This window comes from Coffea eugenioides, chromosome 9 (genome assembly GCF_003713205.1).
Source record: "Coffea eugenioides isolate CCC68of chromosome 9, Ceug_1.0, whole genome shotgun sequence".
Taxonomy (NCBI): Eukaryota; Viridiplantae; Streptophyta; class Magnoliopsida; order Gentianales; family Rubiaceae; genus Coffea; species Coffea eugenioides.
The window spans coordinates 2,753,281-2,814,123 of record NC_040043.1 but is presented as its reverse complement, the minus strand read 5'-3'; the positions used below and the strand labels follow the sequence as shown (position 1 = coordinate 2,814,123).

The window sequence follows — 60,843 nt, the reverse complement described above, 5'->3', positions numbered from 1 at the left end:
TGGCAAAAAAAAAAAAAAAGGTGTTTTGGTAATATTGAGAGGCTATTCTGTTTACTATTAAAACGCTTTCGATTTAAGGTGCATACTTTCAAATTTATTATCCCTAATCTCTAGATGTTATCCCGCTTTAATTGAACATTTGCAAATATTTATTTGTGAGAAGCAATTGTTTTTGGGCCAATAGAAATCAGCAGCAGCATCTGTTCCACCATAAGTGCAGGTCATCTGTGTGACGGATCCAAAAGTGTTGTCAAGTGCTGAAGCTGCCCGCTTGTTGCCGTTGGCCCAAGCTGTGGGCTTGATTACTTAAATTAAAGGACCAATTGTGAAGGGGAAAAAAACTAGATGTCAAGAATGGGATTCGAACCCATGCCCTTTCGGACCAGTACCTGAAACTGGCGCCTTAGACCAACTCGGCCATCTTGACTTTTTGTAACGCTTTTCAAAAATTGGAAAAACAAATTCGCTGTACAAACATCTAGATTCCGAGTCTGTAGTGAAATTATCCTCTTAACATGGCTCAAAAGGAAGCATAAGTCAATTTGAGCTTCACCTAAATAGGTAAAAAATCAACCATTTTCATTGTTTGGGTATTACTAACATCAAAGAACATGTACTCGGTCTCAGGTACATACGTGACAGTTTCTCATACACTTGATTTGTCAAGAAAATAGTACTCAATCTTTGCAATGATGATGTAAGCAAATAAAATTGGGGAAATAATACTCAATCCAAACAAACCTATGTAACTTTGTTTGGATTGTAAGTTATTTGTGATATTTTTACTGTAGCACTTTTTGTGATGTGATGTATGTGAGATAAAAAGGTAATTGGGAAGATAAAAAGATATATTGAAAATTGTAATGATGATGTAAGCAAATAAAATTGGGGAAATAATACTCAATCCAAACAAACCTATATAGGACTTCCAAACAAACCTATATATATATGTAGTGTAACTTCCAACTTAAGTAAATGAAGTTGAGTGGTGTTTAGAGGACGAAATAAAATTCATGCCGGCAACCTTTGCATTCAACTTTTCTCTTCTTAATTCAACGGGTAAGTAATTTCGACCATGCTTCATCGTTGCATTATAAACTGTTTTATAGGAACACAGAGAAGATGATCATCGTGGGTCTTAAACGAATGTCTACATGTTACAATGGAATGATCGTGTGGCCGAAAAACGGGTTATGCGCCTACCTAATTGATAGACGTAGATTCATTCTGTCCAACTGTAGTTCACATCTATGCAATTCTACTAGATGCAGCTGTTAATTTTTGGAGCCGCGAATGGACAACCCAACAAAAAAAAACGAGAGTGCGCCTGGCAATCGGGCAAACAAAAGTCAGGATGGAGCCTGGCCTAGTTGCAATCCTCCCTCCCTTCAATGCTTGATTTAGACAAGACTCGGGGGGGGATGGGCATTTACACTTGGATTGCAGACAGCTAGTAAAGTCTTGCAACATCTGCTCACCGCCCGCCTGCAGGAGCCAGCAGAGTCGCTGAGATCATCAGCTTGTTTCGATTCTAGCACTGCACTTAACCTGGATACCAGTAGTAGTATTGAACAGAACGAATCACTAGTGTTGGCTAATACATGTTGACTGAATCGGTCGATTCTTTACCAAAAAAAAAAAGTGAATGTTCAGTTCAAATCTCGATGTGAAAATTGTATTAGCAAATAACCTACCTATAAGTGCTTCTATAAGCGATTTTAGTCCTCGTGAGCAGAATGGAAATTTCAGAAACTTTTGTTTTATCCAAAAAAGATAATAATGAACAAACTTAACTATCGGTACTGTACTCGATGGACGTACTGCACAATAAAAGAAAAGGATATGCACTGAAGCTGTACGTAACAGGCAATATATGTCAAACTTATATTTATAAATGTGTATCGGCGTTATGCGTATAGAGAGAAACGGATGGATGGATGAGGTGAATTGGGGAAGTGTCGATTGCGAAGCGACAACCTTGGTACTATTCAGTATTCAAGACAGAACCCACCAGCTAAGGTTGGTTGCACCAATCACCATGCATGCATCTACGAACCATATAGGCATGTAGATAGTACTAGTAACTCGTAGCCTGCTGTTGCGACCTGCTGGCCCCCGGGGGACCAATTCTTGAGACAATAATTGCTTGAAATTGCAAAAGCCGGCACTTAATTTGCTGCTCAATTGGTATCATCACTCCGTTGCAGAAGCTGTAATTAAGGAATTTGCCTCGCCAGTCCATAAAAAAGCATGACTTGTCACATTCTCCTTTCAATGTTTTTACCAGAAGCAAAAGCTTGCATGAACAGCAAAACTGGATGCCTCCATCCAACGCTGGTTCTTGCAGACTTTTAAGTAATTGATCAAAATATGGTTCTGTGGGGTCGCAAACAACGTATCCAATTTGGCACAGACCCAAACTTTTGTCATACATAATCCCCCTACCATCAATTAAGCTGATGACTCCTGGTTCAAACAAATTATACTAGTATAGAATGAGCAACAATCATACAAAGCATGTGATGCGGGTTTATTGCCCCTCGGGCGCAGATCGGCTGGCTACGGGATAGTCGCATTAGGCCTAGGTCGTGTGGTCGATTCTGGTTCTCCTACCGTCTCGTGTATTCATGGGACGGGGTGCACGGGCGTAGGGAGATTAGTCTGGCAAAAGTTGGGACACTCCTTATGTTGACCAAAAAAAAAGTGATACGGGTTTATTGTAGCATATGAATTTATCTTGTTTGATAACATCATCTTTTGATTTTTCTTTTACCTATAAATCTCATACTTGACGTGCGTAATTTGTCTTTAGCAGAATAAAATTTAAGCCGCGTACTCACTGAAAGAATACTCGACATGCGTAATTTGTCTGAAAGAATTCTTGTATCAAAATTTTGATGATACTATTTCATTGATCATATTGTCTATGGGTCCTGAAATAAGTTTGTAAACTTTTAAATGAATATTTCAATACCTATACACCTTTTTTTTTTTTTAGTGTAAGTGCAAGTGTAAGGTCTCGAATTTAAAATCTCTTACTTGCACTTCTCCTTTCCGCATCACCCAACCCATTCTTCCCTCTCTCAATACTTATACACTTTGAAAAAATGCTAAAAACATCATGCAAATATACTTAATTTTGTAATGTCCACCTACAAGGAAATATAGGCAACCATTATATTATGCAAGATGTTAATAAAAATATAAGGATTAATCTTCTATACATTAACGATATATACATTTTTTCATGATTAGGTGCATGATATATAATCAAATTTGAAACCAAAATTTTGCATATGTGTCATACATCCAACTTCGATAGTGTATATACACTGTCAGTATATATAAGATTAACTCAAAATATAAAGGTTGCATGTTATTCCTTATAAGACGCAGGAAAATGATAAGTGTGTCTGGATAGTTATATTTTAGGGAAAATTTTTTTATTCCACTATAAACATATTTTTCAAACACTTTTCAAATTTTTCAATCATTTGTTTAACTTACATACATTAAAATAGAAGAAATGCTATTATTTTTTTAAAATAAATTCAAAATATTCTTCGATAATTGAATGATAAATTCTTTTATTTCGACTGATCATAAAAGCATGTTAAAAGCAAGAATATTAGGATAAGGCATTGACTCTCTTTATCTCTCTTTTTTTTTTTTGGGATAAGTAATAGATTTTGGGTTGACTAACCGTCACACCTTACTATCCAATTCATTCTTCCCCTGAAAAAGTATGCGTGCAAATGAATCTAATCAAATTCAACACTCTAATGTTTAAAACTTATTTGATTATTTTAATGAGTTATTTTATTTAACCTTGGCTCGTTTATTTGTCGAATTGAAGTTGAATGGATTTTTTATCTAGTTTGAATTTAACTTCACTAGTTGGCGAACCAAAGTAGAACGAACTCTTACGAAGTTGAGCTCAGATTCGAGTATGGAGTAATTTGGTTATCTTTCAGCCATATTGATGAGGCATTAACTTAATTATTTATTTGTCGAAAAGAGAGAGAGAGAGTGGGCGACTTAGGTTCCGTTTTGAATCTGAATTCTGAAATCTGAATACCGAAACAATTAATTTGCTGAATTTTAAACACTGAAAAAAATTTATGAATGTCTGAATTTTAATGCTAAACCTATTTATACTGTTTGATAAACATTTATAACTGAATGCTTAATAAGTTAATTTTGACAATTTTGCCCTTATATCTTTTCATCAAAAAAAGAAATAGAACCTATGATTTAATTAGCTAAAAATGTTAGGTATGAAAATGACAATATTTATTTTTAAATCAAATTAATATAAAAGATGAATTATATTATATGAGTAGTATAGAGAATAAGTGAAAGTCATTCAAAAAGGAGAAAAGAGAAATAGAAAATCATTAGATAGAGAATATTGGGTTGTTTAATTATATAAGAATTTTGAACATAATTAAGAAACAAGGGTAGATTTGATAGATAATATAAGGTAGTTGAAATAATTCTATTGATTCTTATCAGAATTAAGCATTCAGTTAGGATTCTTGTGCTAAAAAAAATACACACAAGTTCAACACTACTTAACAAGTTCAGCAAATGGATTTTCATTTATCAAACACTCAAAACATCTGAATATCTGAAAAAGTTCAGATTTAGCACTTTTTTATGTTATCAAACAGACCCTTAAACTATTGAGGTTGGCGTTTGATGGACACGAAAGACTCGAATGAGAAAACAAAAGATTAGGCCCAATATGAGGCCCAGTTGAAGCAATCGTCGAAAATCGATGCATTCGACTGGATTTAATGAGTGACTAAATCTGGCTTTGTCGTTATCTCTCTCTCTCTCTCCGCTTCCTATTCTGGTTTCTCTTCCCCACTTCTTTATTAATCTCCCCTCCCCTCATTGAATCTTGAAACTTAGAAACCTAACCCTATTCTCTCTCCATTTTGCACAAACTCAGAACCGTCCTAAAACCATTCCTTTTTTCCCCATCTTCTTCACGATTTTTGAGCCTTTTATAACAGCCCATGTTCAGAAGATCATTCCATTACCAGAAACTTTGGTTTCTTTTGATCTGCATTGGACGCGGACGGTTCTGATTTGATCACAGACAAAGACTCGTGATAAAAGAGAGAGAAGATATACAGGGGAAGGTTTCTTTCAATCTCTAAAGGAGTGGGTATTTCCTTAAAACCATTTCATTATTTCTTCCTTTCCTATTTAATATCCTTTTTGTTCCCCTTTATTATCATAAGTTTTACCTCATTTTCTTGAATTTTTTTTATACTTTAGTCCAAGTGGCTTGTTTTATTCCGATTTCTAGGTTCGAATTAGTAATGCAAATTTAAATTTTTACGGGTTTTTCCCCTTTGTTGCTTGTCATTGAGGGCAATGTTATTTGTTAGTTTACTGTGTTTTGTGATGATTCTAGTCAAATTCCACGAAAACGGTTCAGTAATTTTTTGAGATATTCTGGGCACGGTTATACCAGTAGCACATTATAAACGTGTGCTAGAAACAGTATAGACTATGGTCAGTGAACTGTTAGTTTTACTTTTTAATCGTTTGATGTCTTGTTTGAGTTGTGCCTTGATGGAGCATAATATCCTTTTATCACTTCGTTATCATTCTGGCCGGCTATTGTGAATTATGTACTTGCATCAACTTTATTCCAGTGTCCTTTGTTTGCTGTAGGTATGTATTCGGCAGATTCTTTTTGTCGATGTTTCTTATGATATAACGTCCTGGAAATGTACTATGGAGCGTTGATTGAGTGTTTATTTGCGGGTCCCAGTTGTGGAATTATGCTTTTCCCAATCTCATGATTTGAGGGTTAAAGATGGGGCTGTGGTGACTGTTTCATGTGAGATTGACTCCTCTGGAGTCAATAATTGAAGAGGACTGAAAATTCATTAGTTGGTAGAAGTATCAATAAATTGACTTTATTTTGATTTCAGTTAATTCTGCATTTGATTGACAGATAAAAAATGAATTTTTTCCCTAAATTTGTAATGCTTTGTCATGATATCTGTTGAGGTTATTGTTTCAATTACTTTCTGCTATCCATACCAAAATTTACATGCTAAAAAATAGCTTCTAATATGTTTAGAAATTAGAATAATACAACTTTAACTCATTACCTTGAAATCGATTTTTTTTTTGGTATTCATGTTGTCATTTATTGATATACCTATTGTATGTGTAAAAAGTAAAAGAGTACTTTAAATTGGCATCCAAATATGTTTTGAACGCTGTCCATAAGATGGAGTACGCTTCTGCTATTCTCTTTATGAAGGGTTTATCTTTAAATTTGTGGGTATTAGAGAAGTGTACTTTTGGACATAACATGAACTTGGTACATGAGAATTCATAGAATAATTGTACTAGTAGATTGGAGCTTGAGTCTAGTAAATTTGAAGTTGTGGTGAAACGTTTCGATACCTCTTGATCTGAGTGTTGTGATGATTTCTAAATAACTTTTTATCAGCTATACAAGCTAACGCAAATTTTGTGTCTTTTTCTTGCTAGAATTGGAATCCTTAGACCCTAGAGCCATGGGAAACTGGGCTATTTACCATCTCTCAGTAAAATTTGTCAAAAGCATGTAGAACCAGAAATATGTTCATTTAGTTGGTTCAGTTTGGATATTGCGGTTGGTGATATTCAAGCTTGATGAAATCTATGGGTGAATTAACTGAATTGGAGAACAATATTGGGGATAGTAAAATTGGAATAAAACAGGATATCTTCATGCCCCTTCATTTCTTTTCCTTTGTGTGCGTGTGTATTCTGGGTGGGGTGGAGGGGAAGGGTGGGTTGATTTCTGGACAAGATGAGTTGAGAATCGTGCAAGGAACATTGTGATCCTTAGTGAAGGAGAAATTTCGGTTTATTGGGGATTCCTAAGCAGCTGATTACTTCATCCACCCTTCCCCTTATGAATTTATTGGAATATTGCCCAAGTCCCTTATTTGTCTGGGAAGTACACAAGGATACGGGTGATTATGTAGGAATTTTCATCCGTTCATAATGCTTTCCGTGAGTGTCATATAGATATCAGATTTCTGGAATTTCTACAGATCTCAATTAGGGACACATGATACATATTAGTTTTAAAATTAATGTTCTTTAAGATTTGTGACTACGGAAGGGTAAAGTTAGAGATGCAGCAGGTATGTAGAGTTCTTTATGTTCGGCCTGTAGGACTTGATACAAAGATTCATGCTAGATACAACTGGGTTTTTGTTCTCTGTATGTGTATCTGAAGTTCTGAACTGTAGAGTTTATGCAGGTACTTTTGTCATAAAATCTGTAACTTCTCAAAAGATTTTGAAAATTAGTCCTCGAAAGGGACTTTTCTTGTCCTTCCTTTCAATTTTCAACCTTCTTCTCCTCGAGAAGTAAACAGAAGAGTGAAAATGAAATTTCAGGTGTTATAGGAATTATATTTGTTGTACTACTTCAATATTGATTTGTCTTGTACATGGATGATTCATTTCATAGAATGTTGCATAATGCTTTGTCCACTTTTTGTAGGTGGATTCCAAACTGAGCAGACCAGGAGGGGATGTGGAGGTAAGCTAGTGTTCCATTGTTAAATTTGAAAACTTAATGGTTTGGCTTCTAAAGTTAGCTTCAATGCATGTGAAGAAAATCTTGGCTTAAAAAACATGCTTACATTTTCGTTAATGGACAATCCCTTGTTTTTTGTTTTTCCTCTTTTGTTATGTGATTAAGGTGCTGGAAATTTATTTGAAATAGTTGTAGCATTAAACATGGATGATTTCTTGAAAGTTTTGATTGCCAATACTTTCTTGACATTGCAGGTACATGCCAGCTGTAGCACAGGGTTGCTATTTATATAAAACTCAGTAGCAGAGTTGGGGAATTGGCTTGAGTGGGAGTGTTTAGTCTTATTCTTGGTTGTCACTCCATCTGAGATTCCTTGCTGCCTGCAAGTGATATCTTTTGTCCTTGAAATGCCTGCCTTTCCTTCCAAGTTTCCTTTCAGGGCCTGTTTCCACATCTGGAAATAAGTTAGGTTTTAAATTCTCTTGGAATTTAGTCTGAATATTACTCTATAAATCAGTAACAATGGCTGTCTAGTGCACAGCGCAAGGGGCTTAAGATGGCTTTCTATTCTGCGGAGGAACAAACAGAGGATTACCTTTTCAAGATCGTCTTAGTTGGTGATTCAGCTGTTGGAAAATCAAACTTGCTTGCTAGATTTGCCAGAGATGAATTTTATCCAAACTCAAAATCAACAATAGGAGTAGAATTCCAGACACAGAAGGTTGAAATTAATGGGAAGGAAGTCAAAGCTCAGATATGGGATACAGCTGGTCAGGAGCGTTTTAGGGCTGTTACATCTGCATATTACAGAGGTGCAGTGGGAGCTCTTCTTGTGTATGACATCAGTAGGCGACAGACATTTGATAGCATTGGCAGATGGCTTAATGAACTTCACAGTAAGCAATACCAGAACTAGTATATAGATAATTACGGTGTATAGTATTCTGATTTGCAGGAGTCGTGCAAAGCATTAGGCAACCATCTGATTTGACATATGCAAATATGAAGGTTTTCGACTTCCCAGGATTGAGATATCTGTTGCCTTGACAAAAATCTTCTTTTTTCCTTGTTCCCTATTCATTGGACTGCAGCCTGTTGTTTTCAGTGACTTTTGGCTGGTATTCCATTTTAATATTTCAGAGAAAGAGTAAGGATCTTTAGGTTGTCTGTTGGTAGTATTAGATCTGCCATGAAAATTGTAGCTACGGTTGATGTCCTATTATATTGCTCTAGTTGGTATCTTGTCTGGAGTATTGCAATTTCTTTAATCTGAAGAACCAGGCATGCTCATGAATTTGATTGCTTTCAGGTGGAATGATTTTCTGCTTATGTATAAAATCTTAAAACCTATTGACAGTGCATAAAACTGGCTTTTACCAGTCTGCATGATGCTTATGTGCTGATTTAGTTATTGATGCAGCTTGTTTGTAATTAGTGCTGAGCAATTTTTTCTCCCTAGTTGGTCCGAAGGTTTAATTTGAGTCTTAACCTATTGAACAGCGCACTCTGACATGAATGTTGTTACAATACTTGTTGGGAACAAATCTGATCTCAAAGATGCCAGGGAGGTCAGCACTGCTGAAGGCAAAGCCTTGGCCGAGGCACAGGGCCTTTTTTTCATCGAAACTTCAGCTTTGGATTCATCTAATGTAGCTGCTGCTTTTCAGACGGTGGTTAAAGAGATTTACAACATCTTGAGCCGAAAGGTTATTCAATCTCAAGAGCTCAAGCAAAAGGATCCTAGCTCGATTGGAAATGGAAAGACTGTGGTTCTACAGGCAGATGGGAACCAAGATGCAGATGAGCAAAGTAAAAAAGGTCGGTGCTGTTCATCGTGAAGTTGGGCATTGTAAAGACATTCTTCTCTCTGTGATCTGAATGTCTCAAATCCCTTTTGGCAATTCTGTTGTAGTTCGCTTTCCTGATTGTGAACCAATTCCTTGTTAGTGTTGAAACAGCAGGGAAAGTGTCTTTTGATAGCGTTCAGGGGGCTATAGGTGAAACTGTACCCACAAGAGTGTAAATGACCTGTGAGAGGTTACAAGATTTTGTTTTTGTTCTCCGATTTTTTTGCCTTCTGTCCGGTTTGTTTGAATTTGTATGGTTATATGTACCCTTGTAAAGTATGTTAATTTCATGGATCCTCTCCATGTCATATTCGTTTATAATAGAATCTCTAGTTATACGTAGCAAATCCCAGCTTTACGGTTCGATAATATCTACTCTACTCTACGAAACCAACCAACCAACCAACCAACCATCCATTGGGGTTGGTCCGATGGTCAGCTATGGGAGGAGGATCAAGGGATGGAAGAGCTATTATAGGAGATCGAATCCTAGCCATTGGGAGTCCTATTTTTGATGTTTAGCAAGGGCGTGGAGAGACAATTTTTTTTTACTGTTTTTGGAACTAAGGATCATCTGGAAGTCAATTAAGTTATTGTTTGACTAAATAAAATACTATTAAAAAAATTACGCAAAAAGTTTTCCACTTTTGGCTTAAATAATCCTTAACCTTGTTCCTTTTTTTTGGGTCAGAAGGAAGGCAGGGTCCTTATTAAACAGCTATCATTAAAAATAAAAATAAAAATAAAAATTCCACTTGCTGCGATAACAATTTTTTATTATGAATTTGTCCATACCTTTTGCATGAAAGGTTTCTTTACTCCCCCCTATAAATAAATCGGGTGCAAATGCCTACCACTAGATTAAGTGGAGCTCCGTATATGGACCCATCCGTTCAATGGAGGAATTCTTTTTATTTGCTTATATATATATATATATAAATATGTTATGAGAAAAGAAGGAAGATATAGGGTCACCCAGCGTTTTTTTATTTTTATTTTTTTTTCCCTTTTCATTTAACATATAGGACCACACAACATATTATTATTATTGCAGAGCATTTGACAACAAATTGATAACGATTTGAAACCTGCCAACTGGAGAGTGATGGGGATGGACTATGCGTTAAGTGTCAAAGAAGCACTTGCTGGGCTGATACAAAGCACCACATTCTGGTTCTTGCATTTTTTAATCCATTTGTTGGTAGTCGACGTGGCCAACGACAGCTGGCCAGGGTCCCTGCCCTCTATTCCAGGGATTCAGTGGGCCATTCCTTTTATCCATTTTTATTTTATATATATATATATATATATACACACACACACACACTTTCACTTTTTGGAGGGGCTTTCAGTACTTTGACTAGAACATCTGGGCCAAATTTGAAAATTTGTAAACTTCATCATCTTCTCCGTCTTTTTCAACCTGCGCTGCCGCCATACTTCCACTAAATATAAACCTGCAGCTGAAATTCGGGCTGGCAGCGAGCTTTCCATTCCAAAGTTTACTGCCACACACACATATAAAAACCTTCTACTACTATGACTCACTCGTTTTTGTTTGCACTTTTGTCCTTTCACGGGGCAACCATGGTGAAGTAAATTCGGGTGTCGGATGGAGTGGGAAAATACAGATCGGGTTCGAGCGAAGGGAGTAAGGAGTTGCCATTATGGAAGGAAGAGGAGATGGTGAACATCCATGGTTGCACTTGCACCACACTTCAGGGACTTCCCATCCGAATGCAAGGTTTTACCCGCTATGAATCCACCGTGTTGACCGGCCCGTTTCGAGTTTCTTTTCCTCTGTTTCTGCAGTTTTTTTTTTGTGACGAAATGGACGTTGGTGTAAATGAGTAGGGATTTTCCTTGAAATTCTTTCCTTAAGCCTACTTTGGAAGTATAGGAGAGAGAAGATGAAAGGTTATGAGAGAGAAAGGTAAGAACAAGAAGGGAAATAAGTTTCCTCCTATCCTGTTTGGGAATATAGGGGAAAAAAAACTTTCTTTTGTTTGGAAGTTGGAGAGAAATAAGCAGAAAATATTTAAGGGGCCGCTTAGTAATTACCATACTTGTTGTTTGCTAAATAGGAAATGGTGTTGAAAAGTTGGAATAACCTTGTTTGGAAAGGGATTTTCTATCTAAAAATCTCTACGTTTGCTGCGAGCACATTTTCAATCATCTTTTTATCTCATATATATCAAATCGTTACGGTACATTTTCTATAAAAATTCCTGAAAATTGCAATCCAAACGCGGATTGGTGACTCTCAATTCCGAAGTGAATGGGTGGATTTTGTTAATTCCTGTATTTGTTTTCAAGATAATTTTTATTAAACATTTTTTAATCCACTCACATTTTTTACCCTCACCATCTCTCCATTCTTTGCCATTCCATCCCTTCTCACCACTCCTCTCTTTCTCTATGGCATCTTAGAAACTTTTCCCTCGCTGCCATCACTCACCATGGCATCTTATAAACTTCTGCCTTTGCCCTTAGTAGTATCACTCACTAGGGCTGTCAATCGAATCATCTAAGTCGGATTTTAATAGACCTAGATAAGACTCACTTAGTTTGTGGGACATTTGGGTTTCAACTCACGAATTTCAGGCTAATATATATGAAGGTCATACTTGACTCATAATACATTTGGGTTTTGAGCCTAATTCGGGTTCAATTCAAATTCATTTATTACTCCTTAATTTTGTTAATACAATCACTATAACCATTAAGTAGTAAAGTTAATTTAAAATTAACAACATTAAAATTACACACAAACCAGTAAAAGTTCATTAAAAATACATAAATAAAAAAAATTTCAACAATAATTGTCTCTAATTCTTTTAAAATACATGAAAATAATAATAAAAGATGAATAGAATACCAATAATTTGTTTAATGAACTTTAATTGGACCGAGTTTATAAATATCCAAATTCGATTCACATTTTAATCGGATATAAATTTAGGTCCAAATTCTGCCTAGCCCAGAATTATAATAGACTTCCTTTTCTTTTGGGCCCAATGAATTAAGTTCGGGCCAATCTGACCCTATTGACAATCCTACTCCTCAACCTCAAAATCCTAATCCTACACCCCAAATTTCATCCATCACAGCAAGCCCCTGCACCACCTCTTCCCCAAATCCGAATCACTACCCACATCGCTTGAATCTGGTGCCACCCTACTCGAAATTCCCATTGATCTGTTTGCAAGTTATTGACAAGCTCTCAATTTGAATTGTATCAATTGACAAGAAAAGGAAAAGGTGAAATTGTTTCATCATCAGATCTGCTGGTTGGTGGGGATGATTGTTGTTAAAAGCTTCGTAAGATTGAACCCAACAAAGAAAAAGATAGGGAAAAAATGCAATAATAATTTTGATACCTGTTTCACAAAAAATTGTACCAAGCATTAACGATTTCGATGATACCTCTGATTCTTTATAATTCATTCAGTGTTCAATTCCAATTTCAAAGAACGAACCAAGTGACCCCTTAAATTACATATTTTACAGATGTCTCCTTTAACTTCATTGGCCTCGTGGCTTCATCTATTTAAAATGACGAGTAAAAAACCAATCAACCTAATAAGGCTAGGTTAAAAATAGTGGAGTACTGCCTAAGATCTTTTCTCAATCTATCCATTTCTTCCCAATTTTGGGAACAAAACTTTTGTAGGTTTGAAGGGATCCTATTTAGAGTTGTAAACGAGTCGAGTCTGAATCAAGTATCTCATGTTTGAACTATATTTATTAAATTACTCGAATAAGATTCATGGTTGTTCGATAATATTTGAGCTCTAAATACGTGTTTATATATGCAAAATCTTAGTTTGAATTTGAATTCGAACTCGACTCATTTAACATAAATAAGCCATTCACGAGTAGGCTCGAGACGTTCGAATCCAGACTATTTGTCTCACAAAATTGTTATAATCTGCTCGTCTATATTATTAAGAAACAACAGTAGGAATACAATACTAACCCTATATTTTGTGAAATGACAATTCGATTGTTTAAATTTGCGAACGAGTTCGTATTCGTTCGATTATTTATCGAGCCAAAATGTTTGTTCAAGTTCAGTTCATATAAAATTTCGAACGAGCCGTTATCGAACACAAACGAACATAAACGAGCTAAACTAACCAACAATTTGGTTGATCCTATCCTTAATCCCATCTCATGACTTCTTTTCTTTCTTGCATCAACGCCTAAAAGAGAGATGCTTTGACTTTCTTCCCAAATCCCTTCTTCTCTTTCTATTTCTCTGAATCCAAACGGCACCAATTCTGATGGAACTACTTTCCTTTACTTCGTTGGTGGTTTCTTAGAACCAAACAAGGTCTGACTATCAACGCACCCACTGCTAAGGCCATCTTGAAATTAAAATGGTTGACTTGTTGGCGGAGAATGGTTCTACGCCAAGCCAAAGGGCGGTTGGAAAATGTCTAATTTCGGTTGGCATATTAATACACTCTAAATGACCACAAATTAGGTGTGGTCATCAACCTTCGCATCTGGTGCGTCATTCATGTGCTTTTCTTTGTATTGTATACACATATAATTGTGATTGATGAGTCGTACCTGTTCTATTCTATTCTTTAGATGAGTAGGCAAACAAGCAATCCCCTCTGTCCTTCATGCATATCCCACCTTTACTTCAATTTTATATACTGATCAAAAGTTGGATCAAGGAACTAAATGTCCATATTTCAGTTTTTCCCCTCTGGGCTTGATTGTAGGTTAAAAAATTAATCTTTTTCAAAAACAAAATGTAAAGCACGTATGTGAAAAAAACTGCACATGTAATTCTGTGTGTGTGTGTGTGTGTGAGATGAGAACATTTCATCTTTAAGAGGTCATCATGTGATGACAGAGTGCCACGCCATCGGTTAAATCTTATGGTTCATCCCTTGCCTGTACATGAAGCAAGCATAGATGGCTAACTTATTATAGATCAACTCCATCAATCTTATGGATTGAAAATGGGGCCATTAATTACATTCTTATGGATTGAAATACTCCTAATTAATTACAAGATACATGTCGTCATCGACTCTTATTAGCCTTCACATGTCTTAACCCGTTTGGGTTGCAAGTTTTCTGGAATTTCTGGAAAAAAAAAGGGTATATATAGTAACGATGTAATAACGTTGGTGAGGTAGCAGAAGAAAAAAATGGGTGGAGAGAAGTCTTTCTTAATAACTCTTGCTTGACTTTCACAAAACTGGGCGCCGCTCGTGTTAGAAAATTGAAGGTGACTGAGCCTCGGTTATCATTCAGGCAATGGCAGATGAAGAAGAAGATTTGTCCACTCAAGCGTTAGTTAAGAGTTAAGACTCATATGGGCTGTTGGATGCGACGACGGTGACTTGCTATCATGGATGGACCCGTACAACTTCTTGCTATTTTGAGGAGTCTGCTTACTTCCACGCTAGCCTTCGTTTTTAGTACTACTGACTAACCGTTAATTTTTTAAAATTTTTACGTTTTTATTTGTCGACAGGGCTTGGCAGTCAGATGCGGTGGAAAACAAATGACGAAACCTACTTGAAGGGTGGCTAGTCAATAGGCATCCTACGACCGAAAGGGAAGGTTTTAGTTATTAGTATATAGTACAATACAAGTAAGCAAAGCATTTTTCTCGAAATCTTACGAAAGAAAAAGAGGCACAGATGAACTTAGCAGAATTGTGCTTTAGAGTCACCCTTCTTTTTCCTACCCTCCATTTGTTAATTTATTAAAAGAAACTACTTGAGTTGTGTGTGCTTCAAGGTCATGAGAGGCTGCTACCATTCACCTAATTTTACCACAACAATTTTAATCTCTCTCGGCCTGTTTTCTTTGTACCATTTTTACTCCTTTGATGCTATAGTTCTTTTCCGATGTTCAGATATGTGTATTTTGACAATTGAAAAACTTAAAATATTTTCATTGTCACTGTCTTTTTAATAATTAGAATTAAAGGGATAACAGTTCTAATTGAAATTTTTAAAAGAATATATCAAGTAGTTATTGAAAAATTCAGGGTTATTAAAGTAGTTATTAAAGTAGTACTCCAGGTCCAGGGAGATTAGTCTGGCAAAGCCAGAATACTCCCTGGTTGACAAAACAAAAAAAAAAGTAGTTATTGAAAAATTCACAAAATAACTTTGAGTACAAGTAACTGTGGGGTGACCATATTAGCTGTTTATTATGTTATTCATCTTTTACAAATAGGTTGAGTTTGATTTTTTCTTTTGTTTTTGGAAAATAATGTGCATCATTTTGCTTTTTTTTTTTTTTAAATTTTATATATTATCAAATTTTTTTGTTTTTGTGTTTGAAAATAGAAAAGGTAGCAAGATTATTGGTTGGTGCAATTGTACCAGTTGTATTTCCAATTGCGTGAAATAAATTTTCTCTCAGACCACGCTCTCTTTCTCTCCTCCCTCCCGTCTCCATAGATATATAAATACTAGTATTATATATAATCGTCTCCCCACAAACGTATCTTCTGTCTAAAGAACTGAAATTGTGAAAAAAAAAAAAAAAAAAAACAAAACACACAAACAAAAGGGGAGAGCAAAAGAGGAACAGAGGCCTTTACTTCCTTAACTTTTCTATCTATATGCTTCCTCTCGGATCTTGATTTTTATTCAAATATCATCTGGGTCTTTCTCATTTGGTAAATTTAAGCTCATGATTTTCATCGACTGTTAGTATGGTCCCTTTTTTAATTTCTTTTTTCATATGTATCTTTTCGGATAAAGTTTGAATCTTTATTGGTTTTAAGGAAATTTTTGATTGTGGGTCAATCTGTTTTTGATCTGTTTATTATCAGATGATCTGCTGTTTACCATCATATTATTGATTTTTTTAGTTGACTGATACAATCTTCACGTTTCTAGTAATTTCCTTGATAAAGAGAAGTTTCTTTTTAACTCAATCTGCATTCTGATGCTTTGTACTGGATGCTTTTTTTTTTGATTAAGCATTGGATAGTATCTTGGAGACTACTCCGAAAAATGGAAACTCAACTATCTATCTGCTAATGTATTTGGACAAATTTTGTATCACTTTGTAGATCTGTGTAAAGTCTGGATTTTTATCTAATTGATTGGATTTTAAGCAGATGATGTACCCTTATTCTGTCTTAGTGGGTAAAAATTTAGAATCTGTGGAAATTGAGTAATCAGATGGTTTCTATTGCGATGTGCAGAATGGAAATGGAGTCTGGCAAGTTGTTCATTGGTGGGATTTCTTGGGACACCGATGAAAAACGCTTGAGAGAGTATTTCGAAGCTTTTGGCGACGTGGTGGAAGCTGTGATCATGAAAGATCGGAACACGGGCCGCGCCCGTGGTTTCGGTTTTGTTGTTTTTGCTAACGCTTATGTTGCAGAAAGAGTTGTCAAGGAAAAGCACGTTATAGATGGCAGAACTGTAAGTAACTGGTTGCAGATGATTTTCTAGTTGACTTTCTTTTGGTATTTAATGACATTCTGATTGAAGCTCGTTAAATATCTGATTACGTGTACCCTGGCAATAATTTTCAATCCTACAATGCTCGTCAAAATCTTACTGAACTTTGTGGTTTGAAATTAGTGACGCATTTCTGTGACTCCAGAGTTCTGTCATCTTGTAACTTTGAGCCTGATTAATTACAGAATTTGGATTTGACGTGTCTTCAAGAGACTCTTTTGCTTGTTCTGTTTTGGATTGATGCAGCATGTGACTTTTCCTGATTGAACTAAAAGAATGTTCAAGGATGATGCGTCTTTAGAAATGCCTCTAATTAAGGAATGATAGCAATTTTGGAGTGTCTTCTGATAGTTCATAGTCTCACCACTGTGAAAGTGGTAATGGCATATGTTAATTTGAAAGAAGAAATGTCCCTCAGTAACATATGAAGACTTAGTGGAAATGACATATGATGGTGTTATGCTTACATTTGTGCAAATCTTCTTAATGCTTTACAAAAAATAAAATGGCAGGACAATAGGAAAGGATTGCCATATAATGGTCATTTTGCATCTCTTCTTTATGTTCTCTCGTTCAATACCTTGTATAGCAAAAAGCGAAAATGTTTCTCTCTTTCATATCTTTTTAAGTTAAGAATTCTGAAACCAGAGCAGAATGGGAAAAGGAGCAAGTCAGGACATTTTGGACTTTATCTCAAACTTCTTGTCAGCAGTTCCCCTCCGCACCCAAAAAGGAAAAAAATGAGGGCCTGGGTATACCTTTTTGGAAGTCCTCGTGTTTCTACATCTTCTACCGGTTTCACGCATCATTTTGAATTTATATTTAACAGTGTGTTCAATAACAAAGTGCTCTGTTCATGATTTTGATTAGAGACTGGGTGATGTCCTTTCAAAATTTATTTTTAATTATTCAGGTGGAGGCAAAGAAAGCTGTTCCCAGAGATGATCAACAGAATCTAAGCAGGAGCAATGGCAGTATTCAGGGATCACCCAGTCCTGCTCGCACAAAGAAGATTTTTGTAGGAGGTTTACCATCCACAGTCAATGAGAGTGACTTCAAGAAGTACTTTGAGCAGTTTGGTACAATCACGGATGTTGTGGTGATGTATGATCATAACACGAAAAGGCCTAGAGGTTTTGGTTTTATCACTTACAATTCAGAGGAAGCAGTAGATAGGGTTTTGCACAAAACTTTCCATGAGCTTAATGGCAAAATGGTTGAGGTCAAGCGGGCTGTACCCAAGGAGCTATCTCCAGGGCCAATAAGAAGCAACTTAAGTGGCTATGGTCATGGTTTGAATAGAGTCAACAACTTTCCTAATGCCTACCCTCAAGGATATAGCCCAAGCCCGATGGCTGGTTTTGGAATGAGAATGGATGGAAGATTTAGTCCAGTTACTGTTGGTCGGAGTGGATATCTACCCTTTAATTCCTCTAATTATGCTATGGGACCAAATTTGGATTCAGGCTTGAGTTCTGATTTTGGGGGAAGTGGGAGTTATAGTCCTAACATAGGTTATGGACGTGGTTTGAACCCTATTCAGAGTGTGTATTCAAACAGGTTTAGTGGTCCAGTTGGATATGGTGTAGGCATTGGTGGAAGTGGTTCTCTGGTGAACTCAGCCAGTCGAAACATGTGGGCTAACGGGGGTATAAATTATGATAGCAAGACTGTAAATTCAAATGATTTCGTTGGATCTGGAAGTGGGAATACTGAATTGCTTGGTGCTTTTGGAACTATTGGAGCAATTTGGGGTTCCTCTCCTGGCTCAGGTCAAGTTGGAGGAAATGGTTCTTTTAGCAGCAGTAGCATTAATTATGGCAGTGGAGAAGACAGCTTTATGGCTGGGGCAGGGTATGGAAAAGTCAGTGGAAGCAATGTTGACACGAATGCATCATATGCTGCAAGAAGTGATACACATGATATGGCTTTTGGAAACTTGTATGGTAGTGGTTCAATATATGATGAGCCCGCATGGCCATCATCATCTCCAGAGTTGGCAAGCTCTGGAACCTTTAGTTATAGGCTTGGGGATACCACTTCAAATGTTACACCCAGCAACTCTGTTGGTTATGTTGGTGGTTATAGTGTTGCAAGTAGATCTAATAGAGGTAAATATTACTTTTTCCCCCTATTCCTTTTTCCTTCAAGCTTTTGCTGTGGTATGTGGTGAAGTTTAATACTCAGCTTTCTCAATATGCACTATTGTCAAGCTGGATAACTTGTGGAGACATGTTAGGTACATTGTCTCCACAAAAATTGTAGTAGCTTTGCTTGAGATGCGTTTCCTTGCAAGTTCTTAGTAAATCTTCACCAGACATTTATCTCAGGGGAAATACTATGCAATTTATATAATGGTTCTACTTTGTGCCTTGTAAAATAAGTACAACATGGAATTGGTGAAAATCATTGGCATGAAGACAGCCTAGTTGACAGACATGAAATTGGTGCAAGTCTGGTCTGAAGTTTTTTCGTGCATTCAAGGAGAGCATGCATGTCATAGGTTCATTTGGTTCATGTGGTTTTCTTGGGTTTGCAATGCATCACTTGCATGATGTTAGTTTGATGCTTGTACTTGGCAAAATATTGCTATGATGACACTGATTTCGCAAAGATAGGATTTGTTTCCTTTGTAGGGTCAATTTCTGCTTTATAATACATTAAAAAGCCCAGAAAAATTGGGAGATAGTTTCTTCTCAAGTACCATAAACCAATGTTTTCATCTCGTTTTCTATGGGGTTTGAGAACGACATCAAAAGATTGAAAATAATTTGGGCTTGAAAAGGGGCAGGTACCTAACTTTGTTTAGTGGGGGGCAAAACTTGTAAAGGGAAAATGTGGCAAACTTCCTTTGACATATGACATCATGGTGTTTTCTTTATAAATGAAAAATAAAAAATCACATCAATATTGTGGATATATGAAACTTCAACATGGTTTTTCTATCTTCATAGTCATAACAAAATTTAAAATTTGTCTTAACATATGGTTATTAATTAATACTATGGAAATGGACAATAAAAATAGAATTTTGGGCTTTGATTGTTCATTAAATTAATAAATTTCTTAATGAACCAAACATGGATTATGAGTCAAATAAACTCTTCAATGGCATAAAAAAGGGTAAACATAATCTGTCCAGCAAGTTAAATTGGTGTACCAAAACAAAAAAGTGAGCAAAAGAGTAACTAGCCGAGGAGGCCTAGGTCCAGTGGCCGAGGTTGAGGCTTCAAGACTTAGAGGTCCTGGGTTATAGGTTCCCTTTCCCCTTCCCACTTCTTAAATCTCACACCTCTCTTGCTGGAAAAAATAAAAAATAAAAAATGCAAAGGAGTAATCAACATAAGCAAAATAGGAACCAAGTACCTACTAATGTGCTTACGAGTCTGTCTATAGAATTTAGTTGAATAAATGGGAAGTGGGGGCTAGTTACACTCTTGAGGTTTGAGCATCTTGTCAGTCCTAGGAGATTTAAAGGCTGCACTGGGGTCAATACCTCTTGTTTGAGTGTTGTCGATGGAGAAGATTTTTAGAGCTATTTATTTTGTATTATCCAATGCTCTAAATATTAAAGCATGTTCTTCATTTGGATATTAGTTCTTTTTAGCCATGCAAGTTATATTACTGCCCAACTATTGTTGCCTGAGAGTCCATCGGAAGTAGTTATTTTGTTTATTTAGAATGCATTTGATGCGAGTGACAGAATTTTGTTTACTGCCAACCTACCCCTTGAAGACCTACGATCATTCTTGTTCATACAGAAGAATAATCATTTAAAGCTTAGACAAGAGACAAGGCAACCCTCTCTTAAGAGGCCTTTTACAAATGAATGGCCTAGTAGATGAGATGCAATACAGCTAATTACGTCTCCCAATTTTATGTTCCAAGTCCCAGGGTTAATACTTATACTGTTCACAAGTTAAAGGTTTTGTGCACTTCATTATATTGCATATATTGTACTTCATGTGATGGTAATGAACCATGTTTAGATTCAAATTAGAGACTAGATGTTTCCTTTTATGAGAGAAATGATGTGCTAGTTATACGGCGTCGTTGATGCTTTTTTCTCTTCTATTGAGCACTGGAGTATTTGCAATTAGTATCTCAAGATTTTCAATGCATTTTTTACACATGCTTAATGAGTTAATATTGGTTTTATCTTTGACAAGTGGAGTAGATTTTCTATCTTGTTGATGCTGGTTTATTCTATGTTCTGTTGTTTTAATGGTGAAAGCTGTTTTTAATAGTTCTCTTGCAGTATGAAAATTTTAGGTTGGCTCTGTATGATGACTGGTTATTCAAATAGGTTGTATTAGACCATGCATCATTCATTATTTTTGTTCATTTGCTGTTTGCGTTTTGACTGTCATCGTTTGTTTGTTTTTTGGCTTAATTACATGCTTTATTAATTTGCTGCAGGAATTGCTGCCTAGGAGTATGCCATATGGATTTCGTAAAGTTGTAGGTGAAAGTACAAGCTGAACTACAATGACAGATGGTGAATTACTTGTTTATGTGGAAGGAAGATATATCTGGCTAGCAATGCATTTAGTTAGGTTCAATTGAAGTATGACTATACGGGTTCTATAGGACGCGCCAAGATGAGCATCTGCAAGGGATTTCGTGTAAGATTTGAACTTGAGTTTCTCAATATAGGTTTTGGTTCTAGGCATTTTGGTTGAGTTGTAAAATTGGATTGCGGGATATACAGTGAAATGTTGTGTCATGCATGTGTAGTGACATGGTGAGAGATAAAAAGAAAAGAACAAAAAAGGCAGATTTTTCGTTTCCCTCAGATTCTTTTTCCCTTTTCTGCTGTAATATTCGAACTAAATCTCTGGTATTTGTCAAAGTTCTTATTTGTTATAGCCGGCTTCCCTTCATGGGTTTTGCTATACGCAGACTGTAAGAAACGTTTCGTTCATTATTAGTGGAGTATCTGGAGAGGAAGATTGGCTATTCCATTCCTGGGGACAGGAATTACTAAATGCTGATTCAGTTTCTGTGAACTTGCTAGTTTAAAAGCTTTATTTCAGTATTGTTGGGAGTTCTTTCTTCATTTGAAATTCGTTTGTGTTTTGTTTACTTGCAGTGTTAGGTACTCATCCTCGTGGTGAATCCGAATATTGGGACGGTAAACGGCTCGAAAAATATAGATATAGTAAACTACTATTCTAAATATGCTGGGAAAGCCCAATCATTAACCATCAGATCAATAGCAATTTAAGCTGTCCTCCAGATGCCCTATTTGCTTGATGCTCAAATATGTTTCCAAGTTTGGACCAGGGAATCCTGGGTAGACGCTATAGCCTTTTATCTGTGCATTCACCTTCGATCAGAATCGTGTAATATACATACACGGATCACAAATATTGCACGAGACATGATGGTTTTTTCACTCATGGTGGCAAGCTAGTAAAATTCTGCATTATCAACCGTTTATATATATAATATCAGGAGTAAAATTTGTTGCCCTCTGCCCTTTGAATTTCTTTTTGTTTTCAAACAGTATTTTTCCACTATGATTGACGGTGAAAGGTTGCAGTTGTGTTTCCATCCAAAACGATGATATATTGAGGATGGGAGTTCAGAAAATGGTGGGGGAAGGCTCCTGTGCAGTTTGGGTTCAAGACAAAATGGACTTGTGAGTTACACCTTCTGTTCTGTGGAGTTACATATCTATTTTCGTTCCTTTTTTTTTTTTTCCCTCCGAATCATCACCACTTCCTTCCAAATACCATCCTAACACCTAAAAATAAACTAATAAAAGGAAAGGAAACGGATTTACGTACGAAGAGACCTCATCAATGCGAAAGACTTCTAATGTAGAATGAGTAATGATGATGTTTATCTGAGTACAACTTCCACGCAACACCAGCCTTCCAAATGCCATCCTAAAAATGGACCAAGAACAACTGCTACACTTCCCAATGCAAGTGCAAAGGGCGTGGGCTTCATATCTTCCCAGCGGCTAACAAGGAGTTTTGGAAAAAATACTGTGGTCGAAGAGCATTAATGATTGCTCGGAAGTTGGAAGTAACCTTTGGCATGAACGCAAAACCCACAGAAACAAAAATGAGTTGGGAGGATTCCACGAACCCATAACCTTTAGCAATCAAGCTTTGGGAAAGAGTTGCGTTCGCAAGTGCTGAAGCCATCTGAATCACATAGTTCCCATACTTATCATGTTCGCCAAGCTGTAACACTACTGTTGGTGTTACCGGCTGTAATCTCCTCCAAAACAAGAGGAAGACCTGCTTGGGATTGTTAGCACCTTTGCCTGATGATGTAAACTAAGTTCCATACTTGTACAGCAATACCGGCATGATCATTGATTTTGGTTTTGTTCCAATTAAACGGGTAAGCTAGAATAATCCCGCAAATTTACATTTCACTAGAAAGAGTTTAGGCATATACTACTCAAAAGAAAATCAAATGAAAGGCGATCTGCGTGGTCTGCAATTAGATTAAGAAGGCCGTATCCATTCCAGTCCCAATCAGCGCTCTTAATTGCCAATTTAACTGTTGGAAATAAGCCGGCATGGAGCTAGCATAGAGTAGGAAGTGAATTTCGTAGTACAGTGAATGGTAAAAGTTTCTAATCTTGGCTTGCAAAACGAAACATTCAAGAAGGATTGCTTCTCACTTACTACTTTTATGACAATTTCATTGAGGTATCCATTTGGGACCTTTCAATTAACCTCTGAAGAAATGGTTGGCCATGAGGGTCGCTCATGACATGACCAACCATTTAAGACAGGAGCAGACCTTCATCATTGTTTCTCTCATCTGATAATAGTATCCTTTTTCAATTAGCCCAATCCATTTCTCTGAAGTCTGAACCACTGGAAGTAATAAATACTTCATGTGCTTTGCAAGTCCCATGCAGTATCGTAATTAAGATACCAGAATATTTTTTTATAATTTTGATTGTTAACTTCATGCTAAAATATTTATCTATATCTTTCAATTTTTGTTTACCAACTCTTTCGAATGCATCAAGTATAGACTGATGTTTTCCTAAATTGACCCTTGTTTATTTCGAGCTTTCAATAATTTGTATCTTTAATTGTAACAAACAAAATATTGATGGTATCATGTCTTATCAAAGTTATTCAACATTTTTAATATCATTACACTTGAACCACAATAATTTGTATCCTTATATGATCATTACACATGAGCCATCAAACTGTAACTCTTAAAAAAAGAAAAAGATGTGACTAAATTGCTAAAGACATTAATATTTTGAACAATATGCCAATATCCACATCTTTGCTTATGGGTTTCCTTTTTTTTTTTTTGCTAATAATGCATGAAATGATTCAATATGAAATCAGATGCATGTTTTTAAAATTGAATAGATGTGAAGTCTTTGTACATGACTCTTTGCATTCTTTGTAGTGTTGTTGTTTTTGTTAATAATGTGACGCCATATTTAATTAATTCTTTATTCCTACTCATTCTTGTAAATTGAAAATTTGTTTGAAGAGATAGTTGCAAATTCCATTTCTTTATTTTTTGGTTTTTACTTCATTTATATTTTAGTCTTTTTGGCAGGCCCCTTAAAAAAGTACAAAGGACCCCTATGTCTATACAAAGTGAACCTTGAGATGGATTGCAGGGTAATCAAAGGGTTTTATATTATTATTACTTTTTAATAATTTATACTTGACGTTCTATTTTGTAACTGTTAGCATAACTTTTTTAATCCTCCCAAGTCCCACCCTTTCCTCTATCTATCCCACCACCCTCAACCGTTAGGCGCAGGATTTGAACTCGGGAAAGACTTGAGAGCCCTTATCTGACCATTGTCAGTGTCACCACAGCTAATAGACAATAAATATCATCATTATTGGACTAATAACCATCATTATTTATCATGTCATAATTTAAATTTAATGTTACATTTCTTTAACTGTTACCACAATTTTGGTGAAAATCAATCATGTTGTTCGATTCTAAGACCCTACTACAGCTTTCTGACCTGAAGATGGTTTGGGATCTCCATCTACCGGAAAAACTACAACACTAAAAAGATTTAGGCAAGGTAAACTGCCCAGTAATTAATGGTGCGAGTGTTAGCCGGAATTTGGCAGATATTGCCAATTTCCACTGGTTGTTTATTGGCTGATTCATGAGAAAAAAAAAAAAAATTTGAATCTCCTCTGCTAGCTAGTATGTGTTGGGATCGGAATTTCGGCTTCGGCTTAAATCCTCCATGATTGGTCAAAGCAAACACCTTCTATCCGATGCGGGAGAGAACCACCAAACATCCTAGCCATTGTGCACGGTTACCTAGAATCTGGCACATGTAAAAAGTACGATGAAAATGTTTTTTTAATCTCTGCTCTTCCAACATTTAACATTCCTAGCCTAACCAAGATTGCTCGAATTCATTAAAAAAAAAAAAAAGGAACAAACTGTTATCAAGAAAGGATAAAACCAAATAAGTAATTGTTATGTATTAATTATGACTTGAAATTCTTCTCAGCTACGCGACATCTTTTTTCATTTCGTCATTTGTGCACTGCTGGTTAAGCACTCAAATTTAGAGCAAGAAGGCTCAAATCTATAGCAGGGTCCCTTGGATTTAGTCTTATGGACAATGTTAAAATCTAGTAATGAAAATGTCTGGAGAAGCCTGAAGAGGTGATTTTTGGTGGGCAGATAGACCGACCTAAATCAGTCCTCTTTGGGATGAGGTGGTGTACCTTTGCTTGTCCGAAGTGGATGGCGGGGCTTCTCCCCTGGTATCACTCCGACGATTAAGTTAGTATGAGAACGAGAAAGATAATTGTATATGAGAATGAACAGTCCGCTTACTTGTTGGGAGTGTGTGGGGTATTTATGGAGTGAGAGTGGATGGCAGGACGGAGGTCTTATGCCGGTGGGACCCATGCCCTGCCATTACGGCTCTGCTCCCTGTCAGATGGCCTGACCCTGACACTGTAGCCGCCTGGACAGGGTGACGAGGAGTCCTTTGCAGTAGTCATTAAGTGCGACAGTGCTTTTCAGATAAAGCACTGATCCCGGGTGATGTCAGGTGTCTTGGCATCATCATCGTGCAGCTGAGGTGGAGTTGCCGAGGTCACCTACACGGTAGACTGGGGATGTGGCCGAGCTTAGGGGGTATGCCCAAGACACGGATGAGCTCTGATGAGGGACGAGGTGAGTTCGCCTCGGACATGCGGGGTGGCCGAGGTGAGCACCCTCAAAGCCAAAAGAAAATTTCACAAGCTCGTTTTTACAAGTTGGATCCCCAGTGGCCACAAGACTTTGCTCTATCACTACTTAATTCTACCGTAGCATCTTCCCTTGAAATTAATTAGGAAGACGGGGGTTTGATCTATCACTTCTCTCTTTGCTTGCCCCAGAGGTTCTAACATACAACACCATCACTAAAATAAACAATCTGAATAGACTGTTGGCAAGGGAGAGGGCAACAGCAGATGAATGAACAAAAATTGGAAATATTACAGTCCAGAAATTGAGTCCAGAAAAGTCCCCGTGTCATATATCCTATGTCATTGTTCTGCATGCTATATAAATGTACAAGCATCGAATTCAACCAAACAAATCTCTGATTTTGAGGTTGGATTGCAGTAACCAAGTATGAGCAAAATGGAGGCACATTCAGAAGTTTATTGTGTAAGTTGTCAATATGACAGGACTCCTTTGATATCCAAGAAGGATGCCTCATCAGTGATTACATCAGTTTTTGCTGAAACAAGTCTAAGCTAAAAGTTGCATGCACGGTACGTAATTTTAAAATCTAATATTCCCTTTAAATGGAATCCTTTGAATAATGCCCATTCCAAAATGTAGTACCTGCTGTCATCTCATCAATCTCCATTTCTATGACATTGTCTTGTCCTGGGAAGAAATTTCAATGCAGTGAGTGAGTCAGTAAAAATATTGCAAAAAGTTTTGGGAAGCTTTGTCAGTGCAACAGAAAATCTATTTAACAACAATACCTTGCGTTCTGCATAAAATTAGTTTTGCTGAAGAGTTTTTCCCACATTGGAATGTAGAGCTCGTGCAAGATGTTTAACATGAATCAACCGTATCTTTCTTCCAGTAACACCTGGACGACAAACATAAACTAGTCCATAAACCGTGAAAAAACACGTTCAGGCCTTGATCTTTGTACATTAAACTATACTTATCCTGACATGGAATGGCAGGTCAAAAAAATGCTAAAAAAGTTTGATCCTGCACTTACAATGTGGATTTACTATTTCCTCGTTTATCACAGCTGCTCCAATTTGTCGACTGTCTCTGTCTGTGCCAGTTTTATCTACAGGAGAATTCAGTCTTCGCGCGAGTTGTTTTATTTGATTTAAGCGCAGAATTCTTGGATACTTGTATGATTCATTTAGAGTTGTTTCACCTATTGGATTCACAAGCAAGTAGCATAACTATGTGATGCGCCACTACAGAAAGATACAGAGAATAAACATTTATCATATGCTGATTTACTAACAGTCTGCTTTTTACCCCTTTAACTTGTCATACATGTATGTTTAGACGCAACAAGTAAAAGAACATTTACCATCAAACTTGATGACAGAAGCATGCTTTTCATATGCTCCACCAAATCCATCTTCAAATGTTCCACAATTAGATTGGATAGTAAATTCTGGAAGGGAAACCAGGGCAAGATTATCATTTTGCACGTCCGATTCGACTTCACTACTCGCATTGCTCAAGTTAACATGTGTTTGCTGAAAGCCCAATTGAGCGTTGGCTGCTCTTTGTCTTCGCAACTGATAGTTTCTACGCCGTCTAGCCAAGTGTCTCTCCCTCTCTTCAAGACTCATAGACTGCCTCCTTTGTCTGTCTCGCATTCGGCGACGTTCCCTCTCTCGTTCTTTTTGTCTAGCACGCCAGTCTGCATACTCTTGTGACTCGTCAGTCGCCATTAATTTGAACGGCTTCTTGAAGGTCAACTCATCCAAAAGTTCACCTTAACGTTCTTACAATATCCTGCAACTATCCCTCCATCAGCTTATCACGTTTTTGATAATCTGCAAGTATAAACTTACTGCTTTCAGTAGCAAATATTGTAGATGAGGTTTCCCAATTCTATAATTTTTGTAATGCTCCATACAAAAAGATATCATAATCTGTCATGAAATATTCAAGGGGGTCAGGCCTCACCTGCATAACTAAAAGGAACTTTTCTGTTCCCTCAGAGCTTTAAAGGCATTGTGCGGAATAATACTGAAAAAATACAATAGTTCAATATACGAAATAATTTGGACAAGAATATCAATTTTTCTTGAATTTGATGTATCAGGCTGATCTGTAGAAAAGAACAAAAAACAGCCCGACTGACATTGGCGAATAGAAACGCACACTCAGGCACTATTTTTAGTCCTGCATTATCATCCACGCCCACTCATAAACAACACACACAGTCACACAATCTTTTGCCTGAAAAAAAAAACCCTTTTAAAAAAAAATTGCTTTTCAGGGTAGGAAGAATACACTGGCACATGTATATCTACTTGAATTTCATTACACACCATATGTATAGCGTTGCACCAATTTTCAGCCTTATTCCTTGGAAGCTATAATTACAATTGAAACAACTTATACAAAGAATCACATTGGTAAAATCAGAAAACAGGCAAAAGCCAGAGAAAACCAAAAGTTCATCTTCATTTTCGAGCCAGAAAATTTCGTGAAAATTGGGGGAAAAGCCATATCAGCTTTGCTGGCGGCCCTCAAATATATAAACAGATATGCAAAACCCGCGTGTGGATACTAGACTAGATATGCAGGTTAGGCCGCGACATTTTACTGAATATGGATAACCTTCAATAGCCATCTTCTAAAATTTGGAAGATATGAATTAAAAAAAAAAAAAAAGAAAAACAAGAAGAAAAAGGCAAAAATGAATAAACGCGCTAATGTGTGACATACCTAATAGAGGGTTGGTACGAGGTTTCACAGGGAGACAAATCAGCGAGCGGTGTCAGACTGGAATGAAATGATGCTGATGGCTGATATGACTATCCTAAGTATGGTTTTTTCTTGGAATGGACCCTTCACCTTGACCTTGGGGGCATTATTAATGTCTGGTGGCAGAGAAGCCAGAATGTTAGATTGATCCAGCGACGCAACTGTCCCGGTGCTGCCCCAAGCTCAATTTTCTAATTGGCCAGGCTGCTTGTATTTGGGAAAAGGGGGTTCATTTGAACAAACAGACCATTAGTTCTTGTTTGGCACCTCGCACTATCATGGAGCAAATTCGAGGGGATTTACCAAATATGGTATCTTATTAATTCATGTCATCAATTCTGTCCATTTTCTTGGGACTCGAAGCAATTTAGCCGTCTGGTTTCAGGGAAGGTCAAACAGAATAAGCGCAGGTGACACCGGTGCTCTTTTTGACTTAAAATGGTTCATCATATTTCCTCCATTTCGTGCCATAAAATTTAATGGAATCCCCAAAGATGGATTTTTTCATGTTCCATCCTAAATAAATTTTATGTCCCCAGATGGCGTGGCAGTGGCAACTGACAAAACTCATAAAACTTGTATATGATTGAAATTTTGTTTTTAAGGAAAAAAATTTGATAATTGGAAACGTTTTCATGACATTCCCATTTGGGTTGCTATCTTTTGAAATTTTTGAAGAAAAATGTATTATAGCAATTTGATATATATTAGGTAAAAAAATGATAAAAAAATGTGTTCATAAAAAATGTGAAAAACCCTTTTCTAAAAAACTGCAATCCAAACAACCCCTGTGAACGTCAATATGAGTTTGTATTAGACTTAGATTCAAACTTCTATTTCGATATGAGAATAACTCCTAAGATTCAAGTATTGAAGAAGCAAATCTTGGGCGCCCCGGGGGGGGGGGAAGGGGAGAAGTGATTGGATTTCTCATACATGAGAGATTTTTTCAAAATCCATGGCAACATGTGACGAACAAGATAAAATTGGGCCTAATCCTCGGTAATTCGCAAACTGCCAAAGTCTGAAAAAAGGGGGAAAAAAAAAAGAAGAAAAGAAATGGCTAACAGAGATTATGCCTGGTCAAACAACCTAACTATTAGGACTAACGCACGCCCGAAGCAGTTAAAAGAAACACTAACGTCTCTTCCTTTACCAAGAAGTGTAGGTTCTGAGCTCACAATTTCAAGTTTTAATCCCTATGCTGGCTAGTTTACATGTACAAAGTAGTCGTCGACTCTCAAGAGGAAGGTCCTAAAGAAATATAGCTAGTCTTAGCTAGAGAATAAGTACAAGTGACAGCAACAATGGCAGTACAAAGTGGCACGAATTGATAGGCAAAATTTTTATACATTTCACGCAGCAATTGCTGGTGAGATCTATCTCCAAGCGGAACAAGTTGCGAGGGCTCTGTTCTTCCATCCAAGATAGAGTGCACCATCCCTGTCAACAAGCCAGTAATTGGAGCTGTACTCCTTCAACATGTCCCTGATGGCATTGCCTACTGAGAAACTCAAAGGGCAAGGCACAAATCCGGCCATCGCAAGTCTCAACCTCCACTTACCAAAAAGTTCGTGCCTTTCTACCCGGTCAGCTCCTTCACATGCTACAATGTTGACAATGTCCCTTGCAATGCAATGCTCCTCCGCGCTTATCCGCTGTTTATCATTCCTTGGGCGGGTAGCATCTATCGACTCAAACATAGCTGTGTAGTACTCCAGCGTTTCACAGAACCGATGATAGAATGGGGCTGTATTCGTGTTTGACTCCTGCTCAACAAGAGTAACTACCTTGGGTGACAAGCTCTTTATTAGTCTCAGTAAGCGGTCTCGATGATTCATTGTGTTTACACTCTCGTCAGGCATGTGGTGCAGCATGTAAGGAAAATTAACAGCCAGAGCTTCTCCATGTCGAACCTTGAGATTTTCCAGCTCTACCTCACATCCTGAGAGAGCCGCACCATGGAATTCAAATGGCACCCCACAAGATGCCGCAACGTTGGCTAACCTCTGACCCACAACATCAAGTCCTCCGCCTCGGGCATGAACAGACTGGGAGTCATCAACACCTGTCACACGAATGAATGGAGGTCCACCAGGACGATGTGCAAGCGCCTGAATAAAAGAAACCCACTGGCTTCCCTGAGCAAGACAAAAATCAATGACGTGTATTCTGTTTTCATGTTCCATAGCTTCACCAATCACAACATTGGCAGACATGTAGGCAAACTTGAAGTATGGGCAGATTTGATAGAGAAAATGCATATATGACATTAATTCTGGACCTGTTGGTTCTTTGCATTTCAGTTTTTTGTATATTATGCTTCCTGAGGACAACAACCGTGCTCTAAGCCCTTCCATCATATATGCACTTAATCGCTGAATAGGATCCCCAGAGATTGAAACCCTCTGTTCTAACTCATTCATCAAACCTTGTGCAGTGGAAATCTCAGCATTTGATACTGCTTCAGCACAGGCAAGAAGTAATTGTTTCAAGTCCATGGTATGGGCCATTTGCACCACTCGGTTCTCCCTTGTTGAGAAAACAGGTTGACCCACTACATTGTTGACGGAGCAAGAGCTGCTGTCATCAATTTCAGACTCTTCCATTAATTTGATCTCCAATTCTCTCAGCACATTCCTCAATTCATTGCTATCATCAACACCAGAGGACCCACTTAATGGTGAACCATAAGTATTATCAGAAGAGTGATGGACATCTGACATATAGGACTGTGAACATTGTGGTGAGAAAGGACTTCTATTAGATGAGACGCTCACAGTAGAAGGTGAATCGCTGTTAACATAATCAGTCATTGGTAAGGATTCCAAGGTGGCAAATTGTTCGTTGCAAGCTTGAAATGACACCTGGGCCCCTTGGCTGCTATTATCAGCACAGACATTGCTGTTCAATACCTGGAAAGGGGACAAGTTATATGACTCGATCTGCTGAAAGGGTTGATGGTACAACATGTGGATGGCTTCTGAAGTCTGAGAAGCCTGGGATGCTTGCATCTGAGAGTAAGTGAATGAATTGGCTCAGCTATGACAAGTCAAGGTAGGGTAATCACAGGCAAAGGTAACCTATTGAAAAAGAAAAGCGACCAATTTGTCAAACAACTTGCTCAACAAAAGTCACAATCAAGACTTGGCAAACAAAGAAAACAGCAAGCTATTAAATCTTAGTAAATATAAGATGTTACATATGATGCAAATAACAAATCAAATGTTCCCTCCAGTCTCCTGAATGACCTCATCTGTCATTCTAACTCAGCATTCGTTTCATCCTAACCACAAGAAAGGGAATACATTTGTCTCTCTTACAAGGAGATAAAATGCCTGCTGGGATAATCCACCTTCAGCTTGCAAGAAACAACAGTAAGAACTTCAGCCTCATAAGGCAAATAACTCTCATAGAAAGTATTTCCACAATAAACTGAAAGCTAATAAGACCACTTAGCATAAGCCCCATAAAACGCAGCCAATACTGTAACCAGTTTTACCAACCTGTATTTTTGGTTTTAAACAAGCACTTGTTCGTTTATCAGATTTGACTTTCTACCATTTGAAGATGAAGATATAAATGCAAGGTACATTACAAATGCCCCTTGTCTAATCATCCGAAGAAACAAAAGAGGGCCTTTTTGTTTATCTCCGGTGACATTTGCGGCTGTTCTGCTATATCAGAGAAAGAGATGAAAGGACAAATAAAGAGTTTGACAATTCAGCTGATACTACCATGCCCATTACAGATGTCTTATGATTGCCGCTCTTGCAGGTAACATGAATTTCCCATTATCTTCTCAAAGGCACACCATAAGATAACAAGTTTCAAGGGGAACATATTGCAATTCACCCAACTCCAACTAAGCTCAGACTCCTAAAGAAATTCAATTTGAAAAAATGCTTCTAACTCAACTTTAACTTCGAAAGGTGAAGTAGTCAAAATTCCACTATGCACCTTATTAGGCAACTCGATATGTTTGATGTAGAAGCATCACATCCCAAAGTGGAATATGTGGTTGACTTATCTACTGGCGCAAGAAATATAGGATTCTATGACAAACGACCAAACAAGGATGATTACTACTTCAAATTTGAGAAACAATTCCCTATAACAGAGTAGCATTATCACCAAACCGAGATAAAAATCACTCTTAGAACATCTTGAAAAACTTTTGTGAACTATCAAACTAAGATACGCAGAACTGATCACAGGCTCTTAAAGCAGGGGAAATTCAAATAGTATTTGACAAGCTCATTAAACTTGAGATCAGCAATGAGGTCAATGAACTAGAAATCCGCAAACAGCCAGCAATTTAGTGGCTCGGAGTTCAATCATTCTAGACGCCTTATAATTTCTCTTTGCCATTAGAAATTCCCAAGGCCTTCTTTATTAAGATGCTTTGATGAAAATGAGTAGGAATCTTCCAAAAAAGTAGGCATATGACGTCCAAAAGTTCTCCTTTCTCCTTTTCCTCAAAAAGCTGAGACTCCTCACCAACCAACCGATTTCCATTCCATCCTGTTAACCTTCCAGTCAGCCCTCAATAATCCTAATTTGGATTACTACCGATCTACTCACAAAAGGCTAGTATTTTCCAGGAAGTAATAAGAAAAAGGAAACAAGTAATCCATTTTGATAGTAAAAATAAGATACAAGCGGAAAATTGGAAACCAAAAATTCATGAAAGGAAAATAAAGTACCTTTAGGACATGCAATTAACCAATTTACAGAGAAGAAACCCCGCAAGAACCAACAACCCTTTCGCTTTGTACTCTTCGGAGCATTCTAAGATAGAAATCAAGATCAAACCTGTGAGAAATCCCATAAATTCAGTCCGAATTCAAAAGTTGGAAGAACATAATTTTGACATAAAAGAAATGAGAAAAAGATTCAGGAATGAAAGCAAGGAAGGAAATAGGGCAAGATGGATCCAAAGTCAAACACAGAACTCTATTTTACCTGCAAAAAATGGGAGGCCGTGCTTGGTAATAACAACAAGGAGAAGAATTTTATAGCCTTTATAGAAACAAAATGAAGAACCAAGAGTTCACAGTGGTTAGGTCTTCATTCACTGACCAATACGAGCAAGTAGAAAAGACAAATCAACAGAAGCGAACAAAACCCAAAACCAAAAACACCAAAAAAAGAAGGAAAAAAATCCACATCTTTAGACTGAATTTCATGAGATCAATCATCAACCCAGATAATGAATAAGACGAATGCTTAAACTCTCAATAGAGTCAAACGCATGCAAAGAATAAGCAAAAGGATCCCTTTTGGATATGATATGATACAAGAAGGAGCAATCACAAATGAAAGAAACCATTCTGTACCTTTGAGAGGCTTCAAGTCGTACGGGTCTTGTGATATGTATCTAAGATTGATGAAAGGCCAATGCTTTACGCTTCTGTTTTCCTTTTGGCTTTTTATTTTTATGGGGGTTGTGTGTTTCAAGAAGCAATCGAAAGAGAGCGACCCCTTGACTTTGGACTTCGATGCAGCTAGAAGAAAGAAACAAAGAATCAGGGAGCTGTTGATGCAGTATATATGATGCTGCAGCAGAGTGGAGGTGGGCTTAGTACTTAGTAGTTAGTGGTGGTAGGAAGGCGAGAGGAAATGCTAGAATTAGTAATCATCAAGTAGCACTCCTGAAGCTAAAGATACTCGGTCATTTATTGGCAAACCGCACAGCGCAAACGTGTAGACCGGACCGAAACTAGAATTTATCAGTTTATAGATTAATAACTACGAAAGCACGAGGTTTTTTTTTCCCAATCTTTTCAAAATATATGTATATATATTTCCAAAATTCAATCCCAGAAAATTTTGCCCACAGTGATGCTTTTTTGAGTTTATTTTCAAAATAATCCTATTTTGAAAAAATATAACTATATTGATCTCCTTTTTGAGTTTATTTTCAAAATAATCTTGTTTTGAAAAAATATACCTACATTGATCTAGTGTTTGGATAACACAAATATCTCAAATAATATTTCGCTTGCATCATAAACACATTTCTCAACCCACCTTTTTATATTTTCAATTACCTTTTCATCTCACGTACATCACATCACGAAAAGTGCTACAGTAATTATTCCAAATAATACTCTATCCAAACTCCATTTTCTCTCTTCCCTTTGGATTTCTTTCCAATTTTCCTCCTCATCTTGCTGCTTTTTTTTCCCCACAGCATCTACAAACGAGTCATGATGTTTTAGTAGTTTTTTGAGAGAACGATGTTTCAGTAGTTGAAGATCTTCTTGTTCTTGTATACATATATAGTCTTTTGATAACCAAAGGTTATTCTCCGTTCTTTTTTTGATTGATCATGCATGTATTCGAAGTACTTAATTGAATTGACTAATTCTCAAATCCAGGTCAAACTCTAGTACTCAAGCGCTACTATTAGTACTTTTAGTGTTAGTATAATAAACTCCAGCGAATCTGCGTGCTATTAAATTACTTGTTTGGATTGTAAGTTATTTGGGATTATTTGGGATATTTTTACTGTAGCACTTTTTGTGATGTGATGTATGTGAGATAAAAAGATATTGGGAAGATAAAAAGGTGTATTGAAAATTGTAAAGATGATGTAAACAAATAAAATTGGGGAAATATGAAGCAATCCAAACAAACAGGCCAAATTGCACCCTGCCACAATTTCCAGCCCCCACTTCCAAGACTTCCAACCAGCAGTAGTGGCGGTAAAAAGTAGCAGTAAAACAGTACGGGAATTGGGCAGGTACAGATGAGACCGGCTTTATATTTTTAAAAGCTCCTCTGCAGGTGCGCGTTACGATGTGGAATATTCGATATTCAACGTGGGAGTGAGTGAGTATGTATGATTAGGTATTCCGGTGCGGAATAAGAGAAATGGTGGTAGTTTCTAAAATTTTTTTTTTTTTTAAAAAAAAACACTTGGCACTGCTATTGAGCTCTAGTACCGCTCACTTTTTTTTCCCTTTTTTATCAATCATCGCTTATTTTATTTAAAACAACTACTAATTCACTGATCCAACTGACTCGTCATTTATGTACATGAACTATTAATCTACATGGAATGGAAGGTGCATATTCAACTGGATCATCAAAAATTCGAGAGATTAAATCACCGTCGCATAAATACATGCACATTATTATTTGATCTAAGAGAAAGTCATGTTGAGTAGTTGAATGACACCACGAGCGACACGAGTTGAACCTTGACTTTCGACCCATTCGTATGATGCATTTGGTTTTGACATTTTTATGATTTCGTAGTAGTCATATTGGGCCAAAAAAATGTCTTTTCTAATGCAAGCATTGAATTTTTTTATTACAGTACCATCATGTTTATTACCTAATTTGTCCGTGTTTCAAGTTCTGTACTTTTGTCGCGCGCGCGCGTGTGTGTGCATTTCATGATACAACACCAGCCATATTAATTAAGAAAATGTCAAATACTTTCAATAACCTTTGTCACATACTAACTTGGCCCCGTTTAACAAGTGGATTTTTTTGTGTTTGTCTAAAATTTTACTGTAACTTACTGTAAAAATTATAGAAAAAATTTTTGATGTACATAAATTTTTGGATATTTTGAAATGCATAGTTTAAAAGTTTTGAGAAGCTTTTTGAGATTATTGTAGCCAAAGTTATTAAAAAACTTGTAACAGGTAAACTTGCTTGCAAAACAAGGCCTTGATTTCATTAAAGATTTTGTTGATGAGACTATATACTTTAAACTTCTCTTTTCTCCAAGTTTGATTCTTTGTTATTGTAGCTGAATGACAAGTTTCACATCTACACAGAAACTGATTTTAAAAGGTAAAATTATGACTGAAAAAGAGACAAAAGAGTATTAAAATGGTCTTACGGCTTATTGAGATTACATTTGGTGATTTTGTTTTCATCAAATCAATAATTTTTGTTATGAAATGAATTAGATTTTACTGATCCAGAAAAGCTGTACACGGATGCTATAATGACTAAAACGTGCTTACCAGACTGTTTTTGACAAAGTGATTAATTGTTAAGAATGAAGGGCTACTAGCTGCACTCCAAAATATGCAGCTGAGACCTTATGATAAAAGATTTTATTTGACCAGAAAAATTCAGACAGGTAAGCTGGCTAGCCTAGAAAATCTGTGCTGACTCCCCGGATTTTCCATGAAACCGTGGGCGCCATCCGTACGTGAACGTGAAGGCGGCAGGAAGGATCAAATGGCAAACTTGTAAATACTTTCAGAGAAAGGGAGTAGATGTTGAAGACCGCGTGTGACGGCGTGTCGACTGGATTGGACGTTGACTCATTGGTTAAATTGGTACATGGCTCGCCGCTCATCTCATCACCTTCGTCGTTCCATCCACGAAACGAAATTGCAACAAACAAACGTCTTTGCTGTATTTCTCCTGGGTCATTTGTACTTTACGTGCCGGCAAGGATTTTGATATATATTTTTTTATGGATAATTTCAGAAACCTATCTTGAGATTTTTTATATTTGCACCTAGTTCCTTCGAGGTTTCAAAAATTACACATATCTCTCATAAAATTATCATTTTCGTAACAAAAACAATTTAATGGTCAAAATTTTAAAATGCCGTCTTAAAATTGTGAAGTTCATTTTATTTTTCTCATAAAATTCTTTTTAAAAAAATGGAAACATGCACAACATCACAAACTCACTTTCTAACCCTCATCTCTACTATTCTAAATCTTTCATATTTTCACATCCCAAATCGGTACCACTATTTCCATGACCACTATCACCTTCGGTTCCTAAATCCTAAAGCCTCAATCTAAACAAAAAAAAAATAAAAATCAACACCGTTAAACTCAAGAAAATTTTACCAATTGCATTAATATAACATCATATCTCTCAAATATTGGAGTACTGAAACTAGACTAGTCTTTCTTAAACTTTTTGCTTGCATTTTCTTCTATTCATCTTCAGGTCCTCTAAGTCAAACTAAAATTAATTTGTAATATGTTAAAAATTGTGTTAGGACATAATTGGTTATTCCATAAGTGAATATTATTTTTGCTTTCATTGAATGTCTAATTGTGTGAAATACATTCATAGGCATAAGATTAGGAGCAGATTGTCTAATTGCATGACAAAATATTAATATGTTAAGGTTGTTATGGTCATTTTATAGGGTCAAGGGAGGTAAGTATAATATTAAAAATTTTAAAGATATTAGGTGAAATTATCAAAAAAAACTCGAGGAATGTTTCTAAAATTAACCCTATTTTTTAAGTAGGGTTTTGAATTCGAATCTTATAAATAGAGAAAGTAACGTTCACGGAGAATGCAAGATAATTAATTTAAATTTAAATTTGATACTCAAATTTTATATATTTGTCATGCATCTAGTCATAATAATATATACAATATATATATATATATATAGATTAATACTACTACATATCTTATGTTATCCATGTCTCATCCACAGGTTTGGTAAGCAGTACGTACTACTACGTACTCTTAGCATTCTAAACAACCTCTAGTTTGTTTTTATCCTTTTAACATTTATGCACTGTTGAGTCTACTCCGCGGTCGCTGCCTCCCCTTTGCTCCCCTTTCATTATCGAAATTCTTTGTTGTGTTACATTTTGATAGGATTGCATGCAGTTATAAACTAACTTTTTTGTTATTTTCATACTATTATTGTTTAAACCCAAAATTTGATAGGTGAAGCCTTTTCTGGGCAATGCCTGCGCATCAAGCAGGCATGTCAAGTTGTCAACCGAATGTAATCTAGACCCTACGATATTGTTTACAATTTGAGTCCAAGTTTTAATAAGCCTTTCACTTTATCTAGATTTTATCCACACCCATGATAGTTTCACAAAATTAGCGTCTAAATTTTAAGAACAAATCTTACGTGGATCCAAATCTTATAAGAAAGTCATGGATTTAGACAAAAGCAACATCGACCACACTTGCTAATAAAACTAGTGCCAAAAAAAAAAAGAGGAAAAATAAACGTTAAATATTGGTATTTGATTTTAGAATTTCTCTTTTTTAATTTTTAGTTTTCAATCGCTCAATCATAGTTATACTCCTTGAGTAACTATAGGTAAACAGATTCATCTGAAATTGTGTAAAATTTCACTGCCTTTACCTATTTATTTGTTCATGTTTTAGCTTGAGAGTTCCGCGCCCAGTAAATAGATGCAAGAGAAGACCCCTAACTAATAAATAGGTAACTCTTGTTCAACGTTGCCTGCCATGCCACATCATTGCAGACATTAGACCATTGCGATCGCTATCGTTTGTTTGATCCTCCTGCAACCAAAAAAAAAAAAATTTTTTGAAAAGAAAAAAACTCCTGCAAGTTTTGGTGGAAAATAGAAGATCCCACTATTTTTAATCTCGTTTTTTGGCTGGAAACCAAGGAACTTTCCGAAGTTGTCGAGCTCCAAGACTTTTATCTATTCTTGTACTCCCGTAATGATAACGTCTTATGAATTCTGATCAACTTAATGCCAACGTCCATCATTTTACACCCTCAAATCTTCTATGTAGTATCTACACATAATCATTATCCGACTGAGATGGTGGATTTTATGTCAAACCCTAGCAAGTATCTTAGGCGCATGCCATGAGGCTACTGAATGTAAATTTTTAATGCATAAATTCATATCTTATGATAGTAGGAAGATATTAATCTTGTATTCGATGTTACCTTCTTCTTCTTCCTTTTTTTTTTCTTTTATTTTTCCTTTCTTCGGTTCTTCTAATAATGCCCTACACATAAAATGATTTCAATTTTTGTCAAATGCAATGTCAGAAATTAAAATTTATCAAATTTTCACGGACACATGAAAGTAATATTGATGTTCTAAGTATTGTCATTTTAGGATGGACAAGAAATTGACTTAAAGAACGCTCTAAAAAATTATCAATACTAAGAATTCATAGGTCCTCCAGTCAAATGCCTGTAAAGGAAGACATCAACTTGAAAAGCACTGCCCCTTCTGGCACCTTCCTCAAGAAATTCAAAGCTCAGAAAACTACTCCCTGAATGGGCCTAGTAGCTAAAAGGTGTATATATATATATGCATGCACGAGTAGTGCACATAAATTTCATAGCCAGTGTTTGTTGAAAGGTCCGAAGATGATAACATGGGGATGAGGAACAGAAAAGGCAATTAGGAATGAAGAGGAAAGCAGAATCTTTCATGTCTCCTTTTGCTTTTGTAGTCCGTAATAAAGAAGGGTGGTAGTGCCCCATATCCTTATCTTAAACCGTCCTTTGCATGACGTCCTAATGAAATGAAACGCCAACAGCAACATTCGTTCAAAGACCAAAAAAAGAAAAACTACTTGTAGTTAATCAAGCATACTTAAATTGTACATACTCCTCCATAAGGAGTTCTTTAATTATAAAGGTCGGTCATATTGGATGATTTAAAATATATTCATACAGGTGGTTCTTCGTAGGATTTTGTCATATACACATGAGTTGCATTTAGCCAGTTCGTGTAATAGAAGGCGCAACACTAACAAAGTATGTGAGTGTGTGTGTGTGTTAAATCCTTAAATTAGTAATTTTAATTTAATTTGCAAACTGATAATACTTGTTAAGTTTGATGCTAAAAATTAACTGGCGACGCAAACAAGAAGTGATAGGAAGGCTATTTGTATTGCTAATTTAATAGTCGCTACTGTTAATTCAGTGATCCCGGGGAAAAAATAAAATTAATAAAAAAAGACTTTGAATAATTAGTTACTCCCTCCGTCCCACTTTGATAGTCCTATTTTCCTTTTTCGTTTGTCCCAAATTGTAATCCACTTTCCAATTGAAGAATGTAGTTGTATTTTAATTTTCCTAAAATACCCTTATTCAATGTAAGTTGTTATTACTATAAACCTACCCCATTTAATGAGAGTTGATTCTTTTTATACTATCAATTCAAGTTCCCATAAAGTTGTACTCTAATTAATGTGAGGGTATTTTAGGAAAATAGCTACCTAAATTGATTGTTCCAACAAAATTAACTACTTTTTCTTAAACTGTGTGAAAAAAAATCCGGACTATCAAAGTGGGACGGAGGGAGTATTTGCCTTTAGTATGAATTTGCCATTTTCAGAAGAAATCGTGAGTACCATCGATTCTTATAGAAGTCAGTTCTACTTCTAGAAGCCAAAACCCATGTCATATTTCTTCTCGAATTCATCTAGTTTCCAGTCTATTTCGAAAAACGTTTCATGTTTGTAGAACAGATGTATGTAGGGTCGACAGGCGCCTGATGACCTGCTAATTCCACACCACATAGCTATTGATTCCAATTACCATATGAAAAAGAAAGTCCTTCCTTATCAGCATTACTATTATATATGCTGGAAGACTGTTGGAAATCCACGAATTTATCCCGACCAAAGAGTTAATGCTACCTTGGCGGCATATTGATGCACCATTTGCGCCGATATATTTTCTGGCCTGGGCCAAGTAAGTTTTTTTTTTTTATCGACGAAGAAGAAACGAATTTATGAATTATTTATAGGTTGTCAATCGATAAGATGATATCGCGTTAGGTGCGATATTATTTTTGGGTTGGTCCGCGTTTGGGTTTTAAAGTTGTAGTGAGAACAAACGTTGATGGGTGCAACCAAAAGCAGATCTAGACACAATTTTGCTTTGTGGAAAGGCATATTTACTGATAACGCACATCTCACAGGAGTGATCATCATCACCATCATCATGCAGCCGGAATATTCCTCCTGTTCTTTTTTATCTTTGGGGTGTAAACTGTAAAGCTCTCTCTAACTGGTGGCTGCGTCGGGCCTCGACGAGTCATTGAATTGAATTCTTTACAGACGCGGTTCTTCTCTGACGTTATTTTCTCCGTCTACATCTACAAGAAGACCTTTGACCCCACAACCCATTGCATTGTAATGGATCCGGCGACCTTTTTACTTTTGTCAGACAGCTACGTGCCCAAAACTCAGTGCGTAACTCGCTTTCCTGTCCATTAACGCAGTACGAAGCTTCGACGGAAAGTGAATAAAGAAGACTCAAAACAGTCATCCCACCACCAAGACGGCAAGAAGCTCCCTCCCCTCTTCTATGATCTATCCACCGCCAGTTTCCAGCAAAGCAGGTCATAGACTCTTATCAACAATCGATCAAAGGAATAAAGGGGACAATCAATACAATACAAAAAGGGAAAAGGAATAGAATCAAGAAAAGAAGATCATAAGTATTACTCTACTATATCAATATGTGCTCTCGATAATCACCCAAAGTCCCTGTCCAACTTTTCTGCACATTGTCCTAAATTCTTACGTTTTCACGTGTGAATCCGCTTAACAAATCTGCACGACTTTTCAAGCTACCAAAAAAAAAAGAAAAATCTGCACAACCTTTTGCTAAAGATATAGGGATAATTTCAGAAACCTCCCCTGAGGTTTCTGACATTTACACTTACCTCTCCTGTGGTTAGAACAATTACACTGACCTCCCCTGAGGTTACTAATCCTTTACAAATTCAGTCCAAATGATTAAAATATTATTTTAGAGAATGAAATTAGAATTTTGTACCTGATTTGTCCTTTGTACCACATGTCCAATGAATGACAAAGTATTACAAATTAATTAACAATTAATAAACTTTAACGAGCGTAGTTTATAGACAAATACGTATTGCCTATTTAAAGTACCAGCTCTTTACATATATTTTACTTTCAAACATTTACTTTATCACAAATATTTATTCTCAAATACAGATTTGTATTTACTCTCAAATATTTAATTTTTGTTAAATACAAAACCTACCAGTTTTTCTTCCGTAGAAATATTAATATAACATTTTTTCAATTTTAGTTACAAATATTTATGTATTTAACATAAATTAAATGATTCAGAATAAAATACTCATAAAAAGCTAATACTTTACTCATGTAATGGATGAAAGCCATAAAAAATTAACATTTTATAGGCCATTTCTTTTTTTTTTTTTAATTTATAGGCAAATACGCATATCCTATTTAAAGTATCGGCTCTTTACAGATATTTTATTTTCAAATATTTAATTTATGATAAATATATTAACATTTGTAATTAAAAATTAAAAAGTGTTACAGTAATATTCTTGCAAAAAAATCAGTAGGTTATCTATTTAATATAAATTAAATATTTTTTAAAAAATAAATGGCCTCATAAAATATTAATTTTTTATGACTTTCATCCATTACATGAGTAAAGTATTGGCTCTTTATGGATATTTTATCCTGAATCATTTAATTTATGTTAAATACATAAATATTTATAACTAAAATTGAAAAAGTGTTATATTAATATTTCTACGGAAGAAAAACTGGTAGGTTTTGTGTTTAACAAAAATTAAATATTTGAGAGTAAATACAAATCTGTATTTGAGAATAAATATTTGTAATAAAGTAAATATTTTAAAGTAAAATATTTACCCGTAAAGAGTTGATACCCGTAAAGAGTTGATACTTTAAATATGTAATACGTATTTGCCTATAAACTACGCTTCTTAAAGTTTATTAATTGTTAATTAATTTGTAACACTTTATCATTCATTGGACATGTAACACAAAGCACAAATCAGGTACAAAATTCTAATTTCACTCTCTAAAATAATATTTTAATTATTTGGACTGAATTTGTAAAGGATTAGTAACCTCAAGGGAGGTCAGTGTAATTGTTTACAGGAGAGGTAAGTGTAAATGTCAGAAACCTCAGGGGAGGTTTCTGAAAACCTCAGGGGAGGTTTCTGAAATTATCCCAAAGATATATTACAGCGCATCGAAGCCCATGAAATTGAAACGCTAGCACTGCTAGTTTTAGTTGGATTGGACTTTGTGTTGAAGAAATTAAATGAGAAGCAGCAAATGCGGTGCGTCATCGTCATGGTGCCAAGGGAGCATCATCTTCCTTTCGTCATATGGGCTTCTGTTTATTATATATATATATATATATATATATATATATATAATTAATTAATTTGACTTTTGACTGACTTTACTTCTAGTTGAATCAGAGAGGATTGCTCGGTATCTCTGTATCAACATTTATTATCGTCAAGAGGAGAAGCATATATACTATTTGCGAGAGTTCCACTTAATTGCCAGTTTTTTTTCGTGGATATCGTTTTCTTCTTCACTCAAAATAAATAGAGATCAAGGACTAGAGAATATGAGAAAAAGCAAGAAACAAAAAAATCAATCAAACATAGAGCAACGGGGGGATGAACTCATTCCCCACTTTGCCAATGAATCCATCTAAAATCTTTACGGGGGGCCTTCCAGTGCACAACCAAGCCAGCTTAATGCTAAAAAAGAATGTACATTTCCCTTTTGGGTCTGCGCCTAAGATAATAGTAATCGCTTTTCAAAGACATTAAAATGTCTTGGAGGCCAGAAAAAAGCATCAGAACCTCGATCACTTATGATCCTAACATGAAAGCACTCAAGAAGCATCATAGGTGCCTTATGGAACAAGTCCAGAAACTGAAAAAAAGAAAAAAAAGGTTTTATAATAGTAATCTAAATTTGCTTTATTGCTTACATTAATTTTATTTTGAAAATTTATTACTATTTGAATTTCGCAATGGAATAAACCATCACCTGCAAATAACCTCTGGCCCAGACGAAATTTATTACTATTTGAATTTCGCAATGGAATTTGGTGTTTGGACCGCAGTTTCTTACCAAAAAGTTTTTTTTTTTTTTTTTTTTTTACATTTTTTAATCACATTTTTTATTTACATACATCAAATCACTACTGTATATTCTTCAACAAAACTCTAAAAAATTGCAATTCAAAGAACATGCCAAATTGTTGAGAGATTAAGCGTGTCCTACCAAATGTTTTTAGCACCAAAAACAAGAAGCTAAGGTCACATTTGGATTGATATTCATTTGGAGTTTTTAAAAAAAAAAAAAATTACAAAGAAAAAATGCTGTTCTTAAGAAACTGCAATCCAAACATATATATTTGCTTGCATTCGACTAGAGCATTTTTTATTTGCTTTCTTTGAACGAGTGCTCGGTAGTCTTCCCTGTAAACACGTGGAGTATTACATTTAGTATTAGTAGGTTAGCTCATAGGTAGTAAATACTTGCATCTCTACAGCAGACGGCATAGTAAGTATTTAAACACGTTGCATATCACAGACATTAACATTTTTCAACAAAGAGTATAAAACACAAAATAAATTTTCTCCTACTATATAGCTTTACGGATGATACTTCAATTTATGACGAACTTTTGCTATCCTTATTAAGATAAATACGTGTCTAAAGAGTTTTGCAAAACCAAAGAAAAAAATTATAAGGTATTCTTTTCCATATATAGGCATATAATACCAATAAATTGACAAAATCATAACTAATTTAATATCTCAACCATAAAAATATGAGTAAATTAGCATTAATATAGCATAGCATCCAAAATTTGTACTAAGTGAACCCGTATCTTTAATTTTATATTTTTCAAACATATTTGTATTAGTATTGTACACTTTTTTTTAGGCAATACCTTTGTCGATTTGTATTTTTCCCTTGTACTTAAATTTTTTTTTTTAAAAATATCATATAATATACATGCGTATGATATTATGCATTATTCTTATATCGCATTTTAGTATGTGTTAGTTTTGCTATTGTAAATTATGAGATGGATATACTATAAAAAAATTATAATGAAGCACATTATACAAAATGTTTCTAAAAGTACAATTAAAAGTTTGCCAAAGAACAATCTTGGCAAAATTTCGCAGGGATATCCAGGAATAATATAATTGTTAAAGATATACATTTAAAAGAACTAGTAAATTCATCTAACATTGTCAAATCCTAAAGATAAATCTTTTAAACTACTACTTGCAATTAATTTTGACAGCTACACAATACAGTCGAGTAGTTAACCCCTTCCAAGTTTCATTTCCTGGGGTAATAAATACTTTAAGTAAAAATCACAACAATGTCACGTCGAATTTAGTGAAGAATCTTTTTAACTAGTTTGAAGTTTATCCTCTTTTGGATTGCTATAATGTTTAAGAGTAAATCTTATACACATGTCAATATATGTATTATTACCGTTGAATCTAAAATACACGTGTAAAAGTTTTAATTTTAAATTTAAATTTTATATAATTATCATTTATCTAATACTAATAGTAATATCTCCGTGTTTTCAACGTATAGTAGATTAATCCAATGTTTAACCACACGAAATTGTACCTACAGTAGTAAAATTCAATGTACACAACACTAAGAAGAGAAGGCGGGTCGTCGTCCATCTCATTCAGAAATGCTATGACGTAACTCGGGGTCAGTGCTGCTGCCTCTTCTGCCTATGTCAGCTTACGTTTACAACTTTCTTAACCCTATAAGCAAGCAACAAAAGTCTTGTACTGGAGTTGAAATAAGCAAGCAAGGCGCGCCATGAAGACTCGTGCTTAATTTATGCCACAAATTATCATCAATTACACGTAACATAGAAAGGTATAAAATTCACAAATGGAATAATATTATTGTTTAGGTCAATAAGGTTATAATTTGGGAAAGTGACTTGGCGATTTAGATTTTAAGGTCTACCAACCCATCATATTCTTTTGACTACCTTCAACAGTTTGCGAGAAAATTAATTTGCCGTCCATTAACCCCTTCACAAAGTAGTTATAAATTACTATAATTTGGACAGATGCAATAAAAACGCCTTTCAACTTAGACTAAAGTGAGGTGACACGAAAGTCCCCACCACCTTACAAGAATATTTAAACTTCTTTACATTAAATTTTTCCTTTGGATTTTTTTAGCATTAATCAAGTCCAAGGTTTATTTGAGGGAGGGTTGGGTTGGATGGTTTATTTGTTTCTCATGTTAGTTTTCATCATAATAGTCTATTCATCTAAGATTCAACGTCGTCTCGTTGTAGTTTAAAAGTAATCTTTTTTTTTTTTTTTTTTTTTTACCTATTGTTCCAGACTTTCATTTATGCCCTAATAACATTAAGATTATATTGAACAAATTCTTTGAGACTGTAATTTTTTCTGTCCCTGTCAAAATTTTCTTACAATTGAAATTTGACAATAACTACCGGACAATTCCGAGTACCACAGCAATCCATCTCTGACTTGCATGGCTTTATACTTCAGAAAATTTGGGTAAAGACTTAACTCGGGACAAGTTAAAGATTTTTTTTTTTTGGCCCTTAAAATAGCAAATAACATCAAGTTGCAGCATGCTTTTCTTGAATGAAACTGAAACTGCTTCGGCCGTTGAAAGAACTAGAGAGTAGGGACTAAACAAACTGCAAAAATTATCAAAAAGATGGTTGTAGGGAGGTGGATAGCTAAAATGATAATAATTCTCTTTAGAGGCAAAGTTTTTGATTTCTTGATTTTTGGAACTTCCTAAAGAGGATGATGATAATCTAGTTAGGTATCTTCAAAAAGATGGATTCCGATCTTTTTTTTTTCAGCTTGGGCTCTTTTGGGCTTTCATTTCAAATTCAGTAGGAGAGAATTGAATTTGGGCCATTCTTGTTTCCCTCTCCAATCACCACCAAGTATGTCATTAAACTTGGCCCTCTCAATCAACAAAGATTTAGGTTCTGCTCAAGCTAGTTATCATCTTTAGAGTGAAAAGCCGATACATCACGAGTCTCTGTTGAAAACTCTCGAAGCCATTGTACTTGCAATAATCTAGCTAGATGTTAAAAACAAAGGTCCTTGTGATCCCTGTTTTAGTCACAGATTTCAAAATTTCCACAATTTGCTACTCATATACTGTGTACTGTGGCCCATCCATGATCCCTGCTGTAGTCCCTTGTCCCAAAAAATTTACGCAGCCTCAGGTCTTAAACAGTGCAAATCTGTAACCACAGTATTGCTTCTGCAGAGGATACATTTTTTAGTGCGGCCTGCATTTCATCATATTCTCAAACATCAGAGGATAGGATACATGTTTCATTCGTTTGGGCTTTCATTACATGACACTGTAAAACATCAAATCATCAGTCTGCAATAGGGTTGGTCCCATTTTTTACCCTTATCCTTTGATGCATGTTTTTATCGTGCTTTAATTGTAATGGTCGCTTGCTTGTTTTGTACTCCCAAGCCTCATCCTCCTGGTGTATTGGTTGGTTTAGGCCCTCCCACCCTCTTCAGTTCAGACAAGTAGAAAAGGACACAAAAAATGGTCCTGAAAAAGAGAGAGAGAGAGAGAAAGAATTATTACTAATAGAATTGAGGGGGAGGAGGAGGACTACCATATATCCTTCTTTACATTTTTAACCAGTCAATCAAAGTTACAATACCAGTAGCTTTGTAGCTATATTCCACTATCTGCTTGGAAGTCTTTTGAATCTATGCCACAAGTTAAAGGAGCAGAAAGGGATAATAAGTTTTTGAGAATTTTAATTTAATGCGGGACTTAGACAACAAAGAAGGTTACTAATAACTAATAAGAGTCAATTACCTAGAAAACAATTTGACAATTAGGATCTACTGCAAATTAATATCAAACTCAGTTCAGAGCAAACAAATCAGAATATACGTTTTCTCAGGACGACATGCATGCCTTTAGGCTTCACAACTAACGAAGTTTTGGCAAGTATGCAGACTTTTTTATCATAGAACATGGAGAGAATTTCTTTAAAGCAGCTCCTTTGCTTTCATCAATTACAACAGCGTCGAGATTCAAATACTGGGAACAAAATGCCAATCTATAGATATAAGCTAAATGGTAGGTCTAGGTGCCTATGTTTATGTCTTAAAAGATACATACGAGGATATTAACCTACATCATCAATTTGCGAAGCAGTATTTTTTTTTCAAGAAAGTGATAATTACCATAAAACTAGGTAATTTGACGTGCATGTGTGTTTTGATAAATTTCTCCCGTTTACTGTATTTAGAATTCCAATTCAGGATAGCATTTACATATGTAATCCTGCATGCATGAGTAACTCTCCGTTCTTGGCCATCAGATTCTCCAAAATAATTTTTTTGCGGCTTTACACGCTAGCTAAGATTACGAGTGCAGCAGAGAATAAAATCCCACGTCTATTTTACGTTTTACGAAAGGTCAAGAGTTATCACCTAGGTTACCAAACATTAGTGGCAAACAAATGAGCCACTGACGAGGCAGGTATTTAATTAAATGTTGGTTCTGTAATTTAAGGAGTTAAATCCATGTTTAAGAAACCTTTCTTTTCTTTTCTATTTTTTTTTTGTTTGCAAAAATATGTTTATGAAAACCTAATCTACCCTTGTGCCACCAAGGCACCAACAAGTAGGCATACTTTGGTCAATGTTTTTAAACCCGGACTCTGATTCGCGCAAATCGAAAAAGTCTCTGATTCGCGCTTGTTCAATCTCAGTTCAAAAGTTTAATTATTTTTTAAAATTTATTTTAGTATTAAAAATTTTGAATAAAACTGAAATATTTCTGATGGGTTTGGTCGATCTAACTCTCCTTGAAGCTTTCACATGCTAAACACAAATCCACTCTCATCTTTGTTGAGTTTTGAGAAGCAAATGAAAAGCACAAGAACATGGAAATTAATTAAGGTCAGGAGCGTGCGAATTAACCAGTCAACCAAGCCAACGAAATTTGCTTTAATTTGAAAAGGAAGGTTTTAGTGGTTCTTTCTTCTGGTACTCTGGCAAATTGGTCGAATTGCGATTAGATTCTATGAATTTGACAAAAAAAAAAAAAAAGTTGCAAAGCACTAATATATATGGTAGAGGGTGCAATCTGCGAAGATATTCCTAAGTAGCCAATAGCTAGTGACAGCGGAGTTGTTGTTGCATGTATTTGTCGCATTTTAATCGAAAAAAAAAAAAAATCAAAGGAAACTCTTCAACGTTGGCCCCTCATTTGCTCAAAGGTAAAGTAGTAGTCCATAAACTAATTGTGTTGCATATGCTTTTAAATCAAATAATTCCAGAAGATTTTGAAGACTGGCCCTATTTCCAAATTAGGGCAAGCCAAAATAGTACTAGTATTTCAGTTTTGGCTTTGATAATAGATATGTATGAGGAGGGTTTGGGGAGGAGGGGGGGGGGTATGAATTTGTGAAATAAAAGTGATGGAAATGGTTTGATTTGAGTATATTACAATTCATTACACGACTACATACAGCTAGTCAGCTAGTCCATCAAATCTGACTTTTTGATCAAACAATTTCAGATTTGACAAATGAGTAGTGCTACACATTAAGGTGGATGCCTCCAGAAACATATGATCGTCATGTTCCTAAAACTCAACCATAGAATGGCGGGATTTGCTGCAACACAAACGCATAAACACATACATATACTTGCATTTAGGTTCATAATTTTATACAGATAATTAGCATTTGGGCAGCCCTCCCCAACCAAAACACACCCCCAGAAAAACAATTGTCCAAACCTAATGAAGACGGATGTATACTGCCAACAAATGTCAAAACGCACGCCTTGTCTTCGCGAAACCCCATTAGATTAGATTTCCCCTCAATCCTTGCGCGCTTCAATGTACGACATTCTGAAGAAAATTCTTAGCGATTTTGACACTGCTGGGATGTTATATCATCGCTTAAAAGTGTAACCCAAACTTAAAAGAGAGAGAGAGACTTAAACTTGTTTCTTTCTTTGTAGGGTAAGATATACTCAAATTCTTACGGTTGGCTCTCCTTTGATGGAGGATTTCTTGTGAGACATGCATATAAGATTTAGCTCGCTTTCTAGTTTTTAGTTATTTTCTGGTTTGTATCTATTACTACATGGTAGCTCACTTTCTAGCTTTTAGCTATTTTCTGGTTTGTATCTATTACATTACATGAATGGACATGTCGGATTTTCAAAGAAAATTGCAGGTAAACTCATTATCACACATCTGCATCACTGTAAAAGGGTTGTTAAGTATGAGTTACTTACTAAAAATTAGAGTCTAGGTAAGAATGTATTCAAGTAGGGTTAGGTTGGGAGGGCGATTTTTTCTGCAAGGAATCCTATCATCAAGGATAGCAAATGCAGCTTTCATCTCTGCATGCCATCCCCATCCAATGGCTTCCAGACAAAAACATGAATAGGGAGAGGGTTTTTTTGTGATTTGGGGAGGGCGCGTGTCTACGTGCCGTGTATGAGTGTCTACCCAAAGAAAAAGGAACAAACAATTCGGAATGTCTGGTAGCATTTTGTTATGTATTCAATAGACGTATCATCAAAGTGTTGCATTACCGTACAAATTAATTTAGGTTCAATCAAAGAATCATGAGCTCCTAAGATTATTCCCACTTCTAATGCTTGTCCTCATCTCGTCCTCTCATCTTTCATCCAAATGCAACATTCCAAGGCTGCAACAACTAAAAAGTCTAAAAGAGAGAGAGATGGAGGCAAAGATTTTAAAATGAAAAGAAAAAGTTGAATGGTACGTAGCCGAATATTGGCGAAGCCCACCAAAAGAGGCACCATCTTCTCCAAAGCTAATGAGAGGGCATTGGCGCACAATCTGACAGTGCATCACCCAACCTGTTATTCCTCCAAACACTCCCTTCCATGCGCTAGTTTTCCAGTTCTTTTTGTCCCTTTCCTCCCACCCTTTTCTTCTTTAGCTCCACTTCGTCCTCTCTCCTCTCAATTTCACCCTCAAGAAAAGTGCTCCATAGATTGGACTCCCAGCCATTTTCCTCTTGGACTTTGTTGCATAGTGGCCGATGCTCCTCTCCCCCAATTTGTAACTTATCCCTTATTAATATTTAGAGACCCTCAGTATTGGTCAAAATTATATATATATATATATATAGCTAGTACTTAGGAAAGACTATATTAACCTATAACCAGGCACGTGCTCTCCCCCCACCCCCCCCTTCTCTCTCTCTGTATATTTATATATGTATATATATACACTCCTGTCCTGGATCCTGATCACCCCATGCAACAATTATAAGCTCCTTGGATCAACCCTATAGTACTTTCAACTCTCCTCCCCAATCCACCAAAATGGCTACAAAAAGTGATCAAGCAGCCCTTCATCACTCTTCCATTGCACTGTTGCAAGAAAGGTTTAAACAGTTGCAGAGAACAAGGGAGATGAGGCAGGAGAGAGAGCTTTTAAGATTGTTGTCGGAGACCCGCGGACATCATACTTCTTCTTCTTCTCCTTCCACCATGCAACATCAGCCATCCTCCGGCCCGTTTCATAACTCGGAGATGTTCTTTCATCAGAGACAGTCTTTCCAACCGGCTCTTTCCCTCTGGCCAGACTCACAAATGAACCCTGCCAATGTTGCGGGATTGGACCAAAGTGTCCCACAAGATCATACCAGGTCATGGCCATGTGGCACAAGTACTACAGGAAATACTTCGACCATCATGAATAAATTTGATGATATGAGTTCTGATGTTGATACTTCTCTTCATCTCTAAAACAATATATCAAATACACGTATGTTTTTCCAGATTTTCTTAATGCTACGATCTTGGAAGTGTTAAATGTTGTTACAAGCAAAACCGTTGGCATAAATTTTGTCCGCACAAGGTCTACAAGAAAAACAAAAGGAATAATGTGTGTGTATACACGATAAGAGACCTTCTAAGGTTTTCCATGCATCGCCTTCTTTATGGATTCATCCAATGTTCTGGAGAGAGTCTTGTAAGTTGTAAGAGTCATTGTTATTGATACGAATAACTTTGGATTTAATCAAGAAAAATATCCATAGATATCAGAGATGCCGAGGGCGGCAACAGTGCCGTACATATTTGTAGTTTAATTATAACCCAACAAAGAAAAACTAAAGGTCGAAATTGGAGTCATTCGTAAGGGTTTTAGATCGGAAACAAACAAAAGAAAGTTGCTTTACACCGTACTCTGCACTACAATTTAACCCTGCTATCAGTTTTACATATACTACTGGTATAATCTTCTTGATGTACCAGATTTTCATGCATTGGTGCTCATTTTATCTTACATGACACAAATGCCAAATTACTATCAAATAAAAGTTGAATAACACTCTCACATTGGCATTGACCTCCCATTTTGTTAAGATTAAACTACATAGCCTTAGTGATATGTCTTCTGAAAAAGCTGCTAAACTACAGCAAACCTTAGAACCAGCCCATTTTTTCCCTTTATTCTTGAGTCTGCAGCTTGTATTTCGCGCTTGTTAGCTGTGATGATGAGATTTAGCAAAGAAACACAAAAATTATTAGAAATTTTATTATGTAAATGTTACATGTACGTTCTATTTCAGAGGATGCATGGCTTGTCAACATATACAGACCTACTGACAACACGTACGGTAAATTTAGCACTTGCATACAACTGCAGCTGCTTAGCCAAAAGCTTGATATATGGTGATTAAAGTTGCAGAGTCACCGGTGCCATTCTTTCTGTGCATCTGGGAAAGAAGAGTCAAAAAGTGATAAGTGGAGAGCAATAGGGAGTTAGGAATATTAGCTGGGAACTTAATTCGAGATATAAGAAAGCAACCAAATTTGCAGAGAATTGGTTGGAACATAGTGATGATGAATAATGTAAATGAAACAACATAAATTTTTGCAATTTTCTAAGTATGATCAAGTAGAATTCTGAAACTAGTAATTAACATAAACATAACACCAAAATCTAACAACTCTACACGTAAATTTTAAAGGCAAAAGTTTATGTGCTGATATTAATTTTTTTTTGAAACTTTACAATAGCCTATAAAAAATTTTAGAAATTTTAATATTAATTTACTTTTACCCTCCTGAATTTTGATCGTATTCTCTTTAAATCCACCCTTGCCCTCCAAAAGTGTTAAAAAATTTTTGCAATTGTCCTCACCATTTCCACAATGGTGAATCTTGAACTAAAATATATTACACGATACTATTTAACCTTATTCTATAAGCAAATGTTATTTATTTAGTATTTAACTTTTCTTACATGTCCTTTTTTGTGAATTACAAGACAACTAAACATTCATTTGACAATTCAATTGTGTACAAAATATTTTTATTTTATTTTTTTTAACATTTCCATCTCTCCCTGTACTCTTCCCATCCTGCAAAGGATTCGAATCCTGAACTTGACAATGGAAAAAACCTTAAGAACCCTCCCCTTAATTGTGTACAAATTATTTACCTACTATATATGCTAATTAGAATATGCATTTTATATTCTTATGCATGATTTTATATTATTGGATGACCTGAAAATTAATAAATCTCAAACTAAAGCCTTGGTTTACTATAACATATATTTAGTTGTTCTAGAAATCTATAAACCAACATGTTAAATCTAAATTAATATTATTGCACCCTGAACAAAGATCCTGACGCTGCTGCTGCTTCTATAGATTCAGTTTGAGGTAGCATCTCCGGAGAAGACATGAAATCCTTGAAGCGAAAGAGAAGCAATAAGAGTCGGCTGCTGAATTAAACTCACGACAAACAATTCGAATGGTAGCCTGAAGACTTTGCAAAAGATGATGAATTTTCTGCAAAACATAACAGAGGGGCCATGAAGAACCTGCCAAGGAAAACAGAATTGAACCAAAAGCTGCGAATCATCCCTAACGTGCAACTTAGACAATCCTTTGTCCCACAAAGTTGAAGTCCTACGCAAAGAGCCTTTGCTTCAACTTAGAAATTCTTTGTGCATGTTGACTGTTCAGCAATCCAATTCGCACGTTGCTTTTAAAAGTAATATACTTACATGTAATTTGGTTAATAATTTTACTTAGAGCATCATCAAATTCGTCTGAATGCGTCTTAAGAAAAAGCGCTAGCAATAGTTTAGCTAGTGGTTATAAGATTATCTAGAACATTTACATGGAAGAAAATATTTACTTGACAAGAAAATATATAACTACTACTACATCCAAAGGAGAAGGACGACAATGGCAATCTCAAGAATTCACAATAGTCCGTTTGGATTGCAAATATTGAAAAGTTGTTAGGAAGAAATTATTGTAACACTTTTTTAAAAATGTGATATGTATGAAAAATAAAAGGATAATTTAAAGGAGCGTAGAAAAAATATTCATGAAAACTGTTTTAATTTTTTTTTTTAAAAAAATAACAATCCAAATAAGGCCGAAGATTTTGAAGCTTAGTGTGAGATAAGTACAATAAAATCTTCGAATCCACGAACAACATTCAACAATCCTAGCTGACCATGACGGCATCTTCACTTACTAATTCATTGGGCACAGTTTTCTCATACCCGTACGCAGCGGAAACAAAATGATTACCTGGGCCCAAACTGGAGACGTCAGGGCTCAACAATTCAGAGCTTTAGGTCGACCCACAATTTTATGGGCTTTTTGGTTGACATCGAGCCAATCCATATTGTATAAAATTGTTTTTCCTTTTTTTTTAATTTATATTATTCGTAATTCGTGTGTATAATGTAATTATGGGCATTAACAGGAAACCAATATCAACGAAACAACGGCCTATAGTCCAGGGTGCTTTGTAATTTTCAGATTGTCAGGGGGATTCGACAACTCCTACTCACCTTTAAAGTTTTTAGCTCCTGAAGCACCTATGGTATGTTAAAGTTACATGGAAGCCCCTCAAGTTTATAGCCCTTCAATCAGTTGGTTTCTGCTTGAGAAAAAAAGAAAAGAAAAAGTAAAGTTCAAATGAAAAATATTTTCCCATACATGTGCAGCTAAATAGATAAATTACACTTGCAATACTTGTATACTTTGTACATAAAATGTTATCCTTTGTTCCCGTGGTGGAATTCTAAACAAAATCAAATGATTTTATAGGACTGACAAAGCTATTTTTGAACTTATATGATCAAAACTTGAGCTCAACCTCATGTTAATTGAATTTGAGTTGTTTCGTTAACGGGACCAATTTAAATTTAGGCACATGCATATGTGTGTGAAGTTGAAAAGCTCAATAATGTGCTTTGAAACATACTTATGAATTACAAGTGCTATTAAACTCACATCATATGTCCAGTAAATAAATGTTTTCAAATTTCAGGAGTTCGACTACTCCAAACTCAAGTCAACGAGGCAGGAAAATAAAGGTCTTGTTTGAATTGCTACAAGTTTTCAAAGTTTTTATAGAGAAATGTATTATAATAATTTGATATATGTAAGATATTAAATTAATTGAGAAATATACTTATTATAAACGTTAAAAATTTTTCCGTAGAAAAAAGAAAAAGAAAAAGAAAAAGGAGACGTTGGGGGATGTGGCACCCAAGCCGCTCAACAAGTCACGAAGGAAGACCGTCAACCTACTCGTCCGGTCTAAGTCTTCCCCTTCTATTCCCACATTTCACATTGGCACTTCGACGGGAGCGCAGTAGGTTACAAACACCCCGCAGACTTTCAAGTTTCAACTCAGCTCTCTCTCCGTCGGCCAGCAATTTATGGTTAGGGTTCGTACTTGTTGTCTGAAGAAAGGGGAAATTTTGATTCAATTCCGTAATTCCCTTCGTGGGTTTATGAAAAACTACGAAAGATAGCCTTTTTCTGGTCATTTGCGATTGATCCAGGATTTTCTGGTCAGTAACCTCGCCCCCATTTCATTAATCCCAGATCTTATTTTTTTTTGATGTAATTGATAGGAATTTCTGGGTAATTCAGTGATGTCTGAGTTTTTTGAGCTTCTGGGTGGGTGTATTTTGCTCGATCTGGTGTTCATTGACTTTGGGGTAGTTGATTGCTTGATTTTAGCACTAGTCCTAAGAAATGCTTAATTAAAATACAAGTAGATTAACTGCTGGTTTGGGTTTTAGGTGCTGGACTTTGAATTCTGAAGTTTATCCGCAGCAACGGCTGCCTAATTTGTTTTTCCTGTTGCTTCGTTTGCTTGGTTGAGTAGACATATGTTTCTGAAAATCTAAATGTCTGGTTTTCTTTTCTTTTCTTTTTAATGAATGTTATCCTTTGGAGGTAAAAGGTTTGATTGGAATATTGGGTTTAGACTAATAAAAAGACACTGCTAATCTTTGCAAACTGAAAGCATGTATTTATGTGTTTTGTCTCTGTGCCCTTTTTTTGTTTTTTTTGGTGGGTTCATTTCATTGGAAGGGGAGTGGTGAAAAGGAAGAAGTGTCCGGCGTAATGGGGACGGTGAGAAGCAAAATATTGTGGTTTGACTGCTAGAATTAAAATTCTTAAGTTCACTTAAAAATTGCTGATTTGTTTATTAGTTGTTTACTTTTTCCTTCTATTTGTTTACGAATGTGCTTCAATGAATAACTTTGAGATTAGATTTGATGGATCGTCACTTTTTGCTAAATGATCTAATGATTTTCTAGCTTAACACGTTAGAGACTGTTTATTGCTTACTCAAACGAAACTGTTAATCTTTGCTAGTGAAAGGAAGTATATCTGTGCCTGTGGTTTTTTAATGCATACATACAATGCTCCTAAAAGGTTGCTATAGTTAAAAGATTTCCTTTTGTTTTGCAAGCATAGATTGTGCCGTCGGTTTTTTTTTTTAAAAAAAGAGCAAATATATCATTGTAATTGGCGGAGAGATATAGAGTAACAGTTGCTTACCATTTTCAGATTTGTTAGGGCACTCATATATGGGGACATCTTCGGGATCTCACTTCAATCACCAACCCTCACCGAGAATGCTGCCTCCTCGTCAACAGCCAAGGTCAGGTGGACTTCAGACTTCCTTATCACTTGTATCACCAGATGCTTGTGGATCTCCTAATTTTCAGGAGAGGGGATCAAATTCTGATCAAATTCGTGAGTCCCCATCAGAAAGTGCTAGTTCACGAGAAACGTGGCCAACCGCTGATGCTTTGATGGGGAAAAAAGTGGACAAGGATAAGGAAAGGGAGAATGGCTTTGCTGAACATTCTGTTGTTCGACATATCTCAAGTTCCGAAACCATGACTCTTCGTGATTTGGCCAGAGAAAGAGTGGATGTAATAGCAGAGAGGATGCAACATCTTCCGGATGAGTTTCTTGAAAAATTCAAGAACGAGCTTCGTGTACTTCTTGAAGGGCTAGGTGGTTCTCAGCACAGAGAGGAATTTCTGTTTCTTCAGAAGCTGGTTCAGAGTAGAGGTGATTTGACTGATAAAACACTGATTGTGGCACATAGAATCCAGTTAGAAATCTTAGTTGCTATCAAGACTGGAATTCAGGCATTTCTCCATCCAAGTGTCAGTTTGTCTCAGGCTTCTCTTATTGACATTTTCTTGTATAAGAGGTGCCGAAATATAGCATGTGGAAGTGCTCTTCCTGCAGAGGACTGTACATGCGAGCTGTGCTCCAAAAGAAATGGGTTCTGCAACCTCTGCATGTGTGTGATATGCAACAAGTTTGACTTTGAGGTGAACACTTGTCGATGGATTGGCTGTGACCTGTGCTCTCATTGGACTCATACTGATTGTGCTATTCGCAATGGACAGATAGGTATGGGCCCTAGTGTAAAAAATGGTGCAAGCTCAGCAGAGATGCTTTTCCGCTGCCGAGCTTGCAGTAGGACATCTGAATTGTTAGGGTGGGTTAAAGACGTGTTCCAGCATTGTGCACCAAGCTGGGAAAGGGATGCTTTGTTAAGGGAGCTTGACTTTGTGCGGAGAATATTTCGCGGCAGTGAGGATAACAGGGGCCGAAAATTGTTGTGGAAGTGTGAGGAACTCATTGAAAAACTGAACTCAGGGGTGGCAGAACCTATGGCTTGCAAAGCAATCCTGATGTTCTTTCAAGGTAAGAACTTTTGCATAAGATTGTTCAACACATGGCTCATGCATTATTGGTTCCCAACCCATGATTGGAGTTAAAATGAATAGAGATTAGATAAACCTGAGATCCAGAAGGTGAAAATAATTTGACTAGGAAAAGAATTTGGAGTTAAAAGATTTTGCTACGCTCATTTCAATCTCGTGTCCTTTCATGATGTTTCGAACACTGATTGTGTAGATTGCCTCACTTGTTTAACCCATTTAGGGCTCTTATTTTAACAGGAAAAATCTATTGTAATTGATTTTCACTTCTGGTGGATTTTTATATTAACTTGGTCTTAAAATTGGTGTGAAAAGATGGTAGTTATTCTAATTATCCTAATTTGCATAAGTTGGGTTTGCTTCAAGTCTGTGGACAGAATGATTTTGTTTATTTATAGGTCTGTGTGCAGACACTCTTGACATGGTTTAACTAATATCTAATCCCACATTCAGTTGTTGGAATTGTTTTGGATTGCATTTACTGTTAATTGCTTTTAGTGCACTACAGCAATTGTCTAACTTTGAACTGTTTGAACGCACAAAAATTCCCTGGAACGTTATTGAACAAGATTGTTGTAACTTGTAACCAGCCCCATGTATTTGATATTTTTGCCTTTGAAGCTAAAGTTAGAGATCGGTAAGAAATTGTTGCAACTTGATACAGAACATTTACCTTTCCATGTTCTTTTGCTTTCTCATCATTATCATCGTCATAGCTGATGTTCTCAAAAGTACAAGGAATTCGTTTCCTTTCTTCTTCTCACTTTTCTAGTTCTCTATTACTTTCACAGAGCTTGAGGGAGACCCTGCAAAGGGCCAAGAAAGTGAAGAAGGTGGTCGCCTTATAGCTCCGCAGGAGGCATTCAATAAGATTGCTGATGTGGTGCAGGAGGCAATCAGAAAAATGGAAATGGTTGCGGAGGAAAAGATGAGGATGGTTAAGAAAGCTCGGTTAGCTGTTGACGCCTGTGATCAGGAGCTCAAGGACAAAACAAGGGAAGTAGCAGCACTGCAGATGGAGAGGCAAAGGAAAAAGCAACAAATCGATGAGCTTGAAAGCATCGTGCGGCTTAAACAGGCTGAGGCTGATATGTTTGAGCTCAAGGCAAATGAAGCCAGAAGGGAAGCAGAGCGGTTACAAAGGATTGCACTAGCCAAGACCGAGAAGTCAGAAGAGGATTACGCTAGCAGGTATCTTAAACAACGATTGAATGAAGCTGAAGCAGAGAAGCAGTTTCTGTTCGAGAAGATTAAGCTTCAAGAGAGCTCAAGGGCATCACAAAGCAGTTCTGGGATGTATTCCAAAATACAAGACCTGCTCAAGAACATGTGAAATTCCATAATTTATTCGTGTAGTACTAGAATGTTCAATGTTTTAACTCTTGATACATTTTGTGGCCTTTGTGCATTATTCCGGGGTCTCAACGAGTTTGTTTCTTTTTGTTAGTTGCCTGGAGAGAACAAAAGGATGCAACAAGAGTTGTTGTAAATGTATATTAACTTTATAGTAGTAGTACGGATGGCATTGTGTGCATCATTTCTTGGATTTGCCCGTATTATGTGCCAGCCTTTATCTTGGATGTAGAAGATTCAAGCAATGGTGCTGTGAATGGTGGCTAAGTCCACATGTTTACTGAACTGCAAGTAATACATGTTTGATCTTCAAATTCTTGGTCAACAGCGTCCGGAACCCAAGTGACCAACCTGAACCCAATTGACCGCCCTTTGGGCATCTTCCCAGTAGCATTCCTTGGCTATTCCTCTCACTCGCAGGGATGTTTTCAGGTGGTCTGACACCTATTTTTCCACAACCACCGTTTGAAATATATTCTCCAGTCTTAGATCAATGTAGGGGAAGCCCCGATATACAGTTACAATCCGCGTAGGGAATAGATTTGGGGAAATGATAAATGTTTCGGTAAGGTAGAATAGCATATACTAGGAGGAGAAACTAGAAAGCTGAGAAGATGGATGTTTCCCTTACTGCTGTAAATTTGCTTCATGAGTTGTAACGCTTCTTGCTCTGATAACATTTACCATTTCTATTGTTTTCCATTTACGCGAATGACCATTATGCTTTTATTGTCGCCTCGAAAAGGAAAAATATATAGAGAAAAGTGGGTGGATGACTGGTTTCCAAAATTGCTGCTATTTGAGAAATTATTTGCTTCTAATGCTTATGTTACGCTAATGTGCATATATGACAAGGATAATCTTTGCATCTATCACTCGTTGGCACCTACCCTCTGATCAGAGGGTTCCACGAAAAGGGGCTGTAACGCTTGTTTCTGCTGAAAACTTTGAGCCTTGTGCTATAAACGGATACTTCAACAGA

General features: G+C 36.2%; 5 protein-coding genes and 1 non-coding gene across 12 annotated transcripts; 4 read left to right on the top strand and 2 right to left on the bottom strand.

The window, feature by feature from the left end:
* Positions 1 to 346: 346 nt before the first annotated feature.
* On the bottom strand, positions 347 to 427 carry TRNAL-CAG. The gene has a single exon. It is a non-coding gene; the product is annotated as a tRNA-Leu (tRNA).
* A 4,433-nt stretch (positions 428 to 4,860) lies between these two features.
* Positions 4,861 to 9,712, top strand: LOC113783060 (ras-related protein RABA5a). 2 transcript variants are annotated; one of them, XM_027329082.1, is made up of 4 exons: positions 4,861 to 5,172; positions 7,534 to 7,572; positions 7,824 to 8,465; positions 9,070 to 9,712. In XM_027329082.1, exons 3-4 carry the CDS (start codon positions 8,126 to 8,128, stop codon positions 9,405 to 9,407), a joined length of 678 nt encoding a protein of 225 aa, XP_027184883.1. In that variant the 5' UTR covers positions 4,861 to 5,172; positions 7,534 to 7,572; positions 7,824 to 8,125; the 3' UTR covers positions 9,408 to 9,712. The 2 variants fall into 2 exon arrangements, with proteins under 2 accessions (XP_027184883.1, XP_027184882.1); XM_027329081.1 differs by having other exon boundaries at positions 4,861 to 5,176.
* A 6,139-nt stretch (positions 9,713 to 15,851) lies between these two features.
* Positions 15,852 to 21,882, top strand: LOC113783326 (heterogeneous nuclear ribonucleoprotein 1-like). 2 transcript variants are annotated; one of them, XM_027329427.1, is made up of 4 exons: positions 15,852 to 16,107; positions 16,612 to 16,834; positions 17,787 to 18,984; positions 21,293 to 21,882. In XM_027329427.1, the coding sequence occupies exons 2-4, from the start codon at positions 16,613 to 16,615 to the stop codon at positions 21,304 to 21,306; spliced, it is 1,434 nt and encodes a 477-aa protein (XP_027185228.1). In that variant the 5' UTR covers positions 15,852 to 16,107; position 16,612; the 3' UTR covers positions 21,307 to 21,882. The 2 variants fall into 2 exon arrangements, with proteins under 2 accessions (XP_027185228.1, XP_027185227.1); XM_027329426.1 differs by having other exon boundaries at positions 15,853 to 16,077.
* An 8,085-nt stretch (positions 21,883 to 29,967) lies between these two features.
* LOC113783073 (scarecrow-like protein 13) lies at positions 29,968 to 34,455 on the bottom strand. 4 transcript variants are annotated; one of them, XM_027329098.1, is made up of 4 exons: positions 34,183 to 34,455; positions 33,809 to 33,920; positions 33,550 to 33,658; positions 29,968 to 31,926 (listed from the first exon to the last, which is right to left on the bottom strand). In XM_027329098.1, the coding sequence occupies exon 4, from the start codon at positions 31,855 to 31,857 to the stop codon at positions 30,223 to 30,225; it is 1,635 nt and encodes a 544-aa protein (XP_027184899.1). In that variant the 5' UTR covers positions 31,858 to 31,926; positions 33,550 to 33,658; positions 33,809 to 33,920; positions 34,183 to 34,455; the 3' UTR covers positions 29,968 to 30,222. The 4 variants fall into 4 exon arrangements, with proteins under 4 accessions (XP_027184899.1, XP_027184898.1, XP_027184901.1 ...); XM_027329097.1 differs by lacking the exon at positions 33,809 to 33,920; XM_027329100.1 differs by lacking the exon at positions 33,809 to 33,920 and having other exon boundaries at positions 29,968 to 31,857.
* Positions 34,456 to 51,802: 17,347 nt separating this feature from the next.
* LOC113783303 lies at positions 51,803 to 52,228 on the top strand. The gene has a single exon (XM_027329396.1). The coding sequence runs from the start codon at positions 51,803 to 51,805 to the stop codon at positions 52,226 to 52,228; it is 426 nt and encodes a 141-aa protein (XP_027185197.1).
* A 3,836-nt stretch (positions 52,229 to 56,064) lies between these two features.
* Positions 56,065 to 60,067, top strand: LOC113782786 (OBERON-like protein). Of its 2 annotated transcripts, none has more exons than XM_027328708.1 (3): positions 56,065 to 56,318; positions 57,340 to 58,491; positions 59,300 to 60,067. In XM_027328708.1, the coding sequence occupies exons 2-3, from the start codon at positions 57,351 to 57,353 to the stop codon at positions 59,839 to 59,841; spliced, it is 1,683 nt and encodes a 560-aa protein (XP_027184509.1). In that variant the 5' UTR covers positions 56,065 to 56,318; positions 57,340 to 57,350; the 3' UTR covers positions 59,842 to 60,067. The 2 variants fall into 2 exon arrangements, with proteins under 2 accessions (XP_027184509.1, XP_027184508.1); XM_027328707.1 differs by having other exon boundaries at positions 57,331 to 58,491.
* The last annotated feature ends 776 nt before the right edge of the window (positions 60,068 to 60,843 follow it).

Excerpts from the sequence above, each read along its gene's own strand:
- LOC113783060 (XM_027329082.1), top strand. The coding sequence starts at position 8,126 with ATGGCTTTCTATTCTGCGGAGGAACAAACAGAGGATTACCTTTTCAAG. Across the intron at positions 8,466-9,069 it reads ATGGCTTAATGAACTTCACA|CGCACTCTGACATGAATGTT; the intron begins GTAAGCAATACC and ends CCTATTGAACAG.
- LOC113783326 (XM_027329427.1), top strand. The coding sequence starts at position 16,613 with ATGGAAATGGAGTCTGGCAAGTTGTTCATTGGTGGGATTTCTTGGGAC. Across the intron at positions 16,835-17,786 it reads ACGTTATAGATGGCAGAACT|GTGGAGGCAAAGAAAGCTGT; the intron begins GTAAGTAACTGG and ends TTAATTATTCAG.
- LOC113783073 (XM_027329098.1), bottom strand. The coding sequence starts at position 31,857 with ATGCAAGCATCCCAGGCTTCTCAGACTTCAGAAGCCATCCACATGTTG.
- LOC113783303 (XM_027329396.1), top strand. The coding sequence starts at position 51,803 with ATGGCTACAAAAAGTGATCAAGCAGCCCTTCATCACTCTTCCATTGCA.
- LOC113782786 (XM_027328708.1), top strand. The coding sequence starts at position 57,351 with ATGGGGACATCTTCGGGATCTCACTTCAATCACCAACCCTCACCGAGA. Across the intron at positions 58,492-59,299 it reads AATCCTGATGTTCTTTCAAG|AGCTTGAGGGAGACCCTGCA; the intron begins GTAAGAACTTTT and ends TTACTTTCACAG.